Source organism: Ctenopharyngodon idella, chromosome 1 (genome assembly GCF_019924925.1).
Source record: "Ctenopharyngodon idella isolate HZGC_01 chromosome 1, HZGC01, whole genome shotgun sequence".
Classification (NCBI taxonomy): domain Eukaryota; kingdom Metazoa; phylum Chordata; class Actinopteri; order Cypriniformes; family Xenocyprididae; genus Ctenopharyngodon; species Ctenopharyngodon idella.
This window is the reverse complement of record NC_067220.1, coordinates 29031423-29088986: the sequence shown is the minus strand read 5'-3', so window position 1 is coordinate 29088986 and position 57564 is coordinate 29031423. Positions and strand designations below refer to the sequence as shown.

The 57564-nt window shown below is 37.1% G+C and overlaps 4 protein-coding genes across 9 annotated transcripts; 1 reads left to right on the top strand and 3 right to left on the bottom strand.

The window, feature by feature from the left end:
• Window positions 1-1143: 1143 nt before the first annotated feature.
• arl13b (ADP-ribosylation factor-like 13b) lies at window positions 1144-16471 on the bottom strand. Of its 5 annotated transcripts, none has more exons than XR_007929404.1 (11): window positions 15670-16471; window positions 11712-11782; window positions 11367-11616; window positions 8112-8217; window positions 7755-7957; window positions 6131-6245; window positions 5903-6044; window positions 5584-5703; window positions 2976-3044; window positions 2401-2823; window positions 1144-2299 (listed from the first exon to the last, which is right to left on the bottom strand). XR_007929404.1 is itself a non-coding variant. In XM_051889367.1 (11 exons), the coding sequence occupies exons 1-11, from the start codon at window positions 15726-15728 to the stop codon at window positions 2258-2260; spliced, it is 1242 nt and encodes a 413-aa protein (XP_051745327.1). In that variant the 5' UTR covers window positions 15729-16471; the 3' UTR covers window positions 1144-2257. The 5 variants fall into 5 exon arrangements, 4 of the variants coding, with proteins under 4 accessions (XP_051745327.1, XP_051745336.1, XP_051745349.1 ...); XM_051889367.1 differs by having other exon boundaries at window positions 2401-2465; XM_051889376.1 differs by having other exon boundaries at window positions 1144-2823.
• A 270-nt stretch (window positions 16472-16741) lies between these two features.
• znf654 (zinc finger protein 654) lies at window positions 16742-32126 on the bottom strand. The gene is made up of 9 exons (XM_051889355.1): window positions 31587-32126; window positions 30598-30743; window positions 28427-28508; window positions 28156-28291; window positions 27833-28035; window positions 22400-22536; window positions 22054-22195; window positions 18036-21870; window positions 16742-17955 (listed from the first exon to the last, which is right to left on the bottom strand). Exons 1-9 carry the CDS (start codon window positions 31710-31712, stop codon window positions 17945-17947), a joined length of 4818 nt encoding a protein of 1605 aa, XP_051745315.1. The 5' UTR covers window positions 31713-32126; the 3' UTR covers window positions 16742-17944.
• Window positions 32127-32291: 165 nt separating this feature from the next.
• Window positions 32292-34490, top strand: cldng (claudin g). 2 transcript variants are annotated; one of them, XM_051889435.1, is made up of 3 exons: window positions 32300-32457; window positions 33340-33370; window positions 33709-34490. In XM_051889435.1, the coding sequence occupies exon 3, from the start codon at window positions 33711-33713 to the stop codon at window positions 34338-34340; it is 630 nt and encodes a 209-aa protein (XP_051745395.1). In that variant the 5' UTR covers window positions 32300-32457; window positions 33340-33370; window positions 33709-33710; the 3' UTR covers window positions 34341-34490. The 2 variants fall into 2 exon arrangements, with proteins under 2 accessions (XP_051745387.1, XP_051745395.1); XM_051889427.1 differs by lacking the exon at window positions 33340-33370 and having other exon boundaries at window positions 32292-32457.
• Window positions 34491-35289: 799 nt separating this feature from the next.
• Window positions 35290-55598, bottom strand: htr1fb (5-hydroxytryptamine (serotonin) receptor 1Fb). The gene is made up of 2 exons (XM_051889412.1): window positions 55130-55598; window positions 35290-37390 (listed from the first exon to the last, which is right to left on the bottom strand). Exon 2 carries the CDS (start codon window positions 37377-37379, stop codon window positions 36243-36245), a length of 1137 nt encoding a protein of 378 aa, XP_051745372.1. The 5' UTR covers window positions 37380-37390; window positions 55130-55598; the 3' UTR covers window positions 35290-36242.
• Between the last annotated feature and the right edge of the window lie 1966 nt (window positions 55599-57564).

Below are 57564 nucleotides of genomic sequence, written 5' to 3'. Positions count from 1 at the left end.
ATCGTAATTGTGGCTTAAAGTCAGAATATATACAATATATTATAGATATAAGCTTGCAATTCTGAGAAAAGAAAGTCAGAATTGAGAGATATAAATGAGCACTTCTGAGAAAAAAAACAAAAAAATCAGAATTGCAATTTATATATCACAATTCTGATTTTATAAGACACAATTGTGGCTTTATAATCACGCAATTCTGACTTTTTAAAGGGACAGTTCACCCAAAAATGAAAATTCTGTCATCATTTATTCACCCTCAAGTTGTTCCAAACCTGTATGAATTTCATTGTTCTGCTGAACACAAAGAAAGATATTTGGAAGAATGTCAGTAACCAAACAGATCTCGCCCCCCATTGACTACCATAGTAATTATTTTTCCTATGGTACACATGGAAACTGATTGTAAAATAATATTCCAAAACAAATATATTAGGAATAAGAGGGGCATGTTATAATTTTCACAAAATTTATTTCAAATTTAATTCAAGCACTTTCAAGGACCAATATTTGTTTTCAAGTACTTTCCCGGCCTTGAATTAATGTGTCTGAAATTCAAGTACTTTCAAGGCGCGTGGGAACCCTGATAAATAAGTACTGAGTAATAATAGTTAACATGTTGCCAAAATAACCCAAATTGGGTTGTTTTTAACCCAGCATTTTTTAGAGTGTACTTACTTTAGGTTTAGGGTTTGTAATTTTGCTTAACTGTCTTGTAAAAGTCTCTTTGGGCAAAAGTAGACCTATTTGTTAAATGTTAAAGAAATAATAGTTGAAAGAAGCTTTGCAGGATTTACAATTACTGGCCTAACTGGAAGGCCAAATAATGGAGGAAGACCTGAAAGAAGTGTAATGGCGTTCTATGGAGGTAATAATGTTAATATTTTAAAACCTAGTTTAAAAAAAATCAGTATAAAACATGAAATATACCAAGTTATTTCAAAAGGGTTTTACATTTTGTTACACTTTCTGATTGCACTTTTGCCATGTAATCTCAGATCCCCAAAAGTTTCTCCAAATTACAGACTTTCCCTTTCAATTTTAATATCATCCTTGCAAAAAAAAAAAAAAAAAAAAATAAAATTTGAACTACAAGTGTCGGCATCTTTCTTTCTTTGTTGCCATGAATCATACAGCAATCATCTCCACAGTTCAGCTCTCTTTAATAGTTTTAATGAACAAAACCATGATGATGTAGTTACGGCACGTACCAGCAGAGGGCGCCGCTAACAGTTGTGCAAAATGTTTGTATGTGCATTATCAAACAGTTGTAATGACACGGATACGTGTTGAATGAGAGAACATTAACGGAATAAAATTTCTCTCTCTTTTTTTTTAATTTGACATTCATATTAAATGTAAACTGGTTACAAAAAGGCTTAGGTACTGAAAGCAGAGCAAACTGGATGATGGACAGAACTAAATATTAGTGTGTGGGGTAAAATACAAAACAAAACATCCAACAAAAACATCCAACAACAATGTAAATTATAAAAATCGCAATAGCATAAAATAAATACGAAAGCAGCGTTTACAGCATATGACATGAAACATTAAAATATATATTTATATGGAGGTTGAACACTTCATCTTTCAGAAGATGATAAATGTGTTTTCCTCCCTGATAAAGTATGTAAGAAAAAAAATGCTGTTTCAAACTCAATAACGAGCTTGTACAAACAAAATGTTTCAAATCACATGTAAAAGTTAACTTTCTCAAGATATCTGTTGCTGGTGCTATTTGAGAGTTTGAATGTCGTTCTCAAAATTAAGACAGCGTAGTGTATAAACCTATAGATGCTGCTGAAAAAAAAAAAGAAGATGATATTTTCTGATATTTTAAAGGCAAACTGTGTCACAAGAGCTTAAGATATGCACATGAACCATAAGAACGTTTGTACAATTTCAAGTACACAAATTTAAACTCTTTTATGTATTTACATATTTTTCAATTCCCTTAAAAAATAGGTCTGTAATGTGTTTTCCACAAAAAAAGTCTCAATTGAGTTGCAAACGTCTGTTAATACTGATTTTAAGTATTTTGATAAAGCTAAACAAACGGCTCTACAGAAATCAAAATATTCAACCGTTCCAAATGTAAGAACATTATAAGATAAGAATATGTCATACAGTGAATGTCCATGTCCTTTCATCTCATTCAAACACTGGCCAAGGAAACAGCGTCTGATGATCATCAGTCATTGGTTGCACGAGTTCATGTGATCCATCTGGGTGTGCCGATTGGGTATCAGTTCCTCGCTTATGGGCAATTACATCTGCGTAGATTGCTACACTGCCCGTGCTTGAAGATAAGAACAAAACAATACTTTGATTGGTTGGGACCCTTAAGAAGTGTGAACCAGCGAGGGGGGGGGGGAAGCAAAGGTAGTGTTAGGAAATTACATCATGAGTATCGCTGTTCGGCCTCTGCCTAATTGCTACAGGTGGGAGAGGTTTGCCATAGAAATCTGCCAATAAAAGAGAGTCATGGAAAAGAAAAAATTAGGTCAGCAATGTCCTTTTTTAAATCAAGGATCAACTCATTTCTACTGACTACAAGGTTAAAACTACATAAATTCCTAGATCAAAATGTCACAGCCTGTGTTAACATTCAGAAGATGACATAGAACATTATATGCCGCATTCAAAATGTTTCCTGCAAGCATCAGGAAAATAAATAACACACATTAGTCACAGTGCAGGAAGCAAGTTGTTAAGGAGATTTTGCTAGTAGCATTTATTAGGTACAATATCAGGGTGGATGGTTGTGGTATTTCTGTTGGCTGATGACAGATGACTGTACAGGAAGCATGTGGCTGAGGCTTGCTGTGTGGATGGAGAGAAAACAGCTTTAAAGACAGAATTATGGGAGACGCTTACATGGTTAGGAAACAGAATGAGAAAAAAAAAGAATGTTAGTGATGCGCATGCTGGTCGACATGCTGGACAAGGAACAGATGCAATGAACCAACAATTACCAGAATGCCTTGTATCTCCAAGAGGCTCAAGTTTGGGGAGCCTAGAAACTTTGGGAGTAGCCCATCCAACTAAAACAAAGAAAAATGTCAAATGATTACCTGTTAGGGTCATTAATATAAAGCAACAAAAGAAATTAGTGGTTATTTTGCACGTGGCATTTGACTATGAAAATTAATGTTTAGCAAATGATAGAAGAGAGTTTCTCTGACTTTCCAGAAGTCTGTTGTAATGCTAGAAAACAGAGTGACATGACAGACTTCTCTCTGGTGACATATGCTGGACTTATCCAATCATTTAGCCCGCTTAAACCCAGCCCCTTCTTACAATCAACTGCAAACTGACATTCAGAACTGCTTCCATCCAATCAAAAACTGATGACTAGAACCCCACTCTACATTTTTACCATTTTCAATAATCCATTTCACTCTGATATATGCCACAATACAGAAAAAGCTGTTGTTACTTCTGTTAAAATGGCAACTTTAATGTTAATGAGCAAGTAAAGGGACTGCTCTATATTTTATAGTATGCCATTAAATTTGCTATTATATAAAATATGCTGTTATATATTTATATAAAAATATTACTTGCGTTATGTATTGGATTTTGGATTTCAAGTAACTATGGGTAATATAAATGAAATAAATTACCTAAACCTTAATTTGACATTCTGTATTTTCCAGAATACAAGTCACATTTTGTTCTTTACCTAAAACATGCTGCAACTTATATAATGCAATTAACGTCAAGTTTATAAAACATGGATTTGTGCCGAATGAGATTGAGTTTATTTGTATAGCGCATTTCCCACACGCCGGTAGTTTCAGTTTAGCTTTAAATAGATGTGTTTAGGCTTGCCGTTTATAATAAATGTTGTTTATAATGAATGCCACTATAATTTATATAATAGTGCTACTACTACTTATAATAATTTGTTTTATCCCTATATTTTTCATTCCTGTTCTGTACTAAATACTGTTAAATTTAAAGAATTTGTTGTGGAGTGAATGGAACTAAATACATGATTATTGCAATTATAATGTTTGTAAACGTTTGGTTTTATTTATCAGTGTTTTGCATTATTTCTGAATGTAAAAAAAAAAAAAATGTCACGTTCTGTTTGTTTAGTTTGATTTTCATTAACTGTTAGTTTGTTTCTCTTCAGTTACCTGTTCCTTTGTTCTTGTTTCCCAACACCCATTAGTTACTATGGACATTCATGCCATTAAAGGATTAGTCCACTTTCAAATAAAAATTTCCTGATAATTTACTCACCCCTATGTCATCCAAGATGTCCATGTCCTTCTTTCTTCAGTCGAAAAGAAATTAAGGTTTTTGATGAAAACATTCCAGGATTATTCTCCTTATAGTGGACTTCAATGATCTCCAAACAGTTGAAGGTCAAAATTAGTTTCAGTGCAGCTTCAAAGGGCTTTAAACGATACCAGACGAGGAATAAGGGTCTTATCTAGCGAAATGAGCGGTCATTTTCTGAAAAAAAATCAAAATGTATATGCTTTATAGGCACAAATGATCGCATCACAAGTGCTTCCACCAGAATGCGATTTCGTATTCTTCAAAAAGCTTACGCTGAATGTCCTACACCTTCCTTATTCAACTTACGGAACAAACGTGGCGCCAGTTCCGTTTTTTCCGTAAGCTGAATAGGGAAGGCGTAGGACATTTAGCGTAAGCTTTTTTTTTAGAAAATGACAGATCGTTTTGCTAGATAAGACCCTTATTCCTCGTCTGGTATCGTTTAAAGCCCTTCGAAGCTGCACTGAAACTGTAATTTTGACCTTCAACTGTTTGGAGACCACTGAAGTCCACTATAAGGAGAATAATCCTGGAATGTTTTCATTAAAAACCTTAATTTCTTTTTGACTGAAGAAAGAAGGACATGGACATCTTGGATGACATGGGGGTGAGTAAATTATCAGGAAATTTTTATTTGAAAGTGAACTATTCCTTTAACACACTTGTTCGTCATTTAGTTTGTTATCATTGTACATTTAAGTTCCTCCTTGTATTTAGTTGATTGTCAGGTATTGTCGTGTCTGTTTCGTTGCCTTCTTGCCAGTTGATTACCCAAGTTTTTTTGTTGTTGTTGTTGTTGTTTAATAAATCTTTTGTTTATTTGAACCATTTTGAGACTCTTTCTCATCATCAATTGGACTAAAAGTAACAACTTATCTGGTGTAACTTATAGCCAGAGAAGGTCCTTCCTCTGTTGCTTGTTTTCTGACATGCACTACGTGAGGTATTTGAAGTATTTTTTAAAAGTTCAATAAACAGATGCAAGTATTTAAAAAAGTTTAACTGTGACATGCTTGCTGCCAGGACGAGTTGTTTTGCAAATAGAAATACTTGCATTATAATAATATAACAGTAAAATGTAAGAAATGTCTCAGTGAAAACCACTCAACCACACTGAACAGAACAAGCACTTTGTCAAAGCACTTGGTATGGCAAACTGGCCACATGAAACTGTATTTACCACTGTACCATTGTAAAGTGATTTTTTTTTTATTTTTTTTTTATCGATTTTACCAATTAGTTGTTCATTGTTCATATCTGAGGAATTAGTTGTAAAAGAGGCATTCTTACCTGGTAGGGGAGGAGGGGTGGGGCTTTTGGCTGCTGCTTCTTCCACTCTAAGAGGGTCAACTCTATGCTTGCGTTTCAATCGTAATTTCCTAGTTTTCTTTTTGGTCTGGTCCACTGCTCCTGATTAAAGGTGACAGAGACATAACAGTTACTTCATCCACTCCAAGAAACTGTAGAGGCAAATAGGTTCTTCATGTGTCACAATAGCAAAAGCTTGTATTTGAAATGAACTGACAATACAAAAATAAACCTTTATTCACTTTATTATTTTACTCTCAGTAAAATACTCTCAGCCCTTTTGAGGAATTAGAGGTCCTACCTGATTCTGTACTCTCCGGGGTCTGTCTCTCGCTCTCTTCGTCCTCCTCCTCTTCCTCCTCCTCCTCATCTTGAAGGGCTGACTGTTCTTGCACACTGCTCTGTCTTTGCATCTCTTTCTCTTTGTTTACTTTGTCTTCAAACTGGGATTTTTATATAAAGTTAGTATTTTTGCATCTTAATGATTTCATCCATCTTGTGTGTTAAAAGAAACAATGTGACAACTAACCTCAGTAACAACATTGTTTATTGGCTGGAATGGGTTGGGCATGTTGACATCATCTAGCTCATCCTCCTTCAGTGTCCTTCCTTCTCGCTCTGCCTCCTCTCTCTCCTGCTTGTCTCTGTCAGTGCAAAACATCTTCATCAAACTTTTGTTTGCAATTTAAACACTTTAAAGTCACAAGTAGAGTCAAATATTTTCTTCGGTATTGTGATGTACATCTGAGTGTAACAGATTATCAGGTAAAAAAGGCCATTTAAAAATGGGTATTCCCCAGGGTTCTGTCCTGAGCACTCTTCTATTCTCCCTTTTGCACACACAGCTCTGTGGCCTTACGCAGTTTGAACTCAATTGTGATTTCTGCTGTAGACGCAGTTTTGATGGACCTGATTGCTAAGAGTGATGAGACGACAGAGAATCTGACATGGTGGTGTTGGTATAATTCTCTCTTTTTAAATACCTGCAAGAATGTAGGGTGGGGATTTGGTTTTATCCATTGGCTTTTAATTGGATTTTGAGGTCTAAAGGCCCCGATATACTTCAAGAGAAATTGTGACATCATTTCAAACAAAGTCACTTCGTTTAGAGGTGTTCAAAGCGAACAACTTTGTACTACCATTGATCCGTGGTGATTACATAATAGGTTGGTGTGCGTGGAGGCACCGCCTTCTTTCACGCTAAAATCTTTTCCAGTTCATTTCTCCCCATGAGTCGGTCGAGGTCAGACGTCCGTGAGTAAAAACATGAACAAACTGGAGAATCGCTTTATTGTAGAAAATGGAGTTGTCGAAGACGCTGACACTGCTTTTCATGTTTAATACAGTAAAGCTGCTTGATTTTAAGCAATCTATTATATAAAGTGCTATATAAATAAACGTGATGTGACTTTACTAGAGTGCCGAATTGCAGAGGTTGAGCAAACATTTCCACGTTGCTATGATCAGATGCTTTTCTTGTGCTTTATTAAAAAAATGCTTTCTGTTTTCTCAGTTTTGTTATGTGTTTATTTTGTTATTGAGAGGAAAACGCGCAGCACATATTTACATATTCATCTAACCGTCGCTCTCAGCAGTGTGTGTGGCATCAGATGTTCGCTAACAGTATATCGCTGGTCACGCATTTCGAACTTCGTTTTACCCCTAACCGAAGAACGAAAAAACTTTGCCATGAGTATATCGGGGCCTTAAGTGTTGCATTCAAATGAATGCGAGCTTGCAGACAACTGTTCAAGGGGCAGGGTTTAAGCAGACTAAATGTTTGGAAAAGTCTGGCATGTCACCAGAGAGAAGTCTGTCACTTGCATGGAAGATGGAGTTTAGATTAAACATTACGACAACAACAAAAAAAGAAACATATACATGGATGAATCATTCACAATATAATACATAACATGCATTTACTAAACAGGATACATTCTGACTGACTTTAAAGTAGTAACTCTGCAGTAGAACAAAGGTAACTATGAGTACATGTTTGATTATAAAAGCAAATAAAACCAGCTTAGTTAACTCATTTCAGAACTAAACTACATCGTTTCAAACTATTTTTAATGACTATGCCACTCCTGACATATCTGGAAAAGAGGGATCAGCATGACAATCCGTGTAAAAAGTCTTGTTAGCTCACTGACCTCTCCTCTCTGATCCGCCGAACTCTCTCTGCTCTGTCCTTCTTGTCTTGTTCTTCCTGAGCCTTCTGCTCTGCTGTATCTCTTTGCACACGCTCTGAAATTGCCTCGTAGTCCTTGGCAATGTTATTCAGGAGCCAGTTAAGGCCATTCTTGATGGATTTGTCAACCTTCTTACCATAACCCAACACAGCAGAACAGGGCTCCTGAGAGTAGAGGAAGCAACATTTAGCTCAGTTTTATATGATTGTTTTGCAACATTTCTGTCAAGTAATTAGATGAATTAAAATGATAAATATAAAACAAATTTCACCACTCATTATTTCCTGATTAATATAAACTGTTTAAATATTAACTCACAATCTGACAGAGGCATTTATTCTCGTTGACAAGCTTCTCTAATGACAAGGTCTCGATGATATCTGCTTCAGCCAATGCCCCATCTTGGTCCTGTTTATTAGCCAATCTGAAAGACAACAAAAGAATATAAGCTGGTCACTAGGTGTGCAGGTTACTAGGTAAGCTGTCACAAACAAATGGCCTGAGGTCTGCACTATAAGTGGACTGAATAATTAGCCTTGTGTTATAGGGAACTCTTGACTTATTAGCACACTTAACAAGCTATATTTAGTCAAAAACTTCATCTGCTGCTCACTCCCTCAGCTAATTGGACCCACTGCAGCTTGTCCAATGCTCCACCAGATATACAGATGATGCATTGCACATTTGCTGCACACCGCCCTGTTCCACTTGGACTAGAGGCAGGAATTATGTGAGTATGCTCTTCGCTGATTACAGCTCGACATTCATCAAACCCTCCAAGCTCATCAGCAAACTCAAGGTCTTGGCTCTAAACACCTTCCTCTTTCTGTCAGGCAGTCATGGTCGGTGAGGGAGGGCTGCAAACATTTAAAAATGGGTGTTCACCAGGGTTCTCTTCTGAGCCCTCTTCTATTCTCCCATTTACACACACAGCTCTGTGTCCTTAATAAGTTACAACTCCATTGTGATTTTTATTGTTGATGCAGTTTTCGTGAATCAGATCCATAAGAGTTATGAGGTAGTAAAGTACTGACATGGTGGATTGGTATAATTACAAAATACCAGCAAGAACAAGAAGCCAATCAAAGGATTCACATGAACCACACATGCCGACAGCTTGTTTAGGATCACATCAATATCTATATTATCTCAGACGCTAAGGGAAATTGAGGATAGGTAGTTGGGTACCATGGGTACCATTGAAATCAGTCTGTCAGCTAGTATTACTGGACTATGCAATATTGTAGAGGCGTGCACAGGGTGGAGTAGTGAGCTGAATGTATCAATGAGGATGTGCTTCCCAAAATGCAAACATCATAAGCAGCGATGGGAATAACGGCGTTATAAATAAACGCGTTACTTTTTTCAGTAACGAGTAATCAAACGTATTACTTTTGCCCCCGTTACAACGCTATTATCGTTACTGGCAAAAAAATGACACGTTACTATAATTGAGCTCACTGAAGCAGTTTTGAGTAGGCTCTCTCTCAGCCATAGGACCTGCAAAGTTTTTCTCTGGTGTGTGTGTTGGGGTGGGACACATGCTAACTGATGATGATTGCTGTGTGACTAGAGATGATAGACCTGCAAAGCGTTTTGTTGTAAAGAAATAGTACAGGTTAGTCAAACACAAATATAATTTTAAACTGATAGCCTAATAATGTACGATGCTCTGTATGTGTGTGTGTGTGTGTCAGAGCATGCGAGCAGAGCGCAAGCTCAAACCAGAATACCCTTTGTGACATGCTGGATCGAAAATATGTGAAAGAAGTTTTTTCTAGTCGACTAGTAGTTGTTCATTTAAGCCATTAGTTGACTAATCACATTTATATTAATTTAATTTCTGAAATACTGGAGAGAATAAACCAAAATAATGAGCGTTTATGTAATATAGGCTATACAGCACTCAAGCGTAAAGCTTGCCATAAAGAACCGGTAAAAGTAACGATTATGAATGTGACAAAAACAGCAAGGAGACATTTTAATTGTTTATTAATAAAGTAATGTTTTCTGAATCAGTGTCGGCTGCAAAGATGAAGTTGACATTGCTGACTCTAATCAACTCCGCATACTGGACGCGCCTAAGAGAGAGAATGCACATTTCATTCGGATTACATAATCAGAGTAGCCTCAGTATTTCTTTTCGTTTTGAATTATTTTGTTTAAAAAATAGACATTTTAAGCTTTCTATAGATATATTTTTCATGTCTGTGAGGCAAGCAGCCGCTGAGTTTCGGTTCATTTAGCCTATACGACGCGCTCCAGTTCACGTGCAAGTGATCGCGCCGGCGCCTCCATGTCTTGATTATATTGTCTGCTATATTTGCTTCTTATTTATTAAATCTAGGCAATTAGTTGATGAAACATTGATTAAAATTAAGATACAATTTTTACAAAATGAAATTCACTTTAAAGAAAGGCTTTCTACAAAACAAAACTTAATGAAGTGGTCAAAATCATGTCTGACCCACTCCATGTGTCCCGATATATTGCGCATCTTATGATGTATTCTATCTTACTCATGCTGTTCTCTTTTCATAATCAAATAGATTAATTTAAAACATAACATAGGCCTATTTAAACATAAATATGAAACTACGTTTTCTTTAATGGCTACTAACACGTAGTACAGTACAGAGAAATTTCATGTCGTGAGCAAGAGCGGATCATGAGTCACGAGTTGGCTCAAGCATAATTTATTTTTTTAATTATATTTAATATTGGGGGCATCCAAGTTATTTTGCATAGGCTATATGAATTTTTTTTTAAAAGTAACGCAATAGTTACTTTCCCTGGTAATTAGTTACTTTTATAATGATGTAACTCAGTTACTATTTGTGAGAAGTAACTAGTAACTATAACAAATTACTTTTTTAGTAACGTGCCCAACACTGATCATAAGGCAGAATAGTACTAAAGCCAAAAAAAAAAAGAAAAAGAAAGACCCCAGCCACTTAATGCAGTATGTGAAGGTGTGGTATTTCACTTTTCACCTTTCTAAACACGGATCTGCATATCTATTCATTAGTATGTACATACGCCATAGGCAAAGTCGGATTTTGCACAATATCAGCATAAATCCCTATTATTTACTGGTGTAAATGCATTAAAGTAACTTGCATTTATCACTGAAGACGAGCAATAATTACTTTCTTTTTGAATACATAATGGCAATACATAAATGTCACATTCAGACACACCCATTTGGCAGCTGTGATGCCTGATTATTGAATTAAACATTCAGGGTTTCTTTTTTTTTTCTTTTTTTAAGATTATTTGGTCAGCACACCTTTATAGCTTTACTGATTGGTTGTCAATTAAGGTTATTACACAACAACCCAATTAGAACACATTTTATAGATGGTTTATACATAGTTATTTGAAGGGCACTATATTTTCTTTGCTTTTCTGTATATTCTGCTGCTATACATTTGTTGTATAATCATTTTGTCTACCGCCTTATGTTTTGATTCTATCGACAGTCATCTCATCTTCCATGTTTGATGATCTGTACTTATACCGGCCACTAAGCCACATTCAACAACAAGAACATGCCAAGTTCTGAAAACTCACACTAATACAGGTTTGCCTGCAATACGAGGGTGCCGGAGAACCTCAGCCATTGTGTCTCTGGTTTCCTGGATCCTCTGGACATCACTGGAGTCCACAACAAACACCACTCCATAAGACTCAGAGTAGTAGTTTTTCCAAATGCCACGGATACGTTTACCGCCACCCAGGTCGAAGATTGTGACCTCAAACTTCCCCTGCTTCAGGTCCACCTTTGAGAAGCCCACTGTAGGTGCTACATCTAAAGGACTTTCTATGACAGAAATATATACATTTGAGAATGATCCTGGATCTTGAAAACACAAAACATAAAAAAATACTCAAGAAAATGTTATGGTGATGATTTACCTCCCTGGATTCCTCTGACTGTAGCGGTTTTTCCAGCATTGTCCAGTCCAACCATTACTAATGTCACCTTCCTGCAAGAACACAAATACAGCATCACTTCATTATGCATCCCCCACAGACGTAATGAGAAATGATTTTCTGTAAAATGCTTTGAGGTGCAAAGGAAAAATCTAGTTTAAAATACCTGTGCCAATGAAGTACTTAGAAAAGTTTTGAAAAACCTTTGTACCATTTTAAAGAAATATTTAAATTTTATAAAGGTAAAATGTAATAACTAAAAAAATGCAATGAGGTTTAACTGTAAAGTAAAAGGTAATAATAATGTGACTTAAAGGGTTAGTTTACCCAAAAATAAAAATTCTGTCATTAATTACTCACCCTCATGTTGTTCCACACCCATAAGACCTTCGTTCACCTTCGGAACACAAATTACTATATTTTTTATGAAATCCGAGGGTTTCTGAACCACGCAGCAATGTCATTGCACCTTCTGAGGTCCAGAAAGCCATTGAAGACATTGTTAAAATAGTCCACATGACTACAGTGATTCAACATTAATGTTATGAAGCGACAAGAATACTTTTTGTGTGCAAAAACAGAACAAAAATAACGACTTTATTCAACAACTTTTTTCTCTTGCCTGACAGTCTCCTACGCTGTTGACGTAGTGAATGCAGTGCAGCACTTCTGTGTTAACGTCCGAACACCGGCTCAGTATGGTCCAGCGCTGTACATGTGAGCAGCACGACGCATGGGTATGATGCTGACGCAGGAGCCGGCCAATACTGAGCTGGTGTTCAGACGTAGAACCCGGAAGTACTGCATTGCGTTCACTATGTAAACAGTGTAGGAGACTGACATAGAAGAGAAGAAATTGTTGAATAAAGTCATTATTTTTGTTTTGTTTTTGTGCACAAAAAGTATTCTCGTCGCTTCGTAACATTAAGGTTGAATCACTGTAGTCACGCTGACTATTTTAACAATGTCTTTAATACCTTTCTAGACCTCAAAAGGTGTAATGATATTGTCGCTACCTATGTGTTTCAGAAACCCTCAGATTTCATCAAAAATATCTTAATTTGTGTTCGAAGATGAAGGTCTTACGGGTTTGGAAGGACTTGAGGGTGAGTAATAAATAATGGAATTTAATTTTGGGGTGAACTAACCCTTTAATCATTATTTAAAAGAATAAAAAGTTAATTTAAAAAAAAAATAATAATTTTTCATTCTTAAATTTTAACATTTTTGGGCAGTTGCACCGTTCAATTTTATGTAAACTAACCTTGCCTAAAAGATTAACTAAATGTCTACAGAGGTCTTTTCTACAATGTATTTTCCTGTTATTTGTCTATTTCTAATACATTTTGGTCTGCATGGTCACACCACATTAGTTTGTTTTGGTAGAAAAAATAAAGTTTTTCAAATATCAATAAGAAATGAACAATTTTATTAATTTAAGATTAAGCCAAATCACTTAATAAGGTTTTCTTTTCAAGAATTTCATTATTTTAATTAAGCTTTTTCATTTTGATATCAGGACAAATGTATCACCCCACTACTTTATGTACCAAACATTATCAAGATTAATTTTAATACAGAAATAATAATTAAAAAAAAACATACTAAACACAGAAGAGGTGCATTCAAGTCATCAAAAAAGTTCATGAAGACAACTTTAAACTTTTTGACATTTAAAAAAATAATAAAAAAAACTTGACATTAAGTTATGAATTCTCCCACAGCTGTGAGATAAGACAAGCTAAGCCTGTATGTTAATGCATCATCTCATGACTGGCAAAAACGCACAGGGATAAAGAGGATGATTCAGCATACCTCGCATAAAAATACAAAGTAAATAATGTGGACTTTCTGACACTAATGACGTCAAAAATATAAATTCAATGATAAGCTGTCCAGGGCTGTAGAGTCACAGCTGTTTAAACTACAAGGCTTCCAGTGGAGGCTTAAGAGGAATAATAAGACATCTGTGGAGTAACACAAATATATCCTGAAGTGACACGGGATTTCTGCTCACCATTATCAACCTATGCTTAATTCTAAAGAAATGCCAGACAAACACATGGACCAAGCGGCGTAAACAAACCTCGCAGCCTCCACTGATGCACACAGGAAAGCTAAAGTCCTTGGCTACCAAACACATAAACACACAAACAGATACTTAACTGCGGCACTTGCGCCGCAGGGACATCAAGCGCACTATCCAGGTGACAGTTCTCTGCAACCAGGAGGCCTTCATTTGAAACTGGGAATAGATCAAGATGACAGCTAGCTTTCCCTTGACTTCAGTTGTTTTTGTCGATACACACACACACTCTCTCTCTCTCTCTCTCTCTCGTCTCTCCTGGACTTTGGTCAGCTCTGTATCTTAGGGATTAGATGAGGATTTCTACTTAGCCCAACAAGATCAGTGACAGGGTGCTAGAGGACACACTATGTTCAGCCAATGAAATTAAGACAATAACTTAGACAGTTAGTTGTCAGTGGAGAGTGAGAGACTCCATAACATCACTGGCACTTTTGGGGCCAGACATCTCCACTTTAAACGGACCAATTCTTAGGTGCGATCAACCATTTTACGCATATTTAGGCTTGTCAAGCATTTTGTTTCAGGCACAGCAGGTGATGTGAGTAATCAGATATTTATCACTTGGATCTAAGCCTATGCCTGATTGTGAGTCATGTTCAAACACGTATAGTCAGAGGTGCATGTAGGGCCTCTAATCAGTGTACAGCATCTCTTTGAAAGTGGACTTAAACACTCAAATTGAAAATGACACTAGGATTAAAGCAACCTCATGACAAAGGATGAATCTGTGTGGAAAACACACAAAACTTGGTGAGTTGGTGTTGCCAGAAAAACAGTTTTGCTAATGTAAACTAAAACTGTTAAAACTTCTTTTCATTAATTAAAATAAAGCTTAAATAAAATAAAATATATTAGATGAAAAACTAAACAAATAGAAATGTTGGCAACTATTTGAAATAGTACAAGTAGTTTTTTTAAATATCATAAAGTTGCCTTTTTTTTTTTTTTTTGGTGACTTGAATGCACCTCTTTTGTGCACAAATTTTCTGCACCTCTTAAATTAATAGAAAAAAAATAATTTATTATTTAACAACTTTTTTTCCCTACCAAATCAAACTAATGTGGTGTGACCATGCAAAATACCAAACCAAGTGGCATGTAAATAAATTATGATTGACCTTTTCTCAGAAATGTTGCTTTTATTATTACTTTTAACTAACTGGTCTCAAGGTCTTTTTAGTGGATGTATTAAGTCCACTAAAATGTATGTACTTGTCTTTCTTTAAAGTGTTATTTGACTCAAATATGAAAATTCTGTCATTTTCTGAAGCCCCATTTTGTTTCATCCAAACCATTCCATCCACCAAAGTATAGCCTAGAGGTCCACATAAGGATAAGTACATGATAGATTTTTTTTTTTTTTTTTCCTTTACAATAAATGCCACTTGATTTAATAATTTATACATCACATAAATTATCTAATCACAAAAGGGAAAAGTTTCTTTTTATTTCAAAAGCAGATAATCACTCCCAAACGTTTTCCCTCAAATGATGCATTTTACACATTACACAAATTACACATTGAACTTCCCACTGCAAAACAAAATAGTAAAAAATTCAAATGTACTTGGTGCATCATCACTTTCTTCAGTCATGTACATTTTTTATTGCCATAAATAAAAACAATGACAAACAGTATAAAGAAGACAGTCGCATAGTTAAGAGTCAAAAACCACCCATGGCAATTTTTAGTGTGGCTTACGCGTCCAAATCCAAACTGGGAACACTGTACAAATATAATGTTAGATAACATATACAACGTTGCACATTATAAGAATTGACAGGTCTGCTCAGAAAAGTTAGTAAATGTATCTTACGGTCTTTTTAAGCAATGAAGTTGTAGACACTCACCTTGCAGGTTCTCTCCATCGTTTCAACCAGTTGCAGCAGTTCGCCATCAGATTGAACATTTCACCCCAAGTGCTTGAACTGCGACTTATTATTTAATGACAGTCGTTTTGGCTGATTACTAAAGTTCCTGGCTAATTTGTGTTTTAAAAATCAAACCGTTATCTGCTAGCACCCTTTTATCTGCCTATCCGGGCGACTCGTGATTTAATTAAAAAAGACATTTTGTTATGTCATTCTAGCAGAGAATAAGGGCAAAATAAACTAAACATGGTCAACTAAGATACAATTATTATCAATCCGTCACTTACGAAACTGAGCATAGAGTTTAGTTTCATTTTGCTCACTACACGAATCAATGCACCCTCACTGAAGGCTAACCAGTTAGCTACTGCATACGATCCATGAAAACTATTGAATTACATTATTGTGTCTTTAAAAGGAAAATCTAATTAGACCATAACTATACATACTGTTTTAACGTCCCCGGAAATGCTTTACTCTCAAATTCAGACCGTTTTTTGCAAAAACTGTAATGGGACAACTGTTAGCTTGCTCGCAGTCCGCTTTGTTTACCAAGCTGAATCTGGCTGCTATGGCTGCAGCCACGATTTCTTCGAGGGTCTGGGTTGCCAAGTGTTTAAAAATTGTATAATACAATGTAAAATATGAAAAACTAAATAAATGTAAACTGTCTTTCTAAGCTTTCAACATGTGTTTGTACTCAGACAGCTTATAATCTTTACACAGATACCCTTATGATACTGTCGGTCAAAGTGGCCGAAAAATATCAGTCTAGAACAAGTTGACTTGGCAACACTGTACTTGCCTACAAGTAACGCAAACTAAAAGTGAACAGTGCCTCCAGTGGACGGAGACGTAGCAAACTGTAGTAGGTAATTATCACCACATAACATAAACGGGTAAATAAATTAAAACATCGTGGTGCCCCAATTCTGTCTGCGAGACAAAGTAATATCTAGATTTTTTTTCCCCCCCTCTGGCCATGTGTAGAATGCTAACGATATACAATACAATGAATCCTGGCTGTTTGCAATAAACCAACAAACTTAAATCCCCTTAAAATGTGTTTATTAATTAGGACAAAAAAAGCTCTCAATATATAAACCCAGTCACCCAATCCAATCATAGACTATTTAAACTCTTCAAACATTTACAGAAGATACAAAACAAAACAAACAAACAAAAAAAAAAAAAAAAGAATAAATAAGACGGTTACTGCTCATAAATGGAACAGCATTAAACATGCCTCTGTTTGAGACACAAATTAGTTCTCCCCTTACGATTTTCTTGAGTTTAAAGAGAAGTCATTTAGAATATGCCATGATAATGTTCAGTGAGGCTTTGTGGCACATGTACACTCCTCCATTAACAGGAGCATCTGTAGTCTTAAAGACTAGGCCTTCACAGCAGCACCAGCCTGCTGTTATAAGCCAACAGTTCTTCTGATCTCAACAGAAGTCAGTCCTTCATTTAAAGACTTGGTGTCTTTAATTCTTCCCAAGTGTCCACTGACTTAAACAGAAGCAACTTAATGACATTTGCAAAATAAGCAATCAGTAACATTTTACAAAGGTTCACATATCAAGGTTTTTTAAAAATAATAACAGAACATGTTTATAGTGTGCTTGCAATACCTTGAGTGGCCTAAGAGTTTCCATCCAGTACTTCTGCTCAAAAAGCACCATGTAACACTGGTAGACACCTGACCTACTGTCACAAAACAGTAAAGTTAAACCTTCCATCAAACGCCAGACTGAGCACAACATTTTGTGCTTTCTAGAGCAGGTATATACCCTGGCCAGAAAGACTGACCAAATCTTCTTGTAGTGTTATGGTCCTTGGTGGCCTCTCATTACCAGGAATTGAAAAGACAAGCAAAAATGAGAGAACAGACTAAGCTCTGTGACAGAAATTGATGACAAGTGTCAAAAAATCATCTGCTGTGCATTTTACAGAAAGACAAACGTACTTTTTTCTGAGAAAGCAGATTAAGTAAAAAAAAAAAAAAAAAAAAAAAAAAAAACAATGTCAGATTTTCAACATCAGACCTTTTACCAAGAGATAACAGACCTTTGCTCTGAAATAAAGCAGCAGATCGGTCATAAAAGACTACAAAGAGGCATAAGTCATTTCCCACGTAGATCTCAATATAGTTCAGTTTTGAGATTCTGACAAAGATGTTAAGCACACATGTAAGAACGCTGATTGCCTACAGCAGCATTTAACAGTTTTCTCAGTTCCTGCTTCTCCAAATTCAGGATGTACCTATGAAGACAAAAAAAACAAAATATTTAACAAACTGCAAAAATTAAAATAACCTTAAAACAAAAATATACGTTACTTACTCTCATCATCCGAATCAAAACCAAAGAGGGATGTGCATTTGTCCTTGTGTGTTTGCAGCTCTTCCTCACTGTTGAAAGACTCAAAACATCGAGAGCAACGCTGCCTGGTAGGCAGTTTTACTGGCTTTGACACAGAGCCCAATATTTTTGAGCCTACCTGGGGCTCCTTCCAGCGTTTTGGCATGCTAATGTAAGACTCATCCAGATAAGCTGAGGGAAGAGGTCGAATGAATTGTTTAGCTGCGGGTTTTCCTGAAACGAGTGGTTCCTGCTCTTTAATGACTGGATCTGAAGGTTTGGGAGGAACGTCTTTGTCACTCTCAGTATGCCCATTAACAAGGCTATGGTTCTTGCTACTGTAGTTTACAGAACCTTTATTGAGTACCAAAGGTTTTCTATCATCATCATCTTGATTTGCAGATGTAGGGCCCTTCCACTTGGCTGCACCAAGATTTAGTTGACCGACTGAAGAATTTGCTGCTGCCTCAATACTCTCTTCCAGAATTTGAGGGGCTCCATGCCCTGTTGGTTCAGAATCTTTGGGCATTGATTTTGTTTCCACATTTGTATCAAGTCGATAATGTGTTCTTTCATGCTTATACAGTAGCAAAACAGTCTCAGCTTGCATAGAGCAACCAGGAAAGCAGCACATCGCTCTCAGAGGATGATGGCCTAGCATGTGCTCACTCAGCTCCATACGTGTTTGGTACCTTTCCTTGCAGCCGTAATGGTAGCATGGAAACTTCAGCTCACCTCTGTGGCATATCACATGGTCAAAAAAATGCTGGGGGTTATATATCTTTCTGCAACAGAAAAGACATTTTTCCTTTCCAAAATTGAAAAAGAACAGAAGCGCCTTCTTGTCAGCATGGTGGTGTGACAGTACATGTGAAAGGACAAGGATTGACTTTGCAGTAAATGTACAAATCTCCACAGGGCATCTAACATGCGTAGATGCACCAGTTCTTTTCCCCTGGAATGGTGTGGAAGGCTGTTTGGGCTTTGTCTGAGTCCCATTTTTATACCCCACTGCATTTATTTCCTTAAATTCTGTATTATTGTCAATGGGTTCCTGATTCTCAGAACTGTCTTTTGGACTATTTGTTATCTTCCTTCTTTTAACAGCTTCTCCATCCTCTTTTTGTTCTCCAGGAGTAATCTTCTTCTTTTTCAGCCCAGAGTTTTCATCTTTTTTCATTTTCACAATTTCATCTTTTCTTTTCGTTTTTGATTTGACCTTGTCTTTTGTTAGTCCTACATTCTCAGATTCAGGCTTGACATTGTCTTTCTGACTTTCTGCACATTCTACATTCTCAAGTTTCTCTTTGTTGTCTTGTGGTAATGTCTGATTTTTTTCATTTGAGGTATTATTCTCAGGCACACTCTTAACTTTCTTTTTCTTTCTGATCACTCCATTTACCCTATGAGCTGAGTTGCCATTGGTATCCGAGTGGTTGTCCTCTGGAGTTAGTGCTTGCATAGTCTTTGCTCTCTTCTTTTCTAGTCTCATTCTGAAAAACTTTTTGTTCTCATCTGTGGACTGAGATCTCTTTGCTAAAACCCTCCTTAGACATTTCTTCTTCATCTTGCAAACCTTCTTCTTTTGTTCATCCGATGTACTTGGGGGATTCGAATTCTTGACTAACCTGGTCCGCAGTCTAACCTTAGGCTCTGAACTTTGCCCTTCCTTGTGCAAATCTGTAATGTTCAAACTGCAGTTTAACCTCATTTTGATGTTTCTAAACTTACTCTGCATGGCAGGATTAACACGTTTAAACAGTCTCTTCTGGGCACTTTGTGTGGCAGCCTCTGTGGCATTCTCACAAACAGTTTCACTAAAAAGCCCATTAGACTTTCTTAGTTCCTGAATGTGCAATTTAAAATGGACTGATGGGCTGCGCCCACGAGTGTAGCGTTTGTGACAGAACATGCACTTCCTGTCAATTCTGTGATGCCACATTGCATGCCGTAGAATGTGTGGGTATTTGGTTTCTTTATTGCAAAGGCTGCAGTTAACTGAAAGCTGGTAACTTGTATCAGTTGGGTCAGAGACTACACCATCAACAGCAGCATGCATTTCCGGTGATGTTTCCTCGGGACTTGGTGGCACCTCCGTACTCTCAGGGACAATTTTAGTGTCAGGAGTGTCAATCTCAGTTTCACTCAAAGCAGCCATTGTTTCATCAGGGAGCATCGTCACTTCAGTAAGAACTGGAGGAGCATCCTCATGAAGAACTGTCATGTTTTCTGGCATACTTTGAGGTACAGGAATGGTGTCAGCTCTGGTGAGAGTTGTCACTTCTGGTGGAAGATCAACATTAATATTTTCTGGAGGACTAATAGGACTGTAAGGACCATAAAGACCGTAGTCTGGATATTTGGTGTCTGCATCTTGGGGAACTGATAACTCATTAACTTTTTGATCTTCAATTAATTCTTTAACAGGCTCAAAAATGGCTTCAACAGGAGTGGATGTTTCCTCATGTATAGCTGGGATTGGTGTAGCTGTGATTTCCACAACATTTTTATCCTGTGCAGCAGCAGCTCCAGGGATCTCTGCAGGTTCACACTGTTGCACAGCAGACTGTGGTTCTTGTTTGGATTCATTATGGTCCAGCTTAACTTCTTTATCTCGGTGTAAACTGTCAACTGATATTCCTTCTACTTCAGCTTGTCTTGAATATGTGTGGAATTTTCGAACTATAGAAAGGCCTTGTTCCCGGAAAACAAGCTCCTCCCGCACCCTGAAGTCTTTTTTGCTACATGGAGTAGATTCTGCTGATAGTAACTTGATAAGAGACGTATTACTGTCAGGCCATTTCAAATTTTCTTGAGATTTGTTAATACTGCTTTCAGTGATATGAGGGGTCTCTGTGGAAAACAGTAAGGCCTGAACATCAGAAGAGAGATCAACTTCATTATCAGGATATGAAAATTTCATTGTGACTTCACTGACTGCAGTCTCAACTGAAATCTCTGTCAAAATATTTGACTGTTTTGGTTTCCTTCCTGGTTTCTTGGCCTGTCGAGGTTCACTGTTTTCTGCTTCGGCAGCCAGCTGGTCCAAAAGCCATTGTGGTTTCCTTCCCTTGCGTTTCAGAGTGTTCATCTCTGTCTGTCGGGAAAGGAGTCTCTGACGCCTGCTATTAAGTTGCCTGGCATGATTCTTTGCCAAGTCCAATTGCCTAAATGAACGTCGAACTGGACAGGCATCTGAATCTTTAACAAGATGTGTCCCTGGCTTCCTCCCCCGCCTTTTGCCTGGAGGTTTGGAGGATGCTTCCCCTGAGGCAGAATTAACCCATGTTTTCAATGTCTCCACTTCCTGGCCATTTCGGTTTGTATCTTTCTCTGCTTTGTTAATAGTCCTGTCTGTGTTGTCTGCGTGACACTGACAATATCCTTTCATACAGTAGCTTGGCATCCATTTGTCCTTTTGCATGATCTCACATAAGTCTGCTTTACCGACCTTATCACTCATTAGCTTCAGACAGTTTGTCTCAATATTGAGAAGACTCCAGAACTCAGGGTCAAAGTACAGGTCTTTTTTCAGAATCTGGAGAACCTCAAAGCGTACACTGTTACCCACAAGACTTGTGTCTGCATGGTACTCTTGATCAGGGTGAGCATACAGGAGAAACACGTTCTTGTATGACTCAACAGTTCTCTCTAGGAAGAAAACTAGCAGCGCACAAGCCCTACAGACCTCAAGGTCATTAGGGAGTAGGTATGCAATGGTTTTGTAGATGAGGGACTTGGTGACTGGATCATTCTGGTCAGTCTGCAAAGCTTGTGCACAAAGCTCCACACAAAATCCCAGGCCATCTTTTCCAAGCTGAAAAATAAATATTGTATTGCCAATATAAGAAGACTGTTCCATAAACAGTGTCATACCATAAATATTGATGTGTGTGTGTTTAAATTAAAAAAAAAAAAAAGAAAAAAAGAAAAATGTTGTGTTTGAATGTCTACAATTACATGTGTAATACAGTAAACTGATGGTAAAATAATATCTTACCTCTGCCAAAATCACCTTCATAAATGGGAAAATCGCTTTTATGTTGGTGGCTGACAAAATCATTACTTTGCATTCCTCTAGGAAGCCCTGTTTAGAGAGGTTCAACCGCAAGTAGAGTCTGCTCCATATGAAGACCAAATCCCTTAAGGAAAAGAAAATACAGCAAAAAAATAAGAATGTGATTCTCTGCACCCTCAAAACTATCTTCTGTTCAGGTTGTTGCGATAACTGTGTAAAAATATAGAATGCTAAAAAGATAACTGTAAAAACATAGAATGCTAAAAAGAGGGGCAATACATTGAAAACAATTCCCTTTGTAAATGTTTATAGAGCTTGTGAGACCCACCAAAGGTAGTACATGTCTCCAAGCTGGAGCTTCTGAGATAGGAAGCCTTTACTCAGCATCAAAACGGTCTCGTCTTTCTCTTCATTCTCCATCATGCAGACTATGTCTACAGCATCCTTCCCATCGATATCTGCCATCTTTAAAACAGAAAACAGTGTAATTTTGACATTGCTCATCATGAAATATGGTGATCTTCCATTATGTTAAAAATAAAAACACACATATTTGGACATCTTTCATGTCATTATATTTCTATCTTCAGCTTTGTTTATATACAAACAACACTAAACCTTCCTACACCTGAACAGGCCGCTAAAACTTAATGTCAATTATTTCATGTGATATTGCATTGATTTACAGTAAAGTACTTAATTAGCTCAAGACAACTGCATGCCCTATACTTTCTGTGGACACTCAAAATAACTTTTTTTTTCTGTGCCAGTTAAACGGCCAACTTAACATTGGCCCTCTTAGAAGCATACAAAAAAGAAAAAGAAAAAAAGAATACATTATACCGAATCTATATACAAAGACGGTTCATTCCTATTACTAATGAATGGGAGAAAGTGCAACATGCAATATGGCGGAATACGTCCTGCCTTATAAATAAAAGAGCCAATCACTGATTGATAAAGTCACTGAAGCTGCCGTTACAAGCTACGGTTCCCATAGAAACCTGAGAATTTTATTTGAGCATAAGATACAACATTTATGGGACAGTTCATGTCAGATTTTGTTGCTGATTTGAAATATGTTATTTAATTGTGCGTTTGGCAAGTTTGAGATTTCAGGATTCCTCCATTCAAATAGACAGGACTTGGTCTTGGATGTCCGAAATAGCTGCCCAGAGGCATTGCAAAAATGACCGCAGAGTTTCCTTGTAAGGGACTTTGATTATACACAGCAATACCTGACTGTTTCAGCCAAACACAAGCTCACTGACTGTCCATGTGCAGAGTTCTGGACCCTCAAGAATACTGGCATTATATAAAGAATGCACAATAAGTCTCTTATTTACACCACATCTATGCCTTGATTCTAAATGAGGCATTCTTATTTTTCACACAGCCCACTTGCAGTGCATATTGGGTGGTACACTATCCAGACACTGTAAGTGAGCAGGACAACATAATACATTAAAATTTATTTAAAAGTGTATTTAACAAAAAAAATAAATAAATTGAATTATACATATAATTCAACAACTATTCATAGAACTTCAATCCCTGTTTTTTTTATTATTATTATTTATTTTACTCAAGCTCAATGGAAACAAAGCTACACCTGCCGGACATCAAAAATAAAGGTAACATTAGTGGATCTCAACCTTAAAAGGCCCCTGTTTGTCCAAGACAATATTCGAAGGCCCTCCTATCTTAACTTCTATGTATCTACTTTTGTAATAATAATAAAAAAAACTTAAAAAAAAAAAACTAAAATTATGTAAGTTTAATGTTCCATATCTTTATTTTTAGTGTTTTTATAGAGATTTTTAATATAACTAAGTGTAAATCATTTTACAACTTGGGCCATTCTGGATGTTTCAGGCCCCCTGGTTGAGAACCACTGAGCTACATGATCTTACATACAGCAGAGGCCAAAGTTGATGTCTGAAACAACTGATGTGTTTTAGTTGATTGTTTATATGTGAATAAAAGCCTAAATTAAATCTGTTCATCACATAAAGCGATTGTTTCTCTTCAGAAAATTTTGGACTAAACCGCTCAATTCATATGGATTAGTTTTACGATCTCTTTATGAACTTTTTGAAGTGTCAAAGTTACAGTTGCAAAAGCTGTCTATGGAGGGACAGAAAGCTTCAGATTTCATCAAAAAGATCTTAATTTGTGTTCCAAAGATGAGCGAAAGTCTTATGGGTTTGGAAAGACATGAGGGTAAGTGATGACAGAATTTTCATTTTTTGGTGAACTAACTCTTTAATAACAGTAATCACAACATGGTGTGAACGCAGCATTAGCTTGTTGTTTGGTTCTGTAAAAGGTGGCTGCTGTTTGTTTGTGGGACTCGGTGACTGTCTGTCTACAATTCTGCATAGCCATGGAAGACGCTGATGACGTGTGATGTTTACGTGAGAAGGGTGCACGGAGGTATGCAAATACATAGATTGACAGGCAGGTAGGACATCCTATCACTGCATTCGGACCAAATAAATTAATTTTAGAATCAAATCTAAAATCAAATCTTTGCATATATCAAATCGAAATAGGATTCTAAATCGAGAATTGAGTTTTTTTTTTTTAAATCAAATTGTGACCCCAAGAATTGATTTGAATTTAGTCGTGACATTCTAAAATGCAATTATTTTTGGTCCTGAGACTTCCACAGAAGATATATGTAAATTTTTTGAATATTTAAACCACTTCTGTTATTGATTGCTATCTGGATGTAAAGACAGTTTCCAACAGTATAACAAAGTGTTCATGAAAACGCCAGTACCCTCCCGTTCTTTGTTTACATTAGTTCAAAGTTACTGTTATTGTTTTTAATCGAAAATAATGTAAATTAACTTGACAAACTATACATCATTAAAAAGGTCTATGACTCGAGCTTCAATTTTTGACCTCTGTTTTACTCTAAAAATCTCATGGTGACAGTAATTTCTTAATTTGTGTCAGGAGTTATGAAATTGATAACAGTCGATAGCCTCAGTCGCATCCATTGAGGGAGAGAAGAAAAAAAAAAAAAAAAAAAAAAAACTCCAGTACGGTGGTCATGAAATCACTTGACTAAACATCCCTCAGGGCTTTCAGTTCAAAAGCGTGCGCATTTGTTGAAATATTGATGGATTCTCATATGTTAACTTTAAAATTTCTATAGAGAGAGGAGTAATATTGGTAACTTTACTTAAAGCCCTTATGTATAATGCATTATAAAAAGTATTCATAATGTATGTTGTAATGCATTATATCTTTTCATAAATAATTGTAATCAAAGTTAAAATGCATTATAATACTTGCAGATTTTGAAATTGGTTGTTTGTTGTGTGTTTTAACGCATTATACCAAGAATACATAGAACAGGTTTATTTAATGAATAGACAAGTATTATAATATATTATAACTGTGGTTACAATTATTCATGACACCATACAATCCATTGTTAGATTCATTACAAGGTTAGGTTCATTATTTACTTTTATAATGCATCATACATAAAGGCTTTAAGTAAAGTGTTACCATAATATTTATTCCAGTTTTACTCAAAATGCACCAAACACCCATATATTGTCCATTTCGACTGTTTTATAACAAAGTTCATTGGAATGAAATATACATGTAATCATATTTATGAGAGCAGTAACAGTAAAGGCACTATTTTTGGAATAGCCCATTAATGTAATATAATTACTATGTTCAGACGAGTGAATGTCTATGTTCCTCATACCTCATACAAGTTAACATTTTGTGCTTTTCATTCATTTTTTTATCATTTTTAATTTCTGCTTTAAAACACAAAGCAATCAAATGATTTTGTTTAGAATGTAATGACAATGTGCAGTATAGCCTACATAGATACACTATGTTTTCATAGGCTTTATATTACACATTGTTTGAAGGACAGCACTGGGCAGGATGTGGAATTATTGTTTAATAATTTTTTAGATTTTTCATCCGATTAATTGAAGAAAAAAACAACAAAAAAACGTCAGATTAATTGATTAATCGTTAGTCGACTAGAAGAGGCTTAGTCGACCACAATTTTGTGTCAGTCGCAGCCAAAAAAAAAAAAAAAAAAAAAAAAAAAACGGACAGATCGTTAATGGCAGGTCCTTGCGGTAATTACTGTAAAGGGTCTTCTTTTATTTGTGTAAACTCACAATAACAAGAAAACGTTGTGCCTTTGTAAAATAAAGAAAACAAACAGGATGTGCTTTCTGCTGTCTCAGTCTCCCTGAAATGGAGCACACAACTAAACCAAAAAGAAACTCATTTGCCTCACAGACATGAGAAATATATCTCTAGAAAGCTTGAAATCTGTACTTTTAAATGAATCAATTCAAACCGAAAAGAAAATGTATGTAATCCATATGAAATGTGCATTTCTCTCTAAAGGCACGTTTACTACACTGCACAGATGATGAGGCAGCATCATCAACTTCTTTGCAGCCAACACGGACTCAGAAAACACTAGTTTATTAATGCATAATTAAAATGTCTCCTTGCTATTTTTTCCCCGACACATTTACAATCATTACTTTTTCAGTGCTTTGCGGCAAGCTTTTTGTGCATTTGAGGACAGAATAGGCTATATTACACCTATATTTATTACAGGCTCATTATGGTTAAGTAATTAAAGTAATAAATGTGCGATTACTCAACTAATGTCTTAAATGTACGACTAACTGTCGACTAAAAGAATCTTTAGTTGGGGGCAGCCCTACTCTTTATTACACTAGTGTGTTGTTTAACCAGGAAGTTTGCTTTTATTTTGTACTAAATGGAAAAAGTCACATTTGTGGTACAAAAAATTGCTTATAAATCTCTCATTTTGCTATATTATCACCAAATATTGGGGTCAACCTTTTTGTCAACTTTTTTTTTTTTCTGTCAATTAGGACAGGTTTTGTATTTGTTTTTGAAACTGATTAATCGTAGGTCTCATTGATCTAAGGATAAAGTTCATCTGTTTAAAAAAAAAAAAAAAAAAAAAAAAAAATATAGGCTTCAAATCCTGATGATCATTTTATCTATCCCCGTATGCATCCTCATGCAGCATCTTAGGATGCTGTAAAAGATAAAAGCATTTCAAAACAAACTTCCTGAATAAACATTAATGCACACTAGTGTGATAAACAGTGCAATTTTTTTTTTTTTATATTTTTTTGTATATTGACAAAATTACCCACAAATAATACCCCTACTGTATCTGACATACTTTTAACTGTACATTTTTCTTAATTGCTGAATGAGGTTCATTGTTGAACGATGTTACCCTATACATTCTGGAGATCAAAATTGTATCTTTTCTCAACAGTTTTGAAACAACCACACAAAAAATGATGCTGTCTGGGGAAGTCTAGAAAATGATGCTGTGAGGAAGTCTTACATTTTGCATCATTGCGGGGTGGTCAAGTTAAGAGACCACCAAATGATTCATAGTAAGTGATTACAAATTCTAACCAGTGGCCAATCCATTTATGCATCCCTATCTCATACACTAAATAGGATGCTGTACTAAATAGCTTTATACAATCTGTGCCAGCACAAAACAAAAAGAAAAAAAAGAAAAAAAAGCTCTTTATTAATGTGACCCAACAGAGCAAATCACTTCAAGGCTGGACATTAATGCACAACTAGGAAACACAAAAATTTAACTCAGAGAATTCTTACAAAGCACAATGGGTAATCCAGACTGTGTATAAGGCCAGTTTCACACCAAGAGTAACTATCAATTAAATAATTTCTTACTCACCTCCTTGTACAAGCGCTCATGAAGAGCAGCTTTCCAAAGGCAGATAAGGTAGGCTTGCTTGAAATAGAGATGCCTCCCTACAACAGAGTGCCGGATGCATCTCCTTGTCAGTGCCAAGGCCTCCGGAAGCCTCTCACATGCCACCAGGTACCGCAAACGCAGCTCAAAGAAAATAGATACTTCTGAGCTCAGATATTTGTCCACTGAAAACAAAAACAGCAATTAAGAAATGTAGTAATCAATGCCATTAACAGTTTAGAAAATTTAAGGTAAAGATTACTTGATCAAGATACAGTTTTTAAACAAAAGCTTGATTGACTGACCATCTTCTTGTGGTAGCTCTGAATCCTTGAGAATGGCCTGAAGTACAGGGTTTGCCCAAGGCCCTCCATCTTTAATAATATGCCTAACCTGTAGAAGGTAAACATTCTGGTGCCTTACCAGGCTCGCATAGCAGTCCTAGAATAGACAAGAAAAAATGAAACCATATATGTGTAAACATATGAGTGACACAAGATAACCACTGAAAGGTTAGAGAGCAGAATTCTACATGATGTTCCACCAAGAATAACAGGATTGATGTAATGCATTTACCTGGAATGAGTCTAAAATATCTTTTAAAGGATGCTCGACGAACTCATCTTTTCCAAAGAACAACAGCAGCTCAAAGATACTCCTGCAAATGAAAAAAAATAGGTGATTCCGTAATTATTAACTTTTACAACCTGTTGTGCCAATAACAGGTTTGACTGGCCATTTGCGTTGACGCACTCATCACATATGTCTGTGATTGGCTTCAATGATCAACGCTTTAAAAACGTTGTAAATAGTCAATGACTATTCACCGAGCGCTTACAACGATACTCACGGGAGCAGTGTATCTGTGTCCGCTGATAGACGCCTGCTTTCAAATGCTCCTGCTTTCAAATTCAAACACTTCCATGTGCTCTCAAACGCTCCTGTGCGTTTATCATTGTAGCCAATCTCAGACATATCCGATGAGCGCGTGAACAACGGCCAATCAGAGGTGTTTACGAATCCGATCAACAGCGCTCAAAAATCGGAAATTTCAGTACCGTCTCGGTACTGTCGGTACTTTTGACAACTTTAATCGTCCTACATGTATTTGAATATATTCAGATATATCATCATGTTTAATATCCCCCGATAATTACTTAAGCGGATAGTTTACCCAAAAATAAAAATTCTGAGGACCGTGAACGTCATGTGTGTGAGTTTGTGTATCAGACGAAACCATGCCGTTCTTACACACACAGAAAACACTTATTAGCGACTTGACTGGCTGTTGTTTCGTTTATTTCTGCTGTGTGACAGGCTGTTAGATTAATCCATATTGAGTATAAATATCCAGAGCTCATCACCATTATCAACGTATATTTTATCGCAACCTCTGTATATTGTTTATTGCCCAGTCCTAATTCTGAGAAACATAAGAGATATTTTGAGAAATATCAGTGTTTTTTAGTCCATACAATGGAAGCCAATGGAAACCAAAACTGTTTGGGTACTAACATTATTCAAAATATCTTTTGTGTTCCACAGAAGAGAGAAAGTCATACAGGTTTAGAACAACATGAAATTAAGCAAATGATGATAGAGTGCTCAGTTTTAACAAACGTATGTTCTGCTTTCCAAAATTTCCAAGTCTGCATGAAATGGAAGTTGCAATAGTCTTTTCTTCTCTATTGCGACATGTATCAGAGTGAAACTGCTTCTCGAACAATAAAAAAAAATTTAAGGTGGGACTTTTTTTTGTCCATCGTTGTTTGGCCAAAACTTTTGTAGGCCAAAAACATGGCAACGATTTAGTATTTTAGCACTTTGCGTTTCATCGTCCTGAAGTCAACAGGTTTTTTTTTTTTAATAGGTTTTTGGTTAAATGCTTGAAATAAGGTCTTTGGAGAAAACAAACAAGATATATTCACATTTTATTCTATGATATAAAATACATCAGTAATACCCTCTTGTTTTTCTTTAAGCATTTACTTATCTTGTAAAAGGCGGTTATTAACAAGTAGCTAAACAGGACTACAGAGGCTGTCGGGGACATTAAACGTCATCAGCTGAACAGATAAACATCCATCACTAGTCCGCTTTCACAGCCTCGTTGTGTTTATAATCACTTACTATTACAAATCGAACTTTCATGGAAAAAGTTTTTAAAAAGACTAAAAGAGTTGTCGGAAGCTTAGCGATGGTGACATTGAAGTCATGCGAACACGGTGTAGCTCGTTTATAACTTTTGACCTCTGACGACTGTATTTTTGCTTCAAAATACATAAAAGTTGTGTTCATTTCATGTGTGAATATTATCATGATGAACAAAACATGTAAGAATCATAAGTTTTTGTTAGACACAGACTTTACTTTCTGCAATAATCCAAAAGCCAATGGAAAAATCCTATTGGGTTTTTGTCGAGGGAACCAGGGCAATTCGAACTTCCAGTTTGTCCTACAAAAATACGTCATCCCTGCACCACTCTATTGATGCGATCTCATGTGAGTGACAGGTAGTCCCGCCTTCACACCAGTAAACATCATCAGAGTTGATGCAAGAGAGAGAAGTTATTTCAATTAAAGATTACGACGGCACATGAATTTAAAAAAATAAATAAATGATGTGCACTGATAAATCATTTAGAATAAATACAGCAATATTCCATAAAAAAATTAAGAATTGTCTAAATTGAATTCATGGTGATTTCTATTTTGATTCCATGGCAAAAGCAGAAGTGCATACTCACAAGGCCAGACTACTCAGTGTGTAGCGCACATGCTCGCACTCTGGAGGGAACGATGCCACACCCTGGACAAAAGAGCACAGGGCACTTCGCAACACCTGGAGCTGAGGAAGAGGCACTTGCCATCGTCCGGTTTGCTCCACCACCAACTAAAAGAAAACAAAAAGAGAAATTTAACAGAGAAAGAATAGAATGACTAAATATATTACTATCACTATGTGCTCCTAAAAACAGAAAGCATTACCGTGAAGCGACTTCTACTAGTCTGGTGTTTGTTTATAATCATGGGAGTCACTAGCGTTCAATGACAGTACATGGACTTAGTGATACAAATTAAGAAACATCAATCAAACTTCCGTAAAACGACATAAAAAGTTTATTTTTAGAGAAAGAAGGCTGGATTCATTAATTTAGCAGCCATTGCATTCGAAATTAAAAGCTGTTTAGTAACTGTTGGGAACAAACCAGCGGTTTAAAACCAACCTTTTCAGGGACTGGTTAACAGGACATCAACCACTGCTAACACTGACAGCATCGAGTTATTCTATCATTTAACACCTTTCAGTCGTGCATAATGATTTATCAGGCTAGGTTTGCCCGTTGAAATGTTTCATAAAATTGCTGGTATATAAAATATTATGAAGACTACAGACGCTTAATTCTTTCGCAGCCTGCTTGTTTTGGAATGCAACTTAGGAATGCTAACCGTTAGCCACTTACCAGGCTAATGGAGCTAACTGAAAGAAAGTGACAGTACGTCCTCTATAAATCGTGTTCGGAAATGAACTTTCGCTGTATTGAGATCTACTCCTGCAGTATTTTGAAAACACCCTTAGTTAGAAAGGTAAAATACTGTGTTTGTTGGCTCACGGTGGCTGTACACTGGGGGAGGGGAATCTGCTGACATGCTGCTAACACTGGTTAGCACATCTCTGTTTGCTTTTTTTTAAAAAAGCTTGCAAACGCTTTCGTCCATTTCAGTGTCATCTTACCTCGCAAAACCTTTCACAGTACGTCTTGCTCTGAAGTCCGCGTTCGTCGTTTGCACTAGTATTTAACAAAGTCTCCAGTTCTTTCTTAAACCTGTCTAACTCCAATTCACTCTCTTCTTCCGCCATACTGCTTGTCTAAACCAGCGCGTACAACAGAGACCACGAATGTTACAGTGAGTGTAAGGACAGCCCATCGGAAGCATTTGATTGGTGGAATACCCTGTCAGTTGGCTACTAAGCAATAAATGTCTGCTTTGTGATTGGACGATGACCCTCCGATCAAACGATAGTCCAAATGTACCCTCACTCTGAAAATTTGATTGGGTAGCAGGGACGTTAATATCTTTTTTTTGTCTTGTAATAAACACCCCCAAAACAAATAAGTTGTCAAAATGACTTTAATAGTCTCTTTAATTAACTAAGTTTTCCTAACACGCTTACTCCCAACTTTTAGCCCTAATACCTCCAACATGTTTAACCATTATTTATCTTAGTTGTATGAAATATAAGATCTGACAAATTGTCGGACGAACTGTAAGTAACTGAGTAATTAAATCATTTTTTATGGGTAACGTTATAATGAATAATAATTACCAGTGCAGCGTGCTAAACTACAAACCAGCGATTCAACTGATTGATAATCAGCCAATCGCTGATGGATGGTCATTAACAGCAGAAAACAGCATCTTCAAGCGATCGGAGCAATATAATTTAAAGGAACACACAGAAGTTCTTTTTGACAACTCAAGGCTTTTAAAAGCATTGGTTTCTTGAATATAAACATATTTTGTGCTTGATTCAGGACTTTTTAAACAAAATCATTGTGATTTGATTGGTGTGGGTGCAAATCTACGGCATTGGAAGTTCTCCGGTAAGGTTTATTGTGGAGATTATGAATGTTATAGACTGGTAAAAACACTTCTCTCTGTAACAGCTTAATTTTTGCTTAATTTTACAAGAAATCCGTATAAGTTGTATTTCCAATAGTTTGGCAGTAGGGAGCAGTAAAGGTATGGTCACATTAGCAAAATTTCAGTGAAATCTTCCAGGCAAAAAAGGTCTATTGTCAATATATTGTAAATACAGTGTAGTAGCCTACTCTTAGGCCTGGTTTCACAGACAGGGCTTAGCCTAAGCCAGGATTAGGCCTTAATTCAATTAGGCTTTTTAAGTAACTTTTTATGAATGTACATTAGGAAAAAAAACATTACTGGTGTGCATCTTGAGACAAAACAATGGCACTGACGTATTTTAAGATCTGGTAGTACAAGTTGCTTTTGGTTAAAGCCGCTCAAACATGCATTTTAGTCTAGGACTAGCCTAAGCCTTGTCTGTGAAACTGGGGGTTAGTGTCATACTGTGCTCTCAATCACTTTCAAATTCATTTTATTTTCTTTCTTTTAAATGTCCACCCTGTTGGGGTAGAAAGACTCAAATCCTTGGCAGGTCTTTGCTGGTTTAAGCTCACTGTAGCTGCTTTAAGCTGGTGTTCAACTGTTTTAGCTGGTTGGTTAACATGGTCCCCAGCCAGACCAGGAAAAGAAGTGGTTGAAACTCCTCTAAAACCAACCTGCTAAACCAGCTATGACCAGGCAAAAGCCAGTCAACCAGCTTAGCCTCCCCAGCAGGGTAAAAATGTGACCAGCCAAAATAATAAAGGCTTTTTAACCTTTTGTACTGGAGGTGTGCTGGACCGTTTCTCCTAACTAAAACGTGTTGTTTTTGTTTTGTTTTTTTGTTTTTTTTCCACAAGGTCCTTCCAGCAAGTCCTTCCATTCCAAGAGGTTTCCCTCTTATTATTTTCAAACCACACTGCTTTCTGTTAAACATGGTGAAACCGCATGACTGACTTGAATTTGTTGTGAAATCTGAGTGAGGAAGTCTTGTGCATCACGTGAAATTCTCAATTGCTTGAAATGAAAGGATTTCGCCCTTGATAATTCACTGAATGGAATGTAAAGTTGGTGTGACACTCAAGTTGCAATTTAGTCGAAGTGTACCTCAAACTGTTTTACAAAAACTTGCCTGCTGGCTATTATATTATATTGCATAGTTATTATATACTGTAGCATATTTCCAGTGCTCTGTACTTCTGATTTATTGGCTTCTTGCTTTTTTGCAGACATGTCTACTGGATTACAGCTTCTTGGAACCACACTAGGCATTCTTGGCTGGCTGGGCATCATCATATCATGTGCGATTCCTCTTTGGCGTGTGACTGCTTTTATTGGAAACAACATTGTGACTGCGCAAATAATGTGGGAGGGACTGTGGATGAGCTGTGTGGTGCAGAGCACTGGTCAAATGCAGTGTAAAGTGTACGACTCTATGCTGGCTCTCCCCCAAGACCTACAAGCTTCTCGAGCTATCCTTATCATTGCTGCCCTTTTTGGTCTAATTGGCATATTTGCCAGTTTTGCAGGTGGTAAATGTACTAACTGCTTGGCAGATGGTTTTGCAAAGGCTCGGGTTGCTGCAGTAGGAGGGGCCTTCTTCGTTACTGCGGGAGTCTTGGGTTTGGTGCCATCTAGTTGGACTGCCCATAGGGTCATTGGAGACTTCTACAATCCTCTAGTGGCTCAAGCTCAGAAGAGGGAGTTGGGAGCAGCCATCTTTATCTGCTGGGGGGCAGCGGTTCTCATGCTGATTGGTGGTGGCCTTCTCTGCAGCTCTTGCCCAAAAGGAAGAGCGTCCAGAGGGGGTCGGTATATGCCGGCTTCTCAAAATGGAAGGGAGCGCTTGGAGTATGTGTGACTGCAGGATGTCTGACTATTCTGAGAACTCGTGTGTGGATGTTTTACCTCTTTTAAATGTCTGTTTGTGTGACTTTCTGTAAACCATGAATTTTAACCTGTTGCTCAATTACTGTCTATTGAGCTAATACAATAAAGTTTTTATCCAACAGAGGGCAGTATTGTTTTTGTAATGACTTGGGTTTTTTTTGTTTGTTTGTTTTTTTTTTTTTTTTTTTTTTGGTCTTATTTTCTTTTGCAAAATGACAACTGAAATTGCCATGTGTACCATACCTAAACAAAGCTTCTCATTAGTGTTCCCGTTCTCTGTGTCAGTTGCTCTGCAGGACCCATCAGATGAGTGGTTCAAAAGTCAGAGATTCTTATTAAAAGAGATGGCAACCGCCATAAGAAAAAGTAATTTCTCAAGAAGGTTGTACTTTGATCATGTTTTCTGTTCTGTAATACCTGTTTGGAAAATTTACCCAACTATAGTTCTACTCCTAATGTAGTTCTTTCTTAGAGACAGCAAATGTAGCACACTCCAAAATGAATGTTTAATATTAACAGTCAGTCAATTATGTGACAAGCTGTTTTTGAGCATAAGCGGTTTATTTAGCATACTGATTTCCATCTTCCATTCAAATGGAACAGCCTCTTGTCTGTCTTCTGGGATTTTGCTGCGTTATGCATTTTGAGCTAACCTTGAATACTGCCCCTGGGAGAAGGGCTGTGTCTGCTATCTTTGCACGTGGGTGCTCTGTTCCACACCGTTTTTATTTATTTTATTTTTTTGGCGCCAATCACTTAAGCTGTTGATTTCATGTGAATAATGCTCCCTTCAAGAGCACCTGGGAAACTCATACCTCAGAGTCGGGTATTATGACATGCCACATTCAAGTTGAAAACAGCTCCTAAGTAGACTAAACAAAATAATTATATTGTGAATGATAAACCCATTTTTATGAAAATTATTTCTATTTTACTTTTATTTCTATTAAAAGTACTTATACATAGTATCAAAACAAAATGTTTGCATTACACAAACCATTAAGTTATTACACTTGTCTATCAGCTGTTGTATATTTAAAATGATTGAAATACACCATGTACAATAAAAAAAACCTGTAAAATCATAACTTGCTAGCATCTATAGTATAGATCAGTGTTTCTGCGATGTTTCAAATAGGCACGGCTCTTCCAAATACCACAATGCTATGTATCATCTAAAATTCAGAGTTTTTGGACTTTGGTCATTCATGTGCTTTGAACTCATAATTCTGATATTTCCAACACTTGAAGGGCACAAATAATCAATAGTCATAATCACGTGGCTGATCCCACCACATGAACATGTAATCCCAAGCCCTCATTCACACTTTTCACACTTTTGAGAGCCCTCCAAAAAATAAAAAATCAGTCACTGGCAAAATAATTACAATATACTAAAAATATTGAACATTTATATTTTCAAAAAACAGTTATTTCACCAGTATACACAGTAACATTTGAATGGCTGTTAATGAAGAAAAATTCATTTGGGATCCAGATTGTGTAGTTCAGCAGGGGCTAACTGGGCCATGCTAACCAGCCAAACTTTTACCCCTTGGTGTAAACTTTGGGGTAAACATTGTGCACCAGACGCTTTTACATTTTATATAAAATTCTCTATTTCAAAATACTGAAATCTTTAAGTGGAGCAAATGGGTTGATTTTTTTTTTTTTTTTTTTTTTACATGCATTTATGTACTAAAGTATTTACAGGCACTATATAAACAATATGAAATGTGTCTGAGAAATGTGTAATCCTTGCAGAAGTCAATTCATCTACAGTATGACAGGATTGTCATTGTAACTTGCAGCTTTCAACTCAAAAGTTTGTCAGATGAAACCTCATGTTTTTTCCTTTTCCTCCCTGTCAATTTCAAAGGACATTGCTGCAACAGAGGGGCAGAAGTTTTTTGAATGCTTTCTTAAAGTCCTCGTTAAAGATGGTGTATATTAGCGGATTGATGAGGGAATTGAGATACCCAAGCCAGGTGAGGAAATCTGCAAGCACAGCAGAGGTGCTGCAGGTCGGACAAATATTCACTATCACCTCCTTCAGGAAGAACGGTAGCCAACACACCACAAAGGCTCCCAGGATTAGTCCTAATGTCAAAGCTGCCCGTCTCTCCCTAGCCCCTGGGTTCCTGCGGACCTTGATGAGATTACCTGACGAGGAAGTTATACGCACCCTTTCCCCATCTGTTGATGGATCGGAAAATGACTTCTCGATTGGGCAGAATGTGTCGGGACTGAGGGCGATGTCTTTATCAGAGCTCATTCCAGGAAGCATGACACTGCTCACTGTCTGTTTGACTAATCGGCTGCTCCCTCGACGGTTACGCAGTGTCTCCGCCGCCTTGTAGATCTTGTAGTAAAGAACCAAAATGAGGGCCAGTGGAATATAGAATGCTCCAAAAGTGGAGTAGACAGTGAAGGCCACGTGGTCATGCTCAATCCAGCAGTCCATGACTTCCCTCTTCCCATCCTTTTGTTCCACACTAGAGGATTTCCTCCACACTAAAGGTGGTAGAGACACCAACACAGACAGTGTCCACAGTGCAAAAATGGTTATGATTGCTCTTTTATACGTGCGCTTCTGGGAATACGCCACAGCATCGGTGATGGCTCGGTATCTATCAAGCGCAATGGCAGCCAGGTGTAAAATTGAACAGGTGCAGCATGTAACATCGACACCCAACCACAGGTGACACACTATCGGACCGAGAACCCACTTCTCTTCTGCAATGTACACAATGCTGACGGGCATCACTAGAACAGCTACCAGGAGGTCTGTCACGGCTAGAGAGCAGATGAGGTAGTTGGCGGGTTGGTGGAGTTTGCGGGTGATCAGGATAGCAGTGATGACCAGGGAGTTGATGGCGGTGGTCGCCACAGCCAGGAAAGAGAGAGTCAGGGAGAGGAGGATCTTACTGGGACTCATCCGGCTGGCCAGAACATCAGAAAGATCCACAGTTGAGCAATTGATGGGGTCCATGGTGAAATTATTCGACATACGGTTGTGACCTGTAAGAGTTGGATAAAAGAAAAAGTATAAGCAAGAGCAAAACCCATTCCCATTTGAAAAATAAAATATATTGACTTTTTAGTTTACGCTGATATCAGGAAGTGTGAAATTAAAAGAAGTCTTAAATCAGACAAACCATGACTGCAGTGAATTGGTGTTAAAGGGTTAGTTCACCCAAAAATGAAATTTTTTTCATTACCCTCATGTCGTTCTAAGATATTTTTGATGAAATCCAAGAGGTTTTTTTTTTTTTTTTTTTTTTTATCACCCACAGAAAGTAATGAAATTACCACTTTCAAGGCCCAGAGAAGTAGTAAAGACATCATTAAAGTAGTCGATGTGACTACAGTGGTAACTACATGACTACAAGAATACTTTTTGTGTGCAAAAACAAAACAAAAATAACGATTTTATTCAACAATTTTGCCTCTTCCCTGTCAGTCTCCTACGCAGTTGACGCAGTGCAGCACTTCCATGTTTACACCAGAACGTGGGCTCAGTATTGGCCAATGCTGTTCACATGACCACCACGACGCATGCGTGTGATGCTGACGCAGGAGCCAACCAATAATGAGTCGCCGTTCTGACGTAGGACACGAAAGCCTGTACTGTGTCAACTGCGTAAGAGAAAAAATTGTTATGTTTGTTTTGTATTTGACCACAAAAAGTATTCTCATTACTTTATAACATTAAGGTTGAACCACACTGACTATTTTAACAATGTCTTTACTACTTCTCTGGACCTTGAATGTGGTCATTTCATTGCTTTCTATGGGAGATTAAAAAACTGGATTTGGATTTCATCAAAAATATCTTAATTTGTGTTCCGAAGGTCTTGCGGGTTTGGAACAACATGAGGATGAGTACTTAATGACTGAAATTTCATTTTTGGGTGAACTAACCCTTTAATTCATTATTTCAGTGGGTGTTTCTTCAACTTATTTACCAAGTGTTTATTTGTATTATGACTATCACAGACATGCCTTTATTTATTTTCTTTTTATTATTATAAAAGAAAAACACATACAATGAACAAGATTCAATGCATTATTTCTTTGATTAAACAAATACATTAATATGGTTACAAAACTGTCACAAGATTTGCACATCATCAATCCTGTAAATAAACGCCACTTTGGAATTATAAGGTTCTATCTGCATTCTGAGCAGTTTTGAGATATTGAGCTACAAAGATGTTGCTGTCATAATCGGTATCAAACACCAGGCGAACGAAGAAGATTAGATGAATACAGGCTTTAATGATAACACGTAGGCATAACATACACCATACAAGGACAAGAACGGACGAGGAATAAGGGTGAACACAGGGCTTAAATACAGGAAGCAAACAAAGGGAACTTAACAAGGTGATGAGATAAATAGACACAGGTGAATCAAATGAACTAATCAACAGAATGGGGAAAACTAGGTCACAGGGGAAAACAGAAACATGAGGATTTGTAACAGTTGCATTCCATACTCCTTTGTAGATATAACCTTTTTGTTTTCTAAAAAAAAAGTCCTAAAATGTACACAACTTAAAAAAAAAAAATCACATAATGTAACTAAGTTGTCACAGAATAAGAACATGTAACTCAATTTTGACAAAAATATCAGGTAAATAAATTTATATAAAATTCTTTAATTTTTCAAATGTTTTGTATTTCCCCCCTTTCTTAATAGTAACTATGTGCAATATAACATGGGGAGCTAGCCTTTATCTTTTATTTTTAAATGCCTTAAATGCATATATTTTATTGTTATAACTTAAAATCCATAATAAAAAAAATATGAATTAGTACATTTAAAACTATGATCTAAACAAAGAATTTCAACATTCATTGTGTGAAAAGTATTTTTTCCTACATTACAACTGTCCTTCATTTGTAGTGCTTTTGTGGCTAGCCATTAAATTAGCCTTAGCAAGACAAAGGAGGTCGCCCTTTTATTTCAAAATGTTGTTTCCATCACAGAATGCTATTAAACACAATACATCATTTCACTGAGTTCAGAAAAAAGACAGAATTCCCCTGTGATATTCACTGTTAGTGGACAAACTTCTGAGTAAAAGCTTATTTTGAGAGCACTTACTTACTAAAATTTACTTACTAAAATTTCACAGGCTTAGATCAAGTGCCCATTACTGAGGAACCACCCAAGTATGTTTTTTTTTTTTTTTTTTTAGATATGTTATTTTCAAATGTAAACTCAAGCATTCATCTGAAACTCAACTCAAGCACTATTTGGAACAGTCTGCTATGCAATTTTCAAGGTGGTAAATTTGTTTGCTCACCCCCTTGTCCAAATTTACCACCTCATATGAGCACAAGATTGTTTTCATGGCACGTTTAAAAATATGCCGGGTACATTACTTAAAAGGTACTTATCACTTTTTAGTTTTCTGTTTTGGGGCATAGGATTTATGCTTATACATGCCAAGCTAGATGAAAGCATCTTAAAATGTTTACTATTTGTGTCACTACTGGTGAAGCTTTAATCTGGCCTGCAGTAAGATGCTGATAACACTGAGAGACGTTGGCGCCTCCCTGTCAATCTAATATGCTCCACACAAGTTTGTTGATTAATTTTTCACAGTGCAGTCGAAGCACACCAGTGAGCACGTTGACTGCTTAAAAAGCAGGGAATAGATGGCCAACCCTGTCTTTATTAATGCCAAGCCATGCTAGTCAGTTTGATCATATTAAGACCATCCCAGCTATTTTCTCCTGCCAACCACACTTCTCACTTCCAGCTTTTGGTTAGAGCAGGATCAGACTGTTCTAATCAGGCTGTTTAAAAACACTAATAGCACTCTGCTCTCTAATGATATTTTTAAGAATTAAACCTTTATTGGCACTATAAACACAGCTTTACACAGCATTGGCTGTGGTAGTGAGCTGCCTTGCTGTCTGTCTGTCTTTTTTTTTTTTTTTTTTTTGACAAATTTAAAATGCTCTTCATAGGCACCAACTTCATGTATCATAAAGCTAATCCTCCTCTGAAATGTGCATAAAAGCTTGATTCAAAACTGATTCTAATAGACTCTAAGCATGTTGCAAAGCTAGTGCTTTACACTAAGGTTTCTTTCACACTTGGTTTAATCAAATCATCCAAACGAACCGAACTCTGATGTCAAACGAACCTGGACCGGGTGCACACCAAAAGTGCTGGTGACCAGTGTTAGGGAAAGTTACTTTTAAAAGTAATGCATTACAATATTGCGTTACTCCCTAAAAAAAAAGTAACTAATTGCATGAATTAGTTACTTTTTATGAAAAGTAATGCGTTACATTACTTTTGCATTACTTTAGGCGCTTTCACGCCATATCATAATTACTGTAACTTTGAGATTCTGGCTCGTAAAAAGCATTCACGTCCTCATAGGGCTCGTAATAACAGTTTGTAAGCTGGGAGTTTTCTGAAAGCTCCCATGTGTACCACATGGCCGCTGTACCACCTGACCTCTGTAGATTAATTTAGGCGTTGATAGTGGTGCCATAGAAATGCATAATTCCCAGTCCGAGGACGTGAATACAACACCTCTGAATATAACATCACGTGTTGTCATCTCAAGATTCCGGTAATTACGTGGTGGCGTGAATGCAGCGTTATTCTCACCTGGGCTGGGCTTGCTTGTTTAATTTAATATATTTAATTATTACAGGTTTGTGTATAATTCTGAGATTGCATTTCACTGTTTTTATTCATTTGGAGGAACACTGAATGTTTCTGTGCAAGTGGGATGAGTGGGACATTTAGTCTAGAACTACAATAACCATCATGTTTACATAGCGCACACAACGCCTCCGGGACAGGAGGGAAGACCAATAGATGTTGTGTCATCTGTTGTGATGGACGTGTGGACCCATTGTTCCTTGGGGGTCTTGGATTGGGCGCAGACTTGACATGACTTCACATAGGCTGCGATTTCTCTGGTCATTGCCGGCCACCAGAAAGAGTTTTGTAACAAGCGGTTAGTGCGGGAAATGCCGGGGTGACCGGCACTGATGGACGTGTGGACCCATTGCATGATACGGCGACGTAGGCACTGAGGTACATACTGTTTACTAGGGGGACAGTGAGCTGGTGGTGGTTCTTGCGGGTGAAACGTCTGTAGAAGTTGGCGAAACCCAGAAATCTTTGTAACTCTTTCACGGTGGAAGGTTGAGGCCATTCGGTGACTGCCTGGATCTTTAATTCATCCATCTTGACTCCGTGGTGACTTATATGGTAGCCTAGAAATGAGGTTTGTGTAACATGGAACTCACATTTTTCTGCCTTGACGTAGAGTTGATTCTCTAGGAGACGAGAGAGGACGGTTCTGACATGGTTAATATGTTCAGCTTCGGACTTAGAGCTTCGGAGTAGATGAGGATGTCGTCGATGTATGCCACCACAAACTGGTTGAGTACGTCCTTGAAGATTTCGTTAATGAATAATTGAAAAACAGCTGGTGAGTTGGCAAGCCCGTACGGCATAACCTGGTATTCATAGTGCCCCCTAGTGGTGAGAAAAGCAGTTTTCCACTCATCACCCTCCTTAATTCTGATTAGATTGTATGCAATTCTTAAATCCAGTTTTGTGTAAATTGTGGCTTCTCGTAGTTGTTCAAGCGCAGAAGGTACTAAGGGGAGAGGGTAACGAAATTTTACTGTAATGCTATTCAGTTTTCGGTAATCAATACAGAGTCTGACTCCTCCATCCTTCTTCTCGACGAAGAAGAACCCCGCAGCAGCAGGAGAGGTCGATAGTCGAATGAAACCTGAGTCCAGAGCTTCTTCAATATATTCCTCCATAGCTTGACTTTCGACTCTGGAGAGGGGATAAACCTTGCTTTTGGGGGGCATGGTATTGGGAAGCAGATCGATAGCACAATCCCAGGATCGATGTGGTGGCAGTTGTGTGGCCTTGGTTTTACTAAAGACTTCTGACAGGTTGTTGTAGTAGGTGGGAATGCTCACGATTTTCTGAGTGTCAGGACTTTCAATGCTGGTAGTTAGACATGGCTGGAGTCTCATAGTGAAGCAATGATTTATACAGAACGTGGACTAACGAGTGAGTTCACCGTGAGACCAGGAAATATCGGGGTCATGGGCAGAGAGCCAGGGGTAGCCCAGGATGACTTTGTGCTTGGGAGAGTCAACGATATATAATGTGATGGATTCTTGATGTAATAACCCAACGTTTTGGTCTGATGAGTGATTCCTTTTCCAATCAGGGTGTCGTTGATGGCTTTGATCTTGATAGGTGGGGTATATGGTTGAGTGGGGATGTTATACTTGGTGATGATGTCCTTGTTGATCAGATTAAGTGCGGCCCCAGAATCGATCATCACTGTTAGATCAAGAGACAGAGAATCAGACTTGAGAGAAATAGGTACTGTCAATGATTTGCTGCTGAGCAGTGAGAAGAGTTCAGTATTTACCCTGGGTGTGGCTCGGAACTTGTGTGGGCATCTCAGACTGCTATGGCCTGCTTCATCGCAGTACAAACACATTGTAGACGCCTCTCTCTTTCCTCCTTAGAAAGCCGTGAAACACCGAGTTGGATGAAGTAATATGCAGAATATTTAAATCGTGGGTCAGAGTCCCAGACCGCTAAGGCCCAATCAATAGCTCTGCCAGTCAATAGTGTCATTAAGAATGCACATTTCTTCTCCTCTGATTCAAACATATCTTCTTGGTGATCAAGGTACAATCTAACTTGACGAATAAAGCCCTTACATTGCTCAGCAGTACCATCAAACTTGTTAGGAAGAGCAAAGCTTACAGTCTTTGGCGTGGGTGGAGGAAGTGACCAGATGTAGTGCGTCAGATGTTCGTTGACTGTTTGGGACTTAGCGAGCTGTTTCTGATAATTCTTTAGCATCTCGCTCTGATAAGCGAACGCCGTCTGTGGGTTTAAAACTTCCGCTGGATTCATGGGTGGCGAAGTATTCTGTAACGTAGATGCTGAGGCTGAGTTAGAATCCATGTGCGGTTGTTTATTGTAGACAATAGCAATAAACAGATCCAAAAAAAACAGGCAGAGGGTAAAAACCAAAGGAGCAGTCCAATCTGTCGACGTACAAAGGGTTAATCCAAGAACCAAGAGTGAGAAGGCAGGCAATGGGTCTAGATCAAAACATCAGTCCGATAGGGCAACCAAAGTAAAAGGGATAATCCAGGTAGTCAGTAAACAGAGAAGCAGGCAAAATCATACACAGGTAATCAAACAGAATCAACAGGGAAAATAACGCTTGGTAAGGCAGGTAAACTGGCAATACTTCGCAATGAGGCTCAGCATGGTCTCTGGTTAAAAAGCCAACAAACAGGAAGTGACTGAAGAGGAAGCAGAGTGAGTGGAACATGGTCGGTATTCCGGTGACGGCTCCCTCTGCTGGCCTGCCGTTACACTTATTTGAAGAAGTAACTTAGATATTTGTTGTAAATTGAAAAAGTAATGCGTTACTTTACTAGTTACTTGAAAAAAGTAATCTGATTACATAACTCAAGTTACTTGTAATGTGTTACCCCCAACACTTCTGGTGATAGCAAGTACAAGTATAAAAGTAATAAAAATACATAGCACACACAAGTACTAAGTAAAATAGTGAACTTTTAATTAGGGCCTGTGCACTGATGGTGTGAGGACCCTATTGTAGTTGCTCAGTCAATTATTCTTCTTCTCCGAAATGAATCACATTTTTGAGGGCCTAAACATGCTCGAAAACCCATGAAACTTTGCACACTAGTCAGAAATGGTGAAAATTTACATCTGATATGGGATTCAGAATTAGGTGTGGCAAAATGGCTCAATAGCACGCCTACAAAATTTCAGTTAAAGGGATAGTTCACCCAAAAATGAAAATTTGATGTTTATCTGCTTACCCCCAGGGCATCCAAGATGTAGGTGACTTTGTTTCTTCAGTAGAACACAAATGATGATTTTTAACTCCAACCGTTGCAGTCTGTCAGTCGTATAATGCATGTCAATGGTACCAAAATCTATGAGAGTAAAAAAAACATGTATGTATGGGCTCTGTGTAAACAATGAGTGAGGTATACATGCGAGAGATCACTTCCGGCGCTTGCATAAACTATGCCAGAGCACGTACACACCTCACGCACCAGATGCCGTGTGCGCGCTCAAGGCAGTTGGACATAGTGGTGTATTAGAGGTAAAAAAATTATATAAATACTGTTCAGTTTCTCGCACAAACTGATCATTTTGTGTCTTAGGACATCAATGTGTGGTCACGAGCCGCAGGGTTTAATTTGGATTTGTCTGTGCATGTTTTTTTTACTCTCATAGATTTTGTTACCATTGACATGCATTATACGACTGACAGACTGCAACGGTTGGAGTTAAAAATCATCATTTGTGTTCTACTGAAGAAACAAAGTCACCTACATCTTGGATGCCCTGGGGGTAAGCAGATAAGCATCAAATTTTCATTTTAGGGTGAACTATCCCTTTAAGCACCCTTCACTCTACATTTCACGTACAGGTATGAAATTCGGTAGACACATGTAACAGCCCAATACCTACAAAAAAGTCCCTGGGTGCAAAATCTGTAAACCCAACAGGAAGTGAGATATTTTGAATTTTCTCTGCAAAATCTTTGCAGTTTTTGCCATTTCCAGACATTGTACTTTAACAAACTCCTCCTAGAGCTTTAATCAGATCAACATCATATTTGGTCTGTCTAATCTTAAGGTCTTAGCGATGTTAAATTGCGAAGATCTTGAGTTTTCGTTGAAGGGTGTGTCTGTGGCAGCCTGACAAAGTTTGATGTTTCACCATGAAAGAGGAAGCTGCTGTAACTCAGGCATACGGTGTCCGATCTGCCCCAAACTTCACATGGGTGATAAGAGTCCTGGCCTAAAGACATCTATATGCCAATATTCAGTTAGTCATAGCGCCACCTGCTGGCAACAGGAAATGGCATGCTTTGCACTGTAATTCACTCCCAGAAACACATTTGTATATGCCATGAAGTACCAAAAATGCTAGAAACACGTTAAATCATGCCACACTTGGCTAAGTGCTAAAGTATGTGATTAATGCCACGAAACAGGAAGTTGTTGTAACTCAGGCATACAATGTCCGATTTGCCCCAAACTTCACATGTTTGATAATAGTCCTGGCCTGAAGACATCTACATGGCAATATTTAGTTATAGTCAAAGCGCTACCTGCTGGCAGCAGGAAATGTGGTGCATCAAAATGACTTTGCCATATTTCTCCTCTATTTATCCGCTTAAATGACTATCACCCACTGTTCACAGTTTTCCTAAGGCCACCGGATGGCGGTGAGCCTGGGTGCGAGGGCCCTTTCATCGCTGCTTGCAGCTTTAATTTATTTTGTAACCACTATTTTTTGTATTGAATAAATTATATTCATAATTGGCATTCATCAATTGTTTTTTTGTTGCTTGCTGCAGTGTATTCTGGGATTGTCTTCTCTGCAAAAGGCACATGCAATGCTGTCTTGAAATTTTGCCAAATTACAAAATTACAAAATCTACCTTTTGGAACAGCCTTTGCATTATGAGCACACCATTTGACTCTGTTCAGAAATGTGGTTCTGCATATGCATCCTAACTGAAATGGAACAAAAGTGACTTATCTGAAACGTTCTACATAGACAGCAACAAAGTTGAGCCACACAATTGCACTCTTCATGTGAAGTGTGCAGAATGCTCAACTCACAATTGACTTGTGTTAGCATGTTGCGAAGCTAATCTTAGAGGTACAAGATTTAGAATCTGCCATCTTTCCTAATGGCGATTTACGGTGCTCATTTCTGCTGCCAGGTTCTCTGCCAATCACTTGAACCTAAATGCCATGTGACTAATCGCTGATTGACTGATGGCACCTCAACAACACACAGAGCTAATTTGAGCTGTCATGTCAAAGGCTGCAGACAGGGAGATATCAAAAATTATAAGTGGATGGTAAAACATCTACTTTAATGAAATAAATTATTGGCAATATGTTGCTTGGGAAAAAGAAAAAGTCAAAATACATCAAATGGTGTGTGTAGTTAGAGCATCTACCAACAGGGGCTAATGGGCACATTATGAAAAGCAAAACCTAGTGCTTAACTGGAGTGCATATCCCATACAATGACGTAAGTCACAGCTTAACTACCATAGTACAATGCATCGTTGGAGAAATTAGCTGGTCATGACTGTTTCCTGAATTTGTAGTAGCAAACATCCATCATTTGAACCACGCTCGTTCAACAAACTGTCGTTATGGAAGTTACGGAGGCGGTAAAATAATGAGTTCTGCTAATTAATCGGTTCAAGATCAAATTAATGTCTGATTATTGCTGTAAATAATGAGCATGTCATTTGAAAAGAAGGCTACTTTGCTATTTTTGTTCTTGTCATTTTGTTTAATTTAGAGATGTTTGATTCCAACTAAACACACAAACTAAAAAAAAAAGTAGAATGTAATTTGTATATTAATAAAATGAAAAATATAGATTACTATATTTTAGATTGCTTATTATACTCAAGAGCATGGTCTGTTTAAGTTCACTTGTCATACGAACAAGAAACTAGAGCTGTAGTACTCAACAAGTCCTTGTTCATAGCTCCAACCACACAACTTTGCAATGTTGTTTGCGAGTGGTGACTGGTTTCAGGGAAACACCAAATCATTGAACTATGTTGCTAACAACAGAAATAATTGCAATCATAGTTGGCTAGCAATGCTATTTTAGGAAACGCACCATAAGCATTATTACTTGTTTTTAACTGGTGTCACAATGCATTCTGGAATTGCAAATGAAGCTGCCTTAGAATCCGGCCAAAATAAGATATCTTAGGAGGAGGCATAGGCTAATTTTGCTGCCTACCTTTTGGAATAATCTTTGTGCACTTATAATGCTTGAAGTGCTGCCACTGGAGACAACTCAGTCTGTTTTTAAACAAAGCGTAGGTTAAGCTGAATATCAGATTAGCAGTAATAGTGTGTTTTAAAGTATTTAACCATATTCAAATTCAATTTCATTTGATCTTTACTCAACTTTCATCACTTTCATGTATTTAGACCTTTTCACTCACAGAAATATTAAACATTGATTTTTGGATTATGCAAAACAAGACATCAGATCTCATTTCAGAAACTTATGCTTTCTCTTAGATTAATATGCAAGATAAAAGCAATTTTCTACCAAAGAAAACAAATCACAGGATCCATTCTATGTGTGCAGGCAATAGGGACTTTGTATCTCACACCAATAATTTCTTGATTTACACTCTATTAAAAGTATTTGCATATGTGATATGTCTTGAAGACTTTTAAATCCCTGCCTGGGTTGCCTTCTAGATGGCAATTCCCCTCCTCAGGGAAGACCAAAGGTAATTGCAAGAAGTTTCAGTGAAAATATAAAAGTCGGAAGGTCTTGCAGTTCCCTCCCAAAAGACCCTATCTATTCATTCACGGAGCACTAATATGGGACGGCAGATTCGTCAGCTTTTGTTAGTGCCGTGGCATCTTCAGCTCTGACACATGTTCCCAGAGTAAATTAGCGAATCAAAAACAAGTAAACAAATATGGTGATTCAGAAAACACTAAGTGATGTGTGAAAATTTAGGAAATTATTATTTTTGACTGTTAGTGATGGTTGGATAGAGAATGTGTGGAATTTGGTGGGGTTTTTTTTTTCACTGTTTCAAATGTGGATGCTCTAAATGAAACATTTAATGTGAAACCATGTGACTTATTTCCTAGTGAAATAGGATATTTAATGAGAAAAATGTAAGGCAAGACTTCATTCTATCCATTTTTGATTGGATTGGATCATGAGAAATGGTTATTATACAAACCAAAATGAAGCCAGGTGGTCAGAGGGGAGGGGTTGAAAAGTAAGAGGGATTAATAAAGACAGCCGAAAAGGGAAGTCATTTCAGAGCAGGAGCAAGTTATTTTATTTTGATAAAAGATTACTAAGCAATTTTTTTCTATAATGTGCACCAATCTATGAATCATGCACAATAACACCAGCGATGTAGGTGACTTATTATGCCCCTTTTTACAAGATGTAATATAATTCTCAGCTGTCCCCAGAATGTGTCTGTGAAGTTTCAGCTCAAAATACCCCATGGATTTTTTAATATACCATGTTTTAACTTTAACTTTTTTGGGTGGGAGAAAAAATGTGCTGATTTGGTGTGTGTACCTTTAAATGCAAATGAGCTCGTGCTCTCTGTCCCAAGCTCGCAATTCCAATAGATAGACCCTTTTTACATTTCCGGGTTTCTCAGAAGTGGAAGTCGTCATTGTTGGGTGAACTTTTATAGCGGTGAATGAGAGACTTCATTAAATATATATATATATATATATATATATATATGTGTGTGTGTGTGTGTGTTTCCATTTGCACAAATAGAAAAAAGAAAAACTCCACAATTGTGTTTTCACAACTTTCAAAAAAGGAAAAAAAATAGAGAGTAAAAATGACACCGTTGTCGCTTGCAAAAACAAAATGGCGGCACTGTGGGTGGAAACATACAGATTCAGGAGTCGGTAATATTATAATAAGATCCTCTTCCAACGTCACAAGGGGAGCAAAATCTGAATGGCTCGTGCTTGCAGAGAAAGGCTTACCAAAACTTACTTGCTACCAGTAAAAGTTACTGGTAGTCCTTTTTCACGTTTTCTGGTTTGGTAGATGCACCGGGGACCCGATTATAGCACTTAAACACGGAAAAAGTCGGATTTTTATGATATGTCCCCTTTAAAAAACTAAATAGGGTCAATTTTGATTACATGCTGGCACCCGACCACTTCTTATCCCTTTTTGAAGTCAGAATAATGCATATAGATGGCACCTGACTACCTGACTATTAGTTATTAGTTACTACACTGTAACTGAAATTTACATTTATTTAGTGCAAATAAAGTTTTTTTTTTTCCTATGTAAATAGTAGTTAGATGCCATTTGCACTAGGTGTAAGATGCTTACTCAGATAGCATGGTGGCATTGACACAATGTTGAGTTTTGATCCAAACCATCACTTTGGTTGAGATTGACATTTCAATGTTTAAAGGGTTAGGGTTAATGTAATTTATTACTCACCCTCATGTCGTTCTACACCTGTAAGACCTTCGTTCGTCTTTGGAACACAAATTAAGATATTTTTGATGAAATCCGATGGCTCAGTGAGGCCTCTATTGCCAGCAATGTCACTGAACCTCTCAAGATCCAGAAAGGTACTAAAGACATATTTAAAACAGTTCATGTGAGTACAGTGGTTCTACCTTAATGTTATAAAGCGACGAGAATACTTTTTGTGTGGCAAAAAAACAACCAAAAAAAACAACAAAATAATGACTTTTCAACAATATCTAGTGATGAGCGATCTCAAAACACAGCTTCGAATCTTTACAGATCTTTTGTTTTGAATCAGTGGTTCAGAGCACCAAAGTCACATGATTTCAGTAAACGAGGCTTCATTTACACCATTCGAAACTCTGATTTGAAACAAAAACCTGCTGATCAGTAAATGTATCCTCAAAGGTCCAGGAAGGGTGGCAAGTTTTTGAGCATGGTAACGATATGAGCGGTTGATATGTCAGCCCACCCAATCAACGCAAGGACACCACATCCAATTTCAATTATGCACCTATTAAACATTTGTTTATCACGGTTTTGAGCAATTTATTTCCACTTTTTGAATATTTTCTTTAGTGTGTTCCATTTAGTGTGTTACATATTTTCCATTTTTATTTAAAATAAATGCCACTTAGCTGATATATGATGAAAAAAGGGAGAAGAATGTAATCGTGCGAATTTGGGTCTGTTGTGTCAAGAACTAGATCCACTGTCCTTAGGTGCGTTCACGGCACATCATGTCGTAATTACCGTAACTATTCTGACTTTTTAGAATTAAAGTATTAAAGTATTCACGTGATCACACAGACTTTTGAGGCAGCATAAGAGTTTAACAATCCAAGATTGTTCTGATATCAACAATATTTTAAGCAGCCCTTAAATCTGCAGTAGTCAGGTGGTACAGGGGCCATGTGGTACAAGTCATAGCTCTCAGAAAATTAAGATATTGCACGTTGTAATTACAAGATCTACACGGCATGGCATGAACGCACCTTTAATAGTGCAAGAGAAATGTATACGTCTGTATCAGAGGACTTTAACAGCTTCAAGTACAGAGTCACGTGTAGTCATCTCTTATTTATGGTAATTACACCATGGCATGAACGCAGCATTACTGTCCACACAACTTACTAACAGTAGTTAGCAATAAACAGCAATATTTACCTACATATGACACATGAAATATGCCAGGTGCCACCCCCTAAATGCAAAAAATCAATCCAGCGGGCCCATAACCATAGTTTGGGATTAGGAAACAGGGTTTTTGGACAGATACAACTAAAATACAACTTCTCATGTGATGCACTAGTTTCATGTGGTGGTCGCAGCTAGCAGTAGACAGGTAGTTAAAGGGGAGTGGTTGAAACTCTTTTGTCTATTCACATTGATGTCAAAGGAAAAGGAAGGTCATTTCACAAGAATACCAAGTTATTACATTTTGATTAAAGATTACAGAAAAAAAAAAAAAACTTCTTTTGAATAGCGTGCACCAATGAATTATTCACAATAATTCAGGACTGTGGGTTAAAAAATTAAGGGGAGACACTACGGGCAAAAACACTGTTTTTTCAGGCACCTGTCAATTTTGAGATTTTGCACTTTTTGACTTTTCATAAAGTGTTTTTTCAGACTGGTGGAAAGAAAACATCCAAAATACATTTTTAAGTGTATATCTTATAGCACTTTATCTATTTGCGTCTATAGATTTCAATTACAGTAAATATCTTTAAAGGCCGTTTTCTCAAAATGAGTTTTTTCTCCTGCTCTGAGTCAGAAATCTCCACTTCAGCAGAACTTATATACACCAAACTTTACAGTTTTATTCCTATCTATATTCTGAAGGCTTTTACAGAGGGATTTGTTGATATATCATTCCTATCCTGAGTTATAGGTCCTTTTACTCAAAAAAACATGGCGAAAATAGATTTTTTAAGGCTATTGTCAGTATTCTCTAATTTACTAAAGCACAAAATAAGATATCCAGAATCCCCTCTGTAAAAGCCCTTTCATCTAATATGTCAACAAATAGAACCAAGAATTTTAAACCTGGACCTTTCCAATTTCCAGATTTTGTTTTTGGAAATGTATGCAAATAAGCATATATTTAAGTATATAAGGCCTCATTTGCATATTAAAACATAAATTTATTCAAAACTTGTAATACATTTTTTTCTTATGTTTATGCCAGTAATAAACTGGAGAAGTTTCACAGTGATATCTTCTAATTTAAAAAAAAATCCCTATTCACCTGTAGTGTCTCACCTTAAGTAGCATAAATTTTATACAGATTTCCATTTCTCTTAGGAGAAAGTTTTACGCATTAAGTTTCATTTATCCTAAGGCATGGCGTAACTACCTGGATGTTGGAATCTCACTCAGGAAATGTGATTTTCACTTAAGAATTGTGCCTTGGAGTAGGCTACATAAATCTTATGCAACACGTCTCAAGAGGTTATGTGATTTTTGCAATCTCTGCTTCAGAGAGCAAACAACAACAGACTGTCACAGAGAGATATCAGAACACATTGCCAGATGCAGAATGACTGAAGATCCATCCTACTCAAACTTTCAACATCGGCTGTGCCAAAAAGCCTTCTGGGTGTTGGACTGGTGACGGCACTTCAGGCTGGAAGCAGCCTGGTCGTGACATTCCCTTTAATACTGTTCAAGGCTCTACTACTCCTATCCAAATTCATGTCTTGTGCATAAAAAACAAAGAACACAGGACTAGACTCAGCCTGGTGAAGTGGGATTGTCTCTAAATGAAGCCAAAGTGTGGATGTTTGTACACAGAGGGCCACCTGGGCTGCCTACAGGTGTCAACAGATGGAATGCTTCTGGGCAGAAAAATCTTTATGGGCACAATCACAAGATCATTACGGGCTGTCTGACCGCATGGCCTCAATCAATAACGCCGCACTCTTCTGAAATGAGTTGGAAGAGCATCAAACACGCTCTTGTCCTTCACCTTCAGAAACAAAGCAGATGTAATTGCCTCAATTTGCGTAGCTGACAGTTCTCAGCAATGTCAAATAAGCTGGAGTGTTTGAGGTGCTAAAAAAGATTTGTTGATGTTAAGTTTTGGTTACATTAACTCATGGTCAGTGGATTTTTCCTGGATAAAAATTCAGAGCTAACCATATTCATTAGGTATTCAGATGTTTATGATACATATAGCAGTTTTTTTAGCTTAAATGTCCAAGCTAATTTACATATCCTGGGTTCAAAGCACACTCAAACCATCTCCAGCCAACTATTTTTAACAGATGAAAATAAGATGAAGAAAATAAATAAAATAGACACACCAAAGCAATTAAATATTTCATTTAAAGTCTCCAAATATTTAATGCAAAATTAAAAGATATCCACTCATAACAAATTAAATAAATAAAGAGAAACAAATCCAAATTATTCAAACTCATTTATTTTAACACCAAAAAACACCCCATAGGAGATTTGGGCAATTATTTTGCTTCTTAGAAGGAATTTCATTTTGTTTTAATTTCACTGTTTATTTGGCTCACGGGATATTTCATACTCCACTACATACACATGGTCACACTATCAAAACCCTATTCTTCATCCAGTAATTGAATCTCCATTGGGTGTGCACTCAGAGAACTAATGAGAACTAAATGTCAATCATGTTGTGCAAATACAGTGTCTGGTGGCGATGGGTAGGAAGCAAGTGAAAGGAGTTGGTGTTCTACCATTGTGAAATTAGAAATCAATAAAACAAATGATTCCTGGTCAGAATGATACCTACTGTCATTAGTAATCATAGATTAGTAATCATAATTTGTACTCTTGTGTACTACAGATACAGATCTTTGCGGGATTTTTGGTCCCACTTTATATTAGGTGGCCTTAACTACTATGTACTTACATCAAAAAATAAGTACAATGTACTTATTGTGTTCATATTGGATTGCAAAATACTTTTGCTGCTATTGAGGTGGGATACGGGTAATGTTAAGGACAGGTTTGGTGAAATGGGTAGGTTTAAGGGTGGGTAAGGTGTAAGGGAAGGGTCAACAGTATAATTATAAATGTAATTACAGAAATTAATTACAGATTTAATTACATGGAGGTATTTTAAAAATATAAGTACAATGTAAAAACATACACAATAAGTGCATTAGTAGTTAAGGCCACCTGATATTAAGTAGGACTGTTAAGAAGACTTTAAGAAGCTCTGAAACAATTTTGTAATTCATCATGTATTCTGCCCCAGAGCTGTTGTTTTTGCATCACAGAGTCACAGCGCAGCTCTGGAATAACTTCGCGGGGACCACCAAAACATTGTCAGCCCTGTTGTTTTTTAAAGACATGTTGATGAATAAGTCTGTCTCTATACTGCATTTATTGTTTTCTGGGGGAGTATTTTCACTGCCTGATCTGCAAGCATTTCCATGTGCTCTAAATATATACAAGTTGATATTTTTTTAACCCATTTTGGTAACACTTTATAATAACTTTCATCAATAAATCATTAACACACATTATATAATGCTTAACGGATCATTAGTTAATATATTTTCAAATAGCTATGAGATAATGTGCTTGTGAATGTTTACTAATGAACTTATTAAACACTACATAATGAATAACAAATCATTATTTAATGTAAATTGATATCCTTATGCTTAAATGTCATTAAACTTTCAATTATTTGTTAATGTACATTTGAATGCTAACACATGTCATAAAACTTCAATTCATACATTAATGCACTTTTGTATAACTAATGATCTGGTAAGCATTATAAAATGTTTGTTAATGATTTATTGAAAGTTGTTATGAAGTGTTACCAATATTTTTTATATTTCCTTCTCCTGCAGATAAAAGGTCAGATTTGTTGGTTCCCTTACTTACATTTATATTAATAAAAGTTAACTGATCGCATCCTTCTACTGAATTAACTTTTTTTTCATGGAACATGGAAACTTCCTTCCATCAATATATCCATCCATCCTTTTATTTATTTATTTATTTATTATTACAATGCATGAATATATTATACAATATGTATTTTATAAATATATGTCATACATATTATTTTAGGGTAAAAAGTTCATAAATAGACATATGACCAGACATTTCATGACAGTCAAAATAATTGAATATACACAAAAGAACAGAACATTTGTAAAGTCAGACCATTTGGACATTTTTGATAATATATATACATATATGATAATAATTTAAATGGGACTAGAATTCATTTGGCAAGAAGATGTACAACAGCTACAAGAACTCAACTGAATATATAGAAGCTACATAAAGAAACTAAAGAAGACAGAAGCTAAATAATTCCTTGTTATCATTTTCGGTTCTCTTGGACCAAAACCTTTAGGGAATTATGGATCCCTGCAGCGCTCATACTGTGCTTTCATTGTCTGTTTTGGTTGGAGCAAGAGATTCTCATGAATTAATTTAGCCTACTAAATGAGATTTTCTTGAAGAGTACGTTTAAATAAATAAATAAATAATAATAATAAAAGGTCAATTGAACAGTAAATCCAGATGACTTAAAATGTTTGTCTGTATGTGTATGTGACATACACTTCGACAAACAGGTGGTCAAAACCTTATTGGTAATTTGACTAATTTAAAAATTTACTTACGGTTAGTGATTCCAAAGAGGAAGTCTTCGATTCAGAACGGTTTCCCTGGATAAAAATTCCCTACAACTGACGGAACTGTGAGAGTGCCGGAATGTCGGAGCTGCGTGAGACTGCTATACTTTACTGCTCCTGATGAGAGCGCGTGCGATTCATCTAGTGCGTGGGAGCCGCGCGCCGTGGTGCGCCTGACAGGTGCTTAATGAAAGGGAGGCACTGCTTTATAATCGAGTAAAGAATTATTCAGCAATTGCATTGATTGTGTCCAGTTAACGTGAACACGACTCACTTCAAGATTTTTAAGTGTCATTTTCCTATACTAGCTACTAAATAAATAAACAAAAAGATCTATCAGGGGAAATGACTTTCCTAAGAATTTCCCAAATACATTTTACAGTGTATGTGAAGATAGTGTGTGTTGTAGTGATTATTAGGTCGTGTGGATGATGCTATCCAAGGTCCTCCAGGGTGGTTCAATAGGCAATATGATTCATTTTCAGAGAGGAAACCTTCTGCAATCTGGTTGTTATGTAACCAGTGAATCTCAGATTGTCAGACCTCAACAAGCAGAACAGATCCCACCAAATATAAGCACACTCAATAAATGATAGGGTTCATGCTTCATGACAGCCAGCGGTGCATATTATAAAAATAAACTCTGGAATGACTAGAGTAGCTACATGGAGGTAATGCATTCTAATATATGTGCATATTTACCCAAGAGTGAGATGGAGGGAAGATTGCGTCTTAATAGAGGCAAACAAAACCCTGATTGGTCAGGATGTTTTGCTCACATCAAAAGTTTTGCAGCAAATGTTGAAAGAGGAAATGTAGAGGATGGGAGGTCAGAGAGGCAGGGAATTGGATTTCTAATAAGGCAGGGACAGAGATTGGGATCTGAACAGGAAGAGTGTCTGTAACAAGGCCAGGGCTTGCTTGAAAGACAGGGAAAAATGAGAGCGAGACACAAAAACGAGAGAGTGAAAGATATAAACCACGACCAGGTGGGCTATAGTGAAGGAGGAGGGATGGGAAGCCTTTGTGATGATGCTCTCACACGGCTTGTCACTTTCCTCTCATTCTGTCAGTCTTTCCCTGGAGCAGAGATTCGTCATTATAGCTTATCTTGGATATAAAAACCCCATTCATCTGAACCCCATATGAAAGCCAAAGCTAAAATTCCTCCTGCGGAACACCAGTTTCTGTAGGCTTTGTTTACAGCAGATGTCAAGTCATTTCATTTAACCTGTTGAGAATTAACTGTTTATGTCAGGAAAAATATTGTAGGTTCTGCTTTGCCTCCAGGTTGAATGCAAACATTCCCACATGGATAAATTATTTTTGTTTGCTAGAAAGGATGCCTTTTGAAAGTTTAAACTATAGGGAATGTTCTTAAAGTAATTTCTGACCCCAAAAAAGAAAATTGTCTCATTATTTACTCACAGGGTTCACTGTCATTTGAACCCTCTAAGCTGTTATTTTTGTTTTGCAAAACACAAAGTAAACATTTTTGAAGAACTTCCATGCAGCACTTTTCCACACAGAGATAGTTTTCAAACTTCTTGTTGCAGAAATATGATGGCCAAAAATATGAAGGAAGCTATAAATTTCAAGACCCATTTATCCTGTGTAAACATGGGCAAACTGTCTTTGTGCTCAGACCAAAATAAATATTTTTTTCTACTTTCTATAAACCCAAATCCTTAAGCTTTTGAATGATGAATGGACTGGATATCAACTGTTACCACACAGCTGTGGGATGGCCTTTTAATCATACAAAACTGCCTAAATATCTGCCTAAATGTGTCTATAAACCCTGATCCTTCTCATTTCTCTTTATGCTGCAGCACATTAGCCTGCAGCCCCATTATTTGTTTGTAGAGTTGGAAGATTTCACTTAAGGATTAAATATATACCCAAAAAGTGAGCCAAACTCATATGGCTTTCTTTCTTCTCTGGAACACAAGAAGATATTTTGAAGAATGTTTCATGAATGAAGTCAGGGGGTTCAAAATGTTAAAGTCACCCTGTGGTGAAAATCAAGTTTTTAATGTTGTTTATATGTCTATGTGTTTTTAATATGCTTTAAGATAAACCATGTGTTAATTCATATGCCAACACCATTGCTGAGTATTTTCTCCTTAAAAATGTAGTTAAAAAAAGACAGTCTCAAAACCGCGATTTGAAATCGCTGGTGTCTGTGACGTCACAAACTACCTTGTACCAATCACATCAATGTGCCGGTGGGCTTTAGTATATCATTAACAGCGAACTAACAGGGGAGTCTTGAGAGAAGCCAGGTTATCCCGCTATATTTTTCTGTTGATATGAAAAATCGTATAGATTTAACAATATGGCGGGTGAATGATGTACACTATATTGCCAATAGTATTGGGACACCCCTCCAAATCATTGAATTCAGGTGTTTCAATCACCTC

Bases quoted from the DNA above. Each gene is read 5' to 3' on its own strand.
- cldng (XM_051889427.1), top strand. From the start codon at position 33,711: ATGTCTACTGGATTACAGCTTCTTGGAACCACACTAGGCATTCTTGGC.
- arl13b (XM_051889367.1), bottom strand. From the start codon at position 15,728: ATGTTCAATCTGATGGCGAACTGCTGCAACTGGTTGAAACGATGGAGA. The intron at 8,218-11,366 runs GTGAGTTTTCAG...GTTGTCTTTCAG, and splicing joins GCAGGCAAACCTGTATTAGT to ATTGGCTAATAAACAGGACC. The intron at 5,704-5,902 runs GTAGGACCTCTA...ACCTTTAATCAG, and splicing joins CCCGGAGAGTACAGAATCAG to GAGCAGTGGACCAGACCAAA.
- znf654 (XM_051889355.1), bottom strand. From the start codon at position 31,712: ATGGCGGAAGAAGAGAGTGAATTGGAGTTAGACAGGTTTAAGAAAGAA. The intron at 22,537-27,832 runs GTGAGTAAGAAA...TCTGTTTTAAAG, and splicing joins ATGAGCGCTTGTACAAGGAG to ATGGCAGATATCGATGGGAA. The intron at 22,196-22,399 runs GTGGGTCTCACA...CTTTTCCTTAAG, and splicing joins GGAGACATGTACTACCTTTG to GGATTTGGTCTTCATATGGA.
- htr1fb (XM_051889412.1), bottom strand. From the start codon at position 37,379: ATGTCGAATAATTTCACCATGGACCCCATCAATTGCTCAACTGTGGAT.